Source organism: Cibotium barometz, chromosome 2 (assembly GCF_041138505.1).
Source record: "Cibotium barometz isolate CiBa-2024 chromosome 2, ASM4113850v1, whole genome shotgun sequence".
In the NCBI taxonomy this organism is placed as follows: domain Eukaryota; kingdom Viridiplantae; phylum Streptophyta; class Polypodiopsida; order Cyatheales; family Cibotiaceae; genus Cibotium; species Cibotium barometz.
Window position 1 is genome coordinate 42,964,649 of NC_141047.1, and position 60,948 is coordinate 43,025,596.

General features: G+C 42.7%; 2 protein-coding genes across 3 annotated transcripts; both read left to right on the forward strand.

Moving 5' to 3' along the window:
* Window positions 1-418: 418 nt before the first annotated feature.
* LOC147641097 (UDP-glycosyltransferase 85A7-like) lies at window positions 419-2,666 on the forward strand. Its single transcript, XM_086809843.1, has 2 exons — window positions 419-1,018; window positions 1,145-2,666. Exons 1-2 carry the CDS (start codon window positions 487-489, stop codon window positions 2,113-2,115), a joined length of 1,503 nt encoding a protein of 500 aa, XP_086665969.1. The 5' UTR covers window positions 419-486; the 3' UTR covers window positions 2,116-2,666.
* Window positions 2,667-33,764: 31,098 nt separating this feature from the next.
* On the forward strand, window positions 33,765-60,213 carry LOC147641098 (uracil phosphoribosyltransferase-like). 2 transcript variants are annotated; one of them, XM_086818038.1, is made up of 12 exons: window positions 33,766-33,940; window positions 34,192-34,311; window positions 58,105-58,183; window positions 58,288-58,346; window positions 58,439-58,516; window positions 58,767-58,848; window positions 58,965-59,013; window positions 59,143-59,204; window positions 59,350-59,417; window positions 59,613-59,668; window positions 59,796-59,843; window positions 59,947-60,213. In XM_086818038.1, the coding sequence occupies exons 1-12, from the start codon at window positions 33,830-33,832 to the stop codon at window positions 59,996-59,998; spliced, it is 864 nt and encodes a 287-aa protein (XP_086674164.1). In that variant the 5' UTR covers window positions 33,766-33,829; the 3' UTR covers window positions 59,999-60,213. The 2 variants fall into 2 exon arrangements, with proteins under 2 accessions (XP_086674172.1, XP_086674164.1); XM_086818046.1 differs by lacking the exon at window positions 58,439-58,516 and having other exon boundaries at window positions 33,765-33,940.
* The last annotated feature ends 735 nt before the right edge of the window (window positions 60,214-60,948 follow it).

Here is a 60,948-nt window from a genome sequence, read left to right on the forward strand (position 1 = left end):
TGGAGGATGATAGATGGTCTCTGATTTGCAGTTTACTAAATAGGGTCTGAATGATGATAAAGTTGATGTAAAGATCTTAAGATGTAAAGCTGCTAAATGTATTTATTGGTCGAAAAAAAAGTTTTTAAAATTATTAAAATGTCTATTAAATGACATATCATTTGGAAGGCAATTAAGCTTACTATATTTCAGAGTGAAAAGGGAATTCTAAGCCATTCAGGACCGAATGGTGCACTGTCTTTACTTGGAGGCTGGAGGCGTTTGTTTCTATGGTCTTATATTGAAAAACTTGAAGAATAACGAGACGTTTCATATCAGACGTGAAGATGGCGTTACAAGTCCCTTTTTTTATTCATTTTCCTTTCTTTGTTGTTGTTGTTGTTGTTGTTGTTGTGCGTGGATACCCAGGGCATGGGTTTTCCCGGAGCGGGATGATAAAGGCAAAATGGCGCCTGCACACCTCCTCCTCTCTCTCCCCCGCTCAAAATGGCAACCCCTTACTATCCTGTGCGTTCCTCCCAATACAACAACGTCTTTCCTTCTGCAGAACCTCCGCATGCACTGCTTCTGCCTTACCCAGCTCAAGGGCACATCAACCCTCTCATGCAGCTAGCCAAGCGGCTCGCCCAGCTGGGCGTGCACGTGACCCTCCTCAATATCGAGCATTTTCACGAACGGATACTGCGAAACGAGCAGAACCGCTTTCCACGCGACAATCTTCGACTGGTGGGCATCCCGGACGGCTTACCACCGGACTTCAACCGGGACATCTTGAGTGCTGAGCTCTCCGACGCCATCGAGAACAACCTGCTAGACGCCGCGCTAGACGTGGTTCACACGCTTGCTATCGAAGGACACCCGGTCACCTGCATCGTAGGCGATTTCTTCTTGCGCTGGACGCGCACCTTGGCCACTACAACCCAACTCCCGGAGTTCGTTTTCTGGCCGCAGAGCGCCTCCACCTTCGCCATCTTCTCCCACATAGACGCATCCGGCTACAACCCCTTCGAAAGAAATGGTATCTATCCACGGACTCTCTAGTGATCAGCTTGATCGATATGCACACTATTAATTAAGGGTTTGTTACACTCTATACTATACTAAGGTCATGTAGCGTAAGCAAGCTAACATTTTCTTAGTTCAGGATCTTCCATGCAGGAGCTTATCACATGCATTCCAGGTTTACCCCAGATACACCCTGCTGTATTACCTTTTGAGTGTCCCTTTGGCAAGGAAGCCCTCGCATGGGTGAGAGACTTGAAGAGTTTTCGATTTGGCCACCTAGAGGAGTCTGCTGGTGTGATCGCAAATTCCTTCGAAGCCTTGGAACCAGAGGTTTACAAAGCATTGGCTCAGAAGCTAAAATTGGTCGGCCCTCTCATCCCCTTAGCTTTCCTTGAAGATCATCAATTGATTGAGTCTAAACAAGACCTCACATCCGGAGCAAGCTTGTGGGAAGAAGAAGACGAGTGCATACAATGGCTAGACGTGCAGCCACCATCATCTGTTATCTATGTTTCGTTTGGAAGCTTGTCTAGATGCTCGCTTGAACAAATACATGAGCTTGCGTTAGGCCTTGCTGCAAGCCGACAACGCTTTCTTTGGGTTATCCGTAAAGATGCAGTCATAATGGAAAAAACTTCAAATAGCTTAATGGAGGCATTGCCCCACGGGTTCTTAGAGGAGACCCAAGAAAGGAGCAAGTTAATCCATTGGGCGCCCCAATCCCTTGTGCTATCGCATCCTGCAGTTGCAGCATTCCTGTCACACTGTGGCTGGAACTCTACATTGGAGAGCATAAGCAGTGGGGTGCCCATTCTGGGGTGGCCATATATGATGGACCAAGTGACCAATTGCTGGCTAGTTTGTCATGAGTGGAAGGTGGGGCTTCAACTTCAAACGGGTGCCGAGAACAAAGCAAAGAAAGAAGACATTGAGAGGGCAGTCAGAGAAATTATGGAAGGACCCCACGCAAATCAGATGAGAGAACGGGCCATCAAGATTCGAGATGCAGCCAGAGCTGAAGCTGTGATCAAGAGTGATGGTACCCTTCAGCCCATGAGGGGGCTGCAGGCCTTTGTGGACGATATCGGCCACAATTCTGTCAACAAATAGCATACGCCCCTTTGTAGAATAATGCAGACAGAATTGCGGAAGAACCATTGCAAACAGGGCAACTCGCTGCTGGTGCAATTAATTAATGACAATAATTATATTATCTCTTTTTTCCCCCCCCCGAACGTGGTTTGCGAAGACAAGGTAAATCTGCTATCTAATTAGGCAAGGAATCTTGCATGTACTACCCAGGTGTTATACTACCCGATGAGATTCATTCTTCTCTTTCGAAGGGATTCAATCCTCCGTTTTCTCTCTCCTTGTAAACCCTGTGGGTATCGCACGCCCATCTATGCATGCAAATCCTCTCTCTCTCGGTTTTCTGTGTCTGGGTGGCCAGAGTAGTCTCACAAGGCGTTCGAACGCTCCTGTTTCTTTCATTGTCTCTAGAGGAGAGTGCTGCCACGACTCTCTTATCTCTATTTCTCCCCTAGTATGCAGCAGTATCAAGTTCCTCTCCTGTCTTGACTGTGGACGAGTGCTGAGCGAGCTGTTGCGAGCCAGAGCGCGGCCTCTATGTGTGTGTAGAGGCGGCTTAAGTTGAGCATGCAGCGAGCAGGATAGAGGAAGAAGCGGTCCGCCATGAGAGAGGGAGAGGAACGAAGAAAGAGCGAGAGCACCCGCCGGTCCGCCAAGAGAGCGAGAAAAAGAGAAAGAGAGACGTTTTCTTTTATCTTTTCTTTTGTGGGTGTGCGTAGCACTTCTGTGTGGAATATGTTGAATCTTTCTCGAAGCTGGCTGTGTGTTGGCTTGCGTTTGGAGCACTCGAGCAACCTTGTTGTTGAGCATGGGATTAAATAAGTGATTCAAAAAAGTTAGAAATATATAAAGGAAAGTACTACTTTTTGATGAGCTGATTGATTAGGTAATAGATAGATATATATAGGTATCTATTTATTCACTTTTTATCATTAATTAAGGATTTTGACCTTGTATTCTAAGGTATACTGTATGTCTTTGTTTCTCTCTCTCTCTCTCTCCACCCGCAAGCATTCAGACTCTTCACCTTTGATTTTCTCGCCGCCTCTTTCTCCCTCCTCCCTTTTTCTCGACTCTTCACCTTTGGTTTTCTCTCTTTTTTTCCTTTACTCGCAGTCAAATCAATTCTAGCCAAAGAAGAGGGTATTGCCATTAGTTCATGAATCACGGCAACACAAGATCATATGCTCGGTACATGTACATACACTAGCATTAGATGTTTTCTTTTTACTTTTCTTTCTCCATGGCTTGGTGTATCCATGGTGCCATTGTATCACTTTTTCTCTCATAGACTCTTGGGATCTTTTATAAAAATTAATATTATTTTCTTTCTCTCTCCCTCGCTCTCATCATGTAGCATCATTTGGTACACTTTGTTTTCTTCTTCACCATGCTTCAATATTCATGATGGATACATTGTACTACCTTTTTGGTGGTCTTATTGCGTATCATCCATGATAGCATCATGATCTGAGGATGCTCTAATATTGAATGCTGATGAGCTTACAATCTGAGAAGAATGATAGCGGTGCCATTCTCAAGGCCTCCCATTCCATCACCTTAAAGTGGAGAATGCCGCCACTACCATTCTCCCTCACATTCAAGGAAGAATGGTAGTGGTGCCATTCGTATGTCCTCCCATCATCTTGATTAAAGGAGGGAATGGCACCACTACCATTCTCGAGGCCTCCCATTCACTAAAGGGGAGAATGGCAGTGGTGCCATTCGCAAGGCCTCCCATGCCATCACCTTGAAGGGTACAATGGCACCACTCCCATATAGTCTTACATTAATGGAATAATTTTGGTGGAACTCTTCTCAAGGTCTCCCATCACCTTGAGGGGAGAATGACACCATTGACATTTCCCCTTGCATTCAAGGCAAGATGGTAGTGATGCCATTCCCCCTTAAATTCAAGGCAGAATGGGAGTGATGATCAAAGCCCCAACAACTTGATTTAAGGGGAGGGTGGCACACCACTACCATTCTCAGAGCCTTTTATCCACCACTACCATTCTCAAGGCCTCCCATCACCTTGATTGAAGGGAGAATGGCACCACCACCATTCTCGCCTTTTGTTCAAGGAAGAATGGCAGTGACGCCATTCTCAAGGCCTCCCATCACCTTTAAGGGGGGGAATAGCACCACTGCCATTCTCCCTTAAGCCTCCAACCAACTTGATTAAAGAAGAGAATGGAACCATTGCCATTCTCAAGGCCTTCCATCACCTGAAAGGGGAGAATGCCACCATTGCCATTCTCATGGCCTTCCATCACCTAAAAGAGGAGAATGCCACCACTGCCATTCTCAAGGCCTCCCATCATCTTTATTGAAGGGGAGAATGGCACCATCATTTTTCTCCCATTTCATTCAAGGAATAATTGCAGTGGTGCCATTTGTAAGGCCTCCCGTCACCTTCAAGGGGGAGGGATGGCGCCATTGCCATTCTCCCTTACATTGAAGACAGAATGGTAGTAGTTCCATTCTCCCTTACATTGAAGACAGAATGGTAGTGGTTCCATTCTCCCTTACAATCTAGGAATAATGGGAGTGGTGCCATTCTCAAGGCCTTCCATCCCATCACCTCAAAAAGAGGAGAATGGCATCGCTATTATTCTCCCTCACATTCAAGGAAGAATGGAAATGGTGCCATTCTTAAGGCCTCCCATCCGCTAAAGGGGAGAATCACAGTGGTGCCATTCTCAAGCCCTCCCATCCCATCACCTTGAAGGGTAAAATGGCACCATTGCTATTAAACCTTACATTAAAGAAATAATGCCAGTGGTGTCATTCTCAAGGTCTACCATCACCTTGAAGGAGAGAATGGCACTACTGCCATTCCCCCTTGCATTCAAGGAAGGATGGTAGTGGTGCCATTCCCCCTTAAATTCAAAGAAGAATGGGAATCATGCCATTCTCAAAGCCTCCCATCAAGTTGATTGAAGGGGAGAATGGCACCACGGCCTTCCATCACCTCAAAGAGGAGAATGCCATCACTACTATTGTAAAGCCTCCCATCACCTTGATTGAAAGAGAGGATGGCACCACCGCCATTCTCCCCTTTTGTTTAAGAAGGAATGGTAGTGGTGCTGTTATTAAGGCCTCCCATCACCTTCAAGGGAGGAAATGGCACCACACTACCATTCTACCTTACATTCAATGAAGAATGACAATGGTGTCATTCTCCCTTACAATCTAGGAAGAATGGCGATGGTGCTATTCTCCCCTTTCCTTCAAGGAAGAATGGCAATGGTTCCATTCTCAAGGCCTCCCATCACCTTCAAGGGGGGAAATTTCACCTCTTTCATTCTCCCTTACATTCAAGCAAGAATGGAAACGGTGCCATTCTCCCTTACATTTCCTTACATTATAGGAAGAATGTGGCATTGGTGCCATTTTCAAGGCCTCCCATCCCATCACCTTCTTGAAGAGGAGAATGACACCATTGCCATTCTCCCTCACAATCAAGGAAGAAAGGTAGTAGTGCCATTCTTAAGGCGCCTGCCATCATCTTGATTGAACGTGGGAATGATAGCACTGCCATTCTTAAGGCGCCTGCCATCATCTTGATTGAACGTGGGAATGATAGCACTGCCATTCTTGAGGCCTCCCATCCACTAAAGGGGAGAATGGCAGTGGTGCTATTCTCAAGGCATCCCATGCCATCACCTTGAAGGGGACAATGGCACCATTGCCATCCAGCCTTACATTAAAGGAATAATGGCAATGGCACCATTCTCAAGGTCTCCCATTGCCTTGAAGGTGAGAATGGCACCATTGCCATTCCCCCTTACATTCAAGGCAAGTTGGTAGTGGTGTCATTCCCCCCCTTACATTCAAGGAAGAATGGGAGTGATATTATTCTCAAAGTCTCCCATCAACTTAATTGAAGGGGAGAATGGCACCACTTCCATTCTCCTCTTTCGTTCAAGGAAGAACGGATTTGGTGCCATTCTTAAGGCCTCATGTCACCTTGAAGAAGGGGGGGAATGGCACCACTGCCATTCTCCCTTACATTCAAGGAATAATGATAGTGGTACAATTCTCTCTTAAATTCTAGAAAGAATGTCAGTGGTGCCATTCTCAAGGCCTCCCATCACTTCATAGGGAGAATGGCGGTGATATTATTCTCGAGGCCTCTCATCCCATCACCTCAGAGTGGAGAATGGAACCATTGCCATTCTCCCTCACATTCAAGGAAGAATGGAAGTGGTGCCATTCTTAAGTCCTCCCCCCATAATCTTGATTGATGGATAGAATGGCACCACTGCCACTCCCAGGGCCCCCATCCACTAAAAGGGGAGAATGACAGCGGTGCCATTCTCAAGGCCTCCCATCTAATCACCTTGAAGGGGAGAATGGCACCACTGCCATCTAGCCTTACATTAAACGAATAATGGTAGTGGCGCCATTCGAAGGTCTCCCATTACCTTGAAGGGTAGAATGGCATCACTACCATTCCCCCTTACATTCAAAGAAAGATGGCAGTGGTGCCATTCCCCCTTACATTCAAGGAATAATGGGAGTAATGCCATTCTCAAAGCCTCCCATCAACTTCATTGAAGTGGAGAATGGCACCACTGTCATTCTCAGGGCCTTCCATCACCTGAAAGGAGAGAATGCAACCACTACCATTCTCAAGGCCTCGCATCACCTTGATTGAAGGGAAGAATAGCACCACCACCATTCTCCCCTTTCGTTCAAGCAATAATTGCAATGGTGCCATTCTCAAGGCCTCCCATCACCTTCAAGGAGTGGAATGGCACCACTACTTCTCCCTGACATTCAAGGGAGAATAGAAGTGGTGTCATTCTCCCTTAAATTGTAGGAAGAATGGCAGTGGTGACATTCTCAAGGCCTCTCATCACGTCATGGGGAGAATAGCAGTGGTGACATTCTCAAGGCCTCCCATCACTTCATCAGGGAATGGAACCACTATCATCATGCCTTGAATGTAAGGGGGAATGACAATGGTGCCGTTCTCAAGGTCTGCCACCATTACCTTGAAGGAGAGAATGGCACCATTGTCATTCCCCCTTACATTCAAGGCATGATGACAGTGGTGCCATTTCCCCTTACATTCAAGGAAGAATGGGAGTGATGCCATTCTCAAAGACTTCCATCAACTTGATTGAAGGGGAGAGTTGAACCACTGCCATTCTCAAGGCCTTCCATCACCTAAAAGGGGAGAATGTCACCACTGCCAGTCTCAAGGCCTCACATCACCTTGAGTGAAGGGGAGAATGGCACCACTGCCATTCTCCCCCTTCGTTCAAGGAAGAATTGGTTTGGTGCCATTCTTAAGGCTCCCGTCACCGTCAAGCAGGGATTTCATTAACGTCTTCACAATTTCGTGATCACGTTAACAAAACCTATTGTTAACATATTAAAACTTGTGATCACATTGTATATTCACATGACTTGAGCAATGACCTGCCAGAACCCACTAGTCCCGTAACACCTCCGGGCTTTTGGTTTTCCCGATGGGCCTGCCGAGAAAAGCAAAGAACACCGGCGGGGTTTTATTCTGTTTATAAACACTGCTGCCCGACACCCATCGTGGAACTTTTGGGGAGATAGTCCTTGTTTTGGGAGCATGATATCTCTCCTCAAAGTACTTGTAGAGCTCTCGAGTTGCTAGAAGTGTCCTCTTGGAAAGAACGTCCTTATCTTAGGGGTTGTCGTCTTTCCTTGTAGGCACTCCTAAGGCTAATGAGCCACACGTCCTTAGTTCTTTGAATTGGGGACAAGGTGTGGTTCGTAGCTAATACTTGCGGAGATTTAGGGACAAATTTGGAGTCATTCAGCTTTGCATTTGAGCTACGTAGGTAATCTACCTCATTCTGCTTTATGAATGGTTTGATGGAGCCAAGAGTCCTGCTTAGGGGCTTGTATTAGTTATTGATACTTGATATAGTTTAGAGTAGACAAGGGTCTATTGTCCTATACTAGAGTATTGGGCAAGCATAGATCTTTGATTTTCTTTGTGAATGTTAGAGAAGGTCTATTGTCCTATACTAGAGTATTGGGTAAGCATAGATCTTTGATTATGTAAAGTATTCTTAATTGGGTACAAAAGGCATCCTTCCCATACATCCATTCTTTCACATACATCCACATCCATTCTTTCACATACACATCCACATCCATTCTTCACATACACATTCACATCCATTCTTTCATATACATCCACATCCATTCTTTCACATACACATCCACATCCATTCTTCACATACACATCCACATCCATTCCTTCACATACACATCCACGTCCATTCTTCACATACACATCCACATCCATTCTTTCACATACATCCACATCCATTCTTCACATACACATTCACATCCATTCTTCATATACACATCCACATCCATTCTTTCACATACATCCACATCCATTATTTCACATACACATTCACATCCATTCTTTCACATACCCATCCACATCCATTCTTCACATACACATTCACATTTATTCTTCACATATACATTCACATCCATTCTTCACATATACATTCACATCCTGATTCACATGACATCTATTCACATCACATCTCATCACATCTATTCACATCACATCCATCCATCCATTCATTCACATTTATTTGATTCACATCACATCTCATCATATCTATTCACCTCACATCTCATCACCTCTATTCACATCACATACATTTTGGCGTAAGACGGTCCTTTAAGACAACAGGGTTTCTAAGCAAGTTTTCAGTTTGATTTTCTTTTGAATACAAGGAGTATTTCTTGAATCAGTATCCCCAAAACTCCTTGATCAAAATTCTGAATTTCATACCAGAATTCCTCGAATTCTATAACCTTGATCCATATATCAATTCGAAGGGTCTCAAACTTAGTTTCAGATTTTGCAAAGTTTTGAGTGTATTTTTCTAAATTGGTCACGCCTTCTTTCCTCGAAACTAATGAAAGAGTTTGGTCTTGGTCATAGTCTGATTCAAGGTTCGAGTCGGATAAGAATTTTCCTGAACTATCTTTCTCGAAAAGGTTTGATAATTCAATTACTATTTTACTGAATTTCTGTAAGAGGGCTCAAAAATGACATGTGTGCGCTTCTCTCCTCCCAGCCAATATAGCCCATGAGTTTCTATAAATGGGAGTCCCCTAGAGCATGTTCTTACCTCCTTATCAAGCAAAAGGTAGAAGTGCTCTCTTAGCTCCCATTCCCGCACCTTGGCTAACCCCCGAGCTACGGACCTTGGCCCACTAGGCCCTTGCCCGTGTACACACTGATAATGTCCGGTCTAGGCCTAATTGCCTCGGACTAAATTAATGTATATGTCTAACAATTTCTTTCTTTGAATATTCACTTAACTGATTTCTAAATTAATTACGAATTCCAAATGAGGAATAAATTAGTCATTTGTCTGAATATTTCGATCTCTTGAATTTTCTTTTTACAATCTTGGTGACTATAAAGCGATAGAAATTTCTCTCTTAGAGTATTTAGTTATTCATTTATCAGATACTCATAGAATTTAAACATAGAATTTAAGAGAATTCTAATTTTGATATAAAGGTCCTCCGTTGACTCTCTGTCAGCTGTTGCAACTTTATTAGTTAGGTCTCCACACAACCTCATTCACAAGACGGTCAAAATGCTTCCCCAGCATTCTTGACATAAAACAGTCATTTAAAAACAGGTCATAAATACAGTTTCTATAATGAACTCTCATCTTTCCACATTGTTCCACATCCATTTCATTTGTATTCCCGTTCTCATCCAATCACATCATTTTCCATATCATCACTTCTTTCCTCAATTATCCTTATCAGATCTCATCCACTCGCATCTACCCATATCCACATCTCATCACATCACATTCATTCACATCTCATCCATTCATATCTACCCCGATCTACATCACCTCACATCACATCCATTTCACCTCACATCACATCTCATTCATTCACATTTATCCCATTTCTCATCACATCACATCACATTCATTCACATCACATATCATCCATTCATATTGATCCCAATTTACATCACATCTCATCACATACATTCTATCCACATTACATTACATCACATCTATCCACATCATATCTCATTCATCCCATCATCTATCCACATCATATCTCATTCATCTCATCCACATTTTTTTTTCAGGTCACATCACATCTCTTTACATCATATCACATTCTTTCACATACATATCCACATCCATTCTTTCACATATACATCCACATCCATTCTTTCACATACACATCCACATCTATTCTTCACATACACATTCACATCCATTCTTTCATATACATCCACATCCATTCTTTCACATACACATCCACATCCATTCTTCACATACACATCCACATCCATTCCTTCACATACACATCCACATCCATTCTTCACATACACATCCACATCCATTCTTCACATACACATTCACATCCATTCTTTCACATACATCCACATCCATTTTTCACATCCATTCTTTCACATACATCCACATCCATTTTTCACATACACATCCACATCCATTCTTTCACATACCCATCCACATCCATTCTTCACATACACATCCACATCCATTCTTTCATATACCCATCCACATCCATTCTTCACATACACATTCACATTCATTCTTCACATATACATTCACATCCATTCTTCACATACACATTCACATCCTGATTCACATGACATCTCATCACATCTATTCACATCACATCCATCCATCCATTCATTCACATTTATTTGATTCACATCACATCTATTCACCTCACTTTTCATCACCTCTATTCACATCACATCCATTTTAGCATAAGACGGTCCTTTAAGAAAACATGGTTTCCAAGCAAGTTTTCAGTTTGATTTTCTTTTGAATACAAGGAGTATTTCTTGAATCAGTATCCCCAAAACTCCTTGATCGAAATTCTGAATTTCATACCAGAATTCCTCGAATTCTATAACCTTGATCCATAGATCAATTCGAAGGGTCTCAAACTTAGTTTCAGATTTAGCAGAGTTTTGAGTGTATTTTTCTAAACTGGTCATACCTTCTTTCCTCAAAACTATCGAAAGAGTTTGGTCTTTTTCATAGTCTGATTCAAGGTTCGAGTCAGATAAGAATTTTCCTAAACTATCTTTCCCGAAAAGATTTGATAATTCAGTTACTATTTTACTGAATTTCTTTCTTTGAATATTCACTTAACTGATTTCTAAATTAATTAAGAATTCTAATAAGAAATAAATTAATCATTTATCTGAATATTTCGATCTCGATAGATCTCCTGAATTTTCTTTTTACAATCTGGGTAAATATAAAATGATAGAAATTTCTCTCTTAGAGTATTTAGTTATTCATTTATCAGATACTCATAGAATTTAAACATAGAATTTAAGAGATTTCTAATTTTGATATAAAAATTCTTTATGCATCTATTTATGCATAAAAAATAACTTCAATGGGAATAACACATTTATAAAAAAATCCTTTTATGCATAAAATCAAATTAAACAAGATTAACACTTTTAAAATAAAAAGAATTTTTTTATGCATCTTTCTATGTATAAAAATCAATTTTAATGAGAATAACACTTTTGAAATAAAAATAAATCCTTTATGCATCTTTCTATGCATAAAAATCAATTTTAATGAGAATAACACTTTTGAAATAAAATTAATTCCTTTATGCATCTCTCTATACCTAAAAATCAATTTTAATGAGAATAACACTTTTGAAATAAAAACAATTCCTTTATGCATCTCTCTATACATAAAAATCAATATGGGATTAAGAGAATTATTCTTTAGTTAAGCTAGAGTACCTCTAAATTAGCTGAAATCCATTAATTTAGAGGTTGCCTCTAACTTTAGCCCTTTCCCACCTACCTAGCATTAATGAGGAGGTCTTAGTTGTCTCCCACTCACTTCTCTCTAATTTGAAATTCAAATTCTAATTCTAAATTTCAAATTTCAAATTCAAATTCAAATTCTAACTTGCCCTATGGCCATTCCACACTTGCCATGGCCGTTTCATACTAAAGCCACGGGCATATGCTTGTAAGCATACGGCTGTATCAAAAAAAATTCGTACGACTGTTCCACATTTGCCATGGCTGTACCAACCTAAAGCTAGGAATGTACGCTTGTAAGCGTATAGTTGAATGTTACCAACAGCAAGAAAACCTTTCTTTTTCTCCAAGGCAGAACCTTGGCATTCATTCTTATAATCTCCTCTAGGCACCCATTAACACGGGCCCTAATGCCAAAGGGCGGGTTAATGCTGCCTTGACCTATTCTTGCTCAAATCTATGACATGCTTCTTTTGATGAGAAATTAGGCATGCAATTAGGAAATAGGAAGATTCGTGATTAAATAGCCAGTACACATGGACTTATTAATAATAACCTTAGCTGCCCGTATTAGCCTAACTTCTCCTAATCCCAGGGCTCCCCCAACCTTGTTGGGGGAGCCCTGTTGGATTAGGTTACTAATCTCGAGAATTAGCACTAGGTACATGTGAACCAGATTATGGAGTCAGTTGCTAGATGTAGTTTCAGTTTCCCCTGTTCCAAGACTGGGAATATCTTTGACTTCGGAGACAGTTGCTAGTTTATAGCATAAGTTTCCCAGCTTTTCTAACTTATGTTGGAAATTAAGAAATAAAGCTGGCTAAAAGAAGCATACACGGTGGTCCTCTAGATCCATGACTACATCATCATTCTTATCTTCACTATCTCTTTCTGAAAGAAGTCAAGAGCCATGGGCTTCATGAACAGTCAATGATTTAGAAGAGAATAATATTTAGACACCACAAATGATAGGCACAATAGCAGAGCTGATAGTGTACCTGGGCTGTGTGGGAATGAAAAAATTGGCTCTTTTGAAGTTGAGATCGCCTGCACACACGGCATGTAAATAAGGCATACTCTATGCATAAAGAATCACACAAGGATATACATAAATCTAGAGGCTAAAGCAACTAGAAAGCTCATAATTTTGTACAACAAGGATACTATGATGGTAGTTCCATCATATGGTTGCCAAAATCGAACAATGTGAAGAAAACCTCACCACCGACTTCAACCCTAATAGCTTTACCTAAAGTTTGACAAGAATGGAGGCCCAAGCAACAACAAAAAATCACTCAACCACTCTTGTGCATTCAGCACCAACACAAGAGCTTGTGTGTTCAAGCAAACAATCAGCAATCTTACCTACTTCCTCGATAACATTTGAGCAACAAATTCAAGAATCAATACCCATGTCTGAACGGAGACTTATGAGCACATCAAGGACAAAATAACAATGCTCTTGTCTCCCCTTTGGATGTGAGAAATAAGTGCACAAGAAGCTGTTGCTTGCAAGTCATGACCTAGTGGACCCATAAAATCAATTAAAATAAAAAAACTATCGAGGTCAAAACCTGCAATCTCACAGAAATCCATCTCATGGAATTCCCTTTCACGGAATTCCATCTCACAAAATTACACTTCACAGAATTCCATCTCATGGAACTACACCACGGAATTCCATCTCATGGAATTACACTTCACGGAATTCCATCTCACGGAACTACACTTCACGGAATTCCATCTCACGGAACTACCCCTCACGGAATTCCATCTCATGGAATTACACTTCACGGAATTCCATCTCATGGAATTACACTTCACGGAATTCCATCTCATGGAACTACACTTCACGGAATTACCTCTCACGGAACTACCCCTCATGGAATTACCTATCTTGGAGTTCCAATTCATGGGATTAGCTTTCACGGGTTTATACCATTTCACGGGATTAGCTTTCACGGGTTTAGACCATTTCACGGAATATCCCTTCACGGCCAAAAACCTGCAATCTCACGAGATTAGACCATTTTACAGAATACCCCTTCACGGCCAAAAAACCTGCAATCTCACGAGTTCAGGTCTCGCAAGAGTTAACAGTTTCATGGCTTAAGAACCTGCACTTTCACAATTTAAGCCACATCACGGATTAAGTCATCTCATGCATTAACACTTGCACAACAATCTTCAATAGCCATTATATATTTGTTAAGCTTATTGCTTACTATTCTTTTGGCTAAATTAATGTCGCATCTACTTCATGAGTACATATCCGCCTAATCTGGTCAGGGGTGGGGAGCCTTGGGATTAGGTCTCCCGTGCACAAAGCATTTTATGGCATTTTAAAACCTTAAACCATCGTGTGTCTAGGGCCATGACCAACTCTCACGTGTAGCAATAGAGTTATGCATCCAATCGCACTATCCTAATAGTCCCTAGATTCTCTGAAGGTAACTCGATCGAGTTACCGATTAACTTGCCACTTGGGATACTGTCGATGACCACGTAACTTGAACGGGTTACATGGTGGAATCTAACCACAAGGCACCATGTAACTCGGTCAAGTTACATAGTGGACATCCATGTATGGTCAATCAAGTTACGTTGTGGATATCCACATAGGTGCCACATATTATCGTGATCGAGTTACTTAGTGGAGAACCAACATGGAACTTGATCAAGTTACAAGCTGCATACATGTATATCCAATATAAACTCGACATCCAAATAACTCGCTCAAGTTACATGGTGGATATCCATGTAGGTGCCATGCACATCGTTGGAATGAGCAGTAATGGCAAAGAAGCTTCCCAGACGCATTGCTGCACTCCTCTCCAGTTTTGTTGATGCCTTTAGCATGCTTCTATTAAAATGTGATGTATTTGACACCCTGTGGTTCTTTAAACGTGAGCAAAGTTCATTGAAACACTTCAAACTACCAAGACAATGGCTTTGCCAACATACTCCAAGGAAGGCAATGTTAAGAGGTTTGCAGCTTTGACCACCAGTGGGGATCATACTTATGCTCCATGGAGTCCATTCCTGGGCATGTTCCCATGGTCGGTGGGAACTCAAATGCAATATCACCATTGTATTGTCTAGGAATCTCCACAGCCTTGATAACGTCTTTGACATTTAGTAAAATCTTTGTTAATGTGTTTCCCTTCTTCATGCTGAAAAGGTATTCTAAAATGCTCTTACCTTGTCCTCTTGCAACACTGGATGAGCCTGATGCATTGCTATCCTTGTTATCTTGAAAGGGACTGCATAAATCTATCACATTCTTCAGAGTTGAAAGACCTCTAGGCAGGCTGTCTAAGATGGCTATTGGTTCTGGGTTTGACTTCAATGAAGAATCAACTATTGCCGAGTAGTTGATAGAGAATCCTCAAGTATGTAGAATTCCTCTCCCTCATGATTAGAGGCTGCCTCGAGAGGGATGTGCAACTCTGGGTCCCAATACTTATTAGGGCTTGCAATCCACAAAATGAGCGGGGAGCTACTTGCACATGTAAAAACTTTGCACTCACCACACAACCCGTCCATTGATAAAACTCGGTTCTTTCTTATAAGATGGGAATGTGATTGTGCAACTCTTATAAAGAGGAGCAAAAATGAAGTACACAAGAACATAAAAGAATGGTACAATAAGTAGGGAGTACACAAGTACTAAATGGTGATTAAGACCCTTAAGCAAGTTGGCCGTTTTTAATTAGACTATTATAATTTAATTATATTTTTTATTATTTTAAAAAATAATTTATATATTTATTTATTTATTTATTTATTTATTTATTTATTTATTTATTTTTTCCAAAATTAGCATCCAGTCATCTCTCTCCCTCATCTCTCTCCTATTTCTCTCCGTACTCTTCTTCATCATAGTTTATAAGATGAACATCAAAAAATATAAGCATCTAAAAAACTCGACAAATACATTAAAGAAGCTGGCACTATGAAGTTTCTACATCAAAGAAGTTGCTTATGAAGTAATGCCAACATTATTACAAACCTTAAAACTTAGTAGAAAACACATTCATAAGTTTCTACAATGGGCAACCATTGATTGGGTCGTATTCCTAATTGATTGCTCGTTCTCATCATTAATGACTCTGTATGTCCTCCATAAAGCAATTGCACTTGATATTTTGAGCTCAAACATATCTATCGTTGCCAGGTCATTCTTCTTTCCTTTGATTATTTGCTTCAATTCCAATAATAAACTCCCCAAAATCTCTCTAGCTTGGTACAAGACGGGATTCAATGAGTCATTATTACACATCTCATCAAGCACCATGTATCCTTGTAAGATGATACACTCCATGGTAAGCTCCCCTAAAGATGGCATGGTCGTGACGCATAAATAAACACCACAGTGGGCGCTTGGGAGGAGGGACTAAACTTTCAGCACTAATAATTACACTTTTTCCTTTAAAAAAGTAGGGGGTTAGGGTAGGTGTGGTCCCACCATTCTCATGGCTCAAAAAATCCTTAAAATTTTGAAACTTTCAAGATTCCCCCAAAAGTCACTTTTTCCCCCAAAAAACCCATCTCAAATTTCATTATAGTCAAAAATTTCATTTTCAAGTCCGTTTTCCCTCTTGAATGTCCAAATTAAACTCTCGTTAACCTTCCTCCCTTCTGCTTCCATCTCTTCAATATCCATCAAGCCCAAAATCCTAATCTGCATAGCATCTTTGCGTTTTCTTTCTCTATCTCATTCGCCCAACCCTAATCTCACTATTATAGCTTCACAATTGATATGGTTGACCAAAAGACGAGATTGAAGAGATCTCACTGTACAACAAGTGGGACGATGATGGTGCTTGGGTGAGAGAGGCATTTCGCAAGGATGCTTGAGTTTTCTTGCAGCAGCCTACTGCTATTGGTCCGCACCGAATTCGATGACAAGATGTGATGGAGCTTCATTGGAAGGGTCATTTAGAGGGATTCAAAAAATCGAGCAATGGAAACATGGTGGCCATTGTACAACATGTGTACATGGCACGAGACATCTATCTTTGTAAACAAACTCGATTCTCTGCAGCTGTAAGTATCAAAGGGAAGGAAGGAGGCATGTGATATTACGATAGCTACATCTTTCATGTTCAATGATCTTATTTTTGGGTTGCAGATATTTTTCCTTCCAACTTGGCAGAGGAGCAACCATTACGAAGCCTTACTAGGATATTTCAAGCACTCCATGCAAACATTGGTGAGGCATTGTTTTCTTGTAAAACTAGTGCAGACCTTCTTAAGGAAAAGATCTTCTTTTATCGCCGGCACTCCTATGTGGTGCTAATGCATGACAGTGGGTTTGGTAAGCTAGAGATCATCACATCTCCTCTCCTCTCTTCTATTGAGTGGCCAATTTCTGATGCTTGGATGGTTATGGTCATGAAATCGAAAATGCTTTGTGACATACAAGGATCTTTGAAGTTTGCAAAGCCATCTCGATCTATGGGTCTCAGTTGGGTATACCCAATTAATCTTTTTGCTAAGATGTTCACAATCAATTTACTTTCTCACAAACACTTACCATGTTTGTGTGCAAGAAAGTACTAGGTGATGACATGGTTGCCTTGCTTGGAGAGCAGTGGAACATTGTAGAGGGGCAGCATAAGGATGATACATTCAAGTGCAAAATAGTAGAGTCCAGTGTTACATTTAGGTATCTTAAAGCTCGTGCTACCTTATACATTCGCTTTTATTACGAATGGTGGATGAAGAAAAACAGTAGTTGGGTCCCATCGCAATAGATGAACAAGTTGTTTTGCCTCTTAACATATGTGTTAGGTTGCCCAATGGTGTGGTGGAAATTGTAAGTGCAAGCAGGAATTCGAGACTCCTAAATATTAGGAAGCACCTCAATATCATGGGAAGTGAGGATATAAGTGGGGCACAGTTTAGGTGAAGAACAGAAAGATTCGAATTGCGAATGGAGTCAAAGACCTTGGTAGATGTTGATTGGGAATATGATGGTATAAGCATGACTTAATAAGAAAGCTTTGGAGTTTTTTTATGAAGCTTGTTCAGAATTATAATATTTGCCTTTGACTCTTAGGCTCCACTCAAACCAATTTTGTAAATTTACATATGTAATTCATCAATGAAAAGTTTTGTCTTGTGATTGCTATGCCTTTGTAAATTTTTATGTTGTTCTTTTAGAATTATAATATTTGGAGCTTTTTTTATGAAGCCCTTTTAGAGTTCTAATATTTTCCTTTTAGATATGTGCTCGAGTCACGAGATGACATTTGAAGGCAATTCTGGCACAATATCTCAAAACCATAGCCAATCCATTACAAACTCATGTTCCTACCTTGAAAAATTTAAGTACAAATGTGTTTTGAGTAAAAAACGTGATAAAATGAGAAGAGAATTTCTCAATCTTTACAAAAAAGATTATAAAAATAGAAAAAAAATTATAAATATTTACAATGATAAATAGAGAGGAGAATGAAGCTTTTTATTTTGTCTCCATCTCCTCTGGTTTTGTCTTCATGTCCCCCTTTGTCTCCTCTGGTTTTGTGGCCTCCTTTGTCTCCATGTCCATTTCCTTTGACTGTTTCTGGTTATTCTTACCAACAAACTTGAGTCCCTTCTTAGCTTTCTTGCAAACACCCTTCTTGGCACCCACTTGAGTACCACTTTTATTTGAGGTACTTCCTGGTTTAGTACCCTTGGTTTCTTTATGAGTGCCTTGTTGAGGAGCACCCTTGGTTTCTTTATGTAGAGTTCCTTGCTTAAACATAAAAATGCTTCAGTGGTGAATGTACATGAATTTTCTTCTTCTTCTTCGATGGAGAGACTTGCCTTGGGGATGGTGAAGAGTCTAGATTATTAGGAGTAATTGAATTATTCAAAATAATATTGATTTCTCTTGCACGAACACTCCACATCCAAAACTCGTGAGATCCAAGAGTCTGTCAAATTAAGAAAATTTCTCTGATTTAAGAGCCTGGAACTATAGAAAATAAGTTAAAAATTTAGGTAAAGATTTACTACAAAAATAGTGGGTTTTTAACATAACCTACACTGCTATCAATCTCGGTATATTTAGACAAAAGATATTTCCACACATTGGCAATAACATGCCATCCACATGAGGTAGAATCTTTTTGTAAAGCAACTAGGGCTGATTTAGAAACTTATACTCTGCCTCCTTTTAAAAACTCAGATATTCATCTTCAATAGCTGCAATAGCTCTCTTACACGTCCTATTAAAAATTAAATTTGAATGTAAGGAAAAATAAATTATGAAGCTTAGTATGGACATGGAACAGAATATTGATCAATATTCAAGTTATTACAGAGAACTACCTACAATTTACTCTGCCCATGCCAGTCAGGCTATTCATAAAAATAACACTTCTTCTCAAAATATTGATAACACAAGCACTCCAGTGTCCACTGGAAAAAAGTAAAAGAAATATTTAAGAAAGAGAATATCCTTAAAAGAATTCTACACATATGTCATATAGTAAACACATAGGAATCATCAGTTAGAGACAAACCTCTCTACATATGGCAAAACAACAAAACAAATGTTCTTATTTTTCATTGGCTTGAAATAGGATGCAAGCTCGAAAGTCTTATTCTTCATATCAATGAATGCAGGTAACACTAAGGGATCACAAATGAATACTTCATTGACTTGATTTGGAAGCAATTCCTATGTAGGTGCTGTGAAAGAGTTTATAAAGAAAAAATAAACAAAATAGAAAATATTCTTACGTTATTAAACACATGTAGAAAATGTATTCATATCTTAAACACATGAGAATAACACTATCATTGATCTCCCTATCCTTCTCTACAAGCATGTAAATGTCCCCAAGTGTAATATAGAGGTAGTCTTCCTCCATTGTGCCAACATTGTAGATTAGCTGCCCTGGTACTTGGGCAAGCCTTTGAGAATTGGCCTTCTCCAACTGTACAAGGGTCTCTAAGCTATCATGCACATGTGATATATTATCCTTTTCCTTTACCTCCTCCTCCTCCCCAGAACTCTTGTCGTCTGGCTTAGATTTCCTAACAATTTTTCTTTTCTTCTTGGGAGGGGAAGTGACTTCTTCAACTTTTATATTATTTTCCTTTGATTTCCTTTTCAATGTTGGGGGAATTCCGAGGATCTCAAAGGCTTTCCTATCCCTCATTGGCAAGGGATAAAGAAATTTGTCAAACCTGTACCTCACCCTGCTTACAAGTGTCATGTCTCTATCATCAAAGTGACTCTTCTTGCATGGGCAGCACATATGAAGCTATCATTCATAAAGTCTATAAGGAAATCTTCACAAGCTTCTTATAGACATGCAACTGCACTGCTCTGCCATCTATAATAATGTCCTTGCTCTTTGATACTGTCACTTACTGTTCTTAAAATTCTCAGGAATGGTGCCCTAGGGATGAGAAGATGTGTAGACTCTTGTGCTTGTCTTATCTCAACAAACAATTTCTTTTGTTTCTGAAGGAAAGTTATAGCCTTAGATATATTAGTTCTACCCTTTACTGGTTTCTTCTCTAATGGTTGCTTAGATGTTGTTGCCTCAACTTCAATTTGAGGTTTTGGCTCTGAATCTTGCTGTTTTGGAAGGGAGGGATCAGGGTACACCATCCTCATAGTTTGCTTCGTATGAGCCATACTTCCACGAAGAAGCGATAGTGAGCAAACAAATCAGGATGGTGATGTCAATCACGCCGTCCTCGACGGAAAGAAGCAGTCCACGGAGCGATGAAGCAAATCCAATCCTTCTCGAATAGCTGGATTTGCGCTGTCAAAGGAATCGGGTGACGAGCCAGAGCATTGTACACGGAGCAATTAGGCAAATCCAAGCCTGATTGAAGAGCTAGATTCGCACCGTCACATCGACGGAATCCGACGGGGAGAAGAAGCTGGAGAGCGATAAAAGAATTCGCCTGCCGTCCACCACGGAGCGATGAAGCAAAATCCCACCCTACTCAAAGAGCTGAAATCACGTCGTCGAAGGAATCGGGGAGAAGATGCGTTCCGTCCACGAAGCGATAGAGGAAATCTTGTTCATCTCAAGACGATCCTCAGAATCGCGTCGTCGAAGAGAAATGGGCCGATGCTGCAACCGTCCATGAAAAGAAAAGTTCAAAAATAAGGAAAATAATTTACGCAGTCAATGGAACCTAACAAAAAATAAATAAATAGTTTCTCCTTTTTATAGGATGCGATATCATTGTTGCGAGGATGATGTAAACCCTACACGTGGCGAATCGATGATGATGTCAGCCCTACACGTGGTGAATCGACAATGATGTTAGCCCTACACGTCGCACATCGGCATACTTTGGTGATGTCATCCATTCATGTCCGTCGTACATGGATGACATCAGTCCTAATAATGTCTATATATAGTCGTGCCTCGTTTAAATTTCAATTTTTTTTCTTTCGTCCCCCTTCCTTGTGCCATAGATTGGTTTCGGTCTCCCTTCACTCGTGCCGTGGGAATTCAGTTCACCGCACAATTGGCAATTTTGGTTCTGGTTGGTTCTTTATCCTTGCGCCCCATGGCCAACAATTCTAGCACTTGGAAGATATAGAGACACTTGAAGAGGTAACAGATGAGCCTAGTGCCAATGAAAACCTATTTGATTTGTTAAGGAGAGCTGGGCACGATGAATGTCTTCCAGATATTGAACATCTTCTAGAACATATTGTTAAGGACATGGCAAGCTCTATGTTAGGGGAAGAGTGGGAGGCATATAGTAAATTGGTTAGTATAGAAATTATAAATGAGGGATCATCACAATATGTTGACATGTCCAACTTTGGCCTATCTTCATAAGGGTCATACTCATTCGTTCTAACATCTTACCTTTCAGAATCTGACACTCATCCACTTTCAACAGAAAACTTACCTTATCACCTTGCATGACAAACAAAAGTAGATAAGTTTTAGTACTTAAAAGATTTTTCTATTAGCTCGCAAAGAATGTAAAAAATTACTTACATTGTTTAGGCAGTCCATAGAATAAGATCATAGCTCTCTGAAGATGCTATAGATTAACAAATATATTGTTGAACTCATTGTAGGGATACATGATCTTACCATTTGTGCCTCGCTTTTTCCCCCAAGCTCCAATTGTTAATGTATCATTGATGCAATAGTATTCTCCAATTTTGCATTGCACATCATCATTGCATGTCCTCTTTGCTAATCTTATCTTTCTGCCCGGATAGGAAAAATATTCCTTGTTGTGATGCCTTGTTTGTGGAGTGTATTTTTTAGTAATTAATGGAGGGCTTGATATCCTTTTGTGATGATGCCCACCTCATCGCATGCATTCTAAACCTCCTCAATGCTTAGAAGATTGGTAATGTCATCCATTATCTCATTTGCGAGGAGTACCTGACGTATCTTCTTGTGGCATGGGTCTCGAATGATGGAAATAATGTCACGCCTCCTCACACAACTATGTAATATTTCTCTAAAATCTTGAGGACCATTATCACCACATGCTTCTTTCAAAAGTTTCTATCACAAACCAATAAAGATTCACCTTAATCTATTGCCTATAACAGCCACAACAACAAAAAACTCCTTAATCAAAATTACTTACAACAATAATAGACAAAGAACAAAAAACAAACCTTGCTGCATGGATTCTTCGCTTGCAAGCACCACCACACCAACTACGAGTTTTTGAATGTTATTGATTGTCCTCTTTTGCTCTCTTGCTATCTTCACAAACCAATAAAGATTACCAAAAACATCTTCATCTATTGCTTATAACAACCACAACAACAAAAAATTCCTTAATCAAAAAGTTCCTATCACAAACCAATAAAGATTACCAAAAACACCTTAATCTATTGCATATAACAACCACAACAACAAAAATTTCCTTAATCAAAATTACTTGCACAACAATACTAGACAAAGAACAAAGAACAAACCTTGCTATCTTTCAAAAAGTTCTTGTCACAAACCAATAAAGATTACCAAAAACACCTTAATCTATTGCCTACAATATTACTTTGTGCATCTTGTAGTGCATGTTGCACACTACTCAAAGTGCTTTTTAAGTTTTGTGTTTGTGAGTGGAGGAATTGGACTCTACATGAATCACTCATGCTTAACCTTTTATAGTACCCAAGAAGCCCATTCTCACCCTCTCCAACAAACTGAATAAATGAAGAGAGACCAGTGAAGGGTGGAGGACACTGGGAAGTAGGATCATTAGTTAGGATATAAATATCCATCAACCTAAAGATCCACATTAGTCTGACCCTGTTGTCTTCTTGCATGCTTCTTATGTGCATTCAGATGTTCTTTCTTAATTGGTGCATATTCATTCAATATGCGAATATGCAAGTCCAGCTTTCGCACTTTTGTTGAATCTAAAATTTATGCCATTCGAAGAATGGAAGACACTATTTTGAAGTGACTCAGGGCTGTCCTATTGTATTCACAATAGGGATATCCTATTGTGAAGAGGGAGAGAGACAGAGAAAGAGAGAGACACACACACACACACACACACACACACACACACAGAGAGAGAGAGAGAGAGAGAGAGAGGGAGATAGACCTATTGTATTCACATAGGAGAAGAGAGCTTGGGAAAAAGACAGAGAGAGAGAGAGAGAGAGAGAGAGAGAGAGAGAGAGAGAGATATTAAAATTACAGCAATGTGATGCTAGAATCAACATCATTAACAAAGAGATTAGATGATAATTAACATGTGATTAGTGAGCAATTAACAGATAGCTTAATGAAGACATGGATAATCAAAAACTAGCAAATTCTCATTAGGCCAATGCCTCAATTTATAGAGTTTACATCCAAGCATCTAATCCCATTGATTTCTCCTTAATTCACTCCACCTCTTTTCCTTGATTCTCTCCACCTCTCCCAGAATATCTCCACACCTCCTAAATCTCCTCATGCTACTCTTTATTCTCTCCCAGTAGATTCTTCTTACCTTTCCACAGGTTCTCTCATATTTATAGATTCTCTTTTACGGCCTCTAGCCAAGGGCTCGTTCTCGCACACACCCTATTCACTTGTATATTTCAACACCTCCCCTCAAGTGAATACTCCTAGCACACCTAGACCCTATACCAAGTTTTCCTCTCTTACTTGATAGTCCACGACCAATGCCTCAAGTCCCTAAACTCATAGTCCTTGACACAAACTCTCTCTATGTGTCCAAGGCTACTACAAGTGCCCGTGACCTTGACTAAAGTGCTCACGCATACATCTACCACATGGCCTACATCATCGGTGGCTCGGAGGTGGTTTTAGTCTGCTGGGGCAGGTTACATTAGGTTGTGGGGTTTCTCTCTCTCTCTCTCTCTCTCATAAATTTTCACATGGCTCCTCACTTCTTGGAGCCTCACATCTTCTCTTGTCTTCAGTCTTTTTGCCGTGTGGCAGCTTCTCTTCATGCGTCGATGTCTTCCTTCAATGCTTCGTCTAGCTCTTCTTCTCGGTGTGGATCCTCCTCTTGGAAAGAGATGTTCTTCTTCTTTCATGGCTGGGGCCATGAGCTTGTCCGTGTTCTTGCTCCTTGTGAACAACATGTTTTAATGTATTGTTGACAGTTCTTTTAGGCTTTTGATGTTTATCTTGTGTCATTATGCAATGCAAACCCAAATCTATGCGGGAGGTCTTGCCTCTTGCCTTATTCTGGATAAGGGTAGTGTCTGATCCCATGTTTACAACAATGATGTAATGTGCCCAATACATAATGCATATAGCATTCATTCTTATGCACATTCCCAAATGCAACTCTGGCTGTGAATAACTTGAATTTGGGTGTGATTTACAGGCATTAACCAAGGGTTAAATGCAAAATGATGATTACCACAAATTTATCAGCATAATTTTACCAGAAATTACATTAAATCAAGGGTAACCATTTTGTACGAAATGGTTGGAGTATCAAACCATCTCCGAATTATAATCTGAAATTATAGAGATCTGTATCAGATACCTAATGGTTAATTTGAACCCTCAATTGCATCAAAATATAGTGATTAGTACCACTGATTAATCATTGGATTAGCATTGATTAATCACTAGATTAACAAATTAATCCTTTGTTTTGTGTGCAAAAAACAGAGTATGCGGGGAGCCCAGATCTGAGGCCTTAGAGTTCAAATGAGCTCAAATCCTTTCAAGGCCATCAATAGCAATTAGTCTAGTAGAGGATTAAGCCAAGAAACACAAGATTTGACCAAACATTGAATGCTTAATCTCTGTTTTACCAAAGTCACCTGTGCAGATTTGATGAAGAGCTTGGATCTCACTGTAGACTTGATCAAATCAAAATTTGGCTTCACCAGCTTGTAGAGCACCCTTGAAAACCCCTAGGGCCAAGAGAAATTAGAGCAATTTGATCTGGAGCAGCAAAGATATCAAATCTTCTTCAGAAAAAAGGCGCCAACGATTTAGCGAATTTCGTGAGATTTGCTTGGCGGTTTGACATGCCGATTCGCTTGGCTAGAAGCTAGCTATATATGCCTAGAAGGCCCTAATGTTGCTCATGGAGGGAGATCAAGCCCCTCCAGTAGCTCGGCTATAGTGGGCTATTTGAAAATAACTAAAAAAGTGATTATTTCTTAATCATCTATAATCCTAATTAGTTAGATAATGGGCTCATAAACTTGATGGATTCTAGGCTAGGCTCTGATACCATGTTAAAATTACAGCAATGTGATGAGCTATGGTGGATCAAATGCTAGAATCAACATCATTAACAAAGAGATTAGATGATAATTAACACGTGATTAGTGAGTAATTAACTTCTGATAGCTTAATGAAGGTATGGATAATCAAAAACTAGCAAATTCTCAGTAGGCCAATGCCTCAATTTATAGAGTTTACATCCAACCATCTAATCCCACTGATTTCTCCTTGATTCACTCCACCTCTTTTGCTTGATTCTCTCCACCTTTCCCAGAATATCTCCACACCTCCTAAATCTTCTCATGCTACCCTTTATTCTCTCCCAGTAGATTCTTCTCACCTTTTCACAGGTTCTCTCATATTTACAGATTCTCTTTTACAACCTCTAGCCAAGGGCTTGTTCCCGCACACACCCTATTCACTTGTATATTTCAATAAGAGAGAGAGAGAGAGAGAGAGAGAGAGAGAGAGAGAGAGAGAGAGAGAGAGAGAGAGAGAGAGAAAATCTTATTATAGAGGTTAGTAGGAAACGTGATGAATAATAGTAATAAATGAAAGAAACGGAATGTGAGGGGAATTTTAAATACGACTATTAAAGTGGAGTAAATAAGATTGAAAGCGTAGATATCAAATGATCCTAGTAGGGATTTTAATAGCTAGAAAGAGAATCCTAGTTCGAAAATTAGAGAGATCCCCTACTTTTAGGCCTAAAAGTAGGCATCATATGAGCTTTGTCTCCTTAAGCCTCAATAAAATTAGTCTTAATTCCTTAAAATTAGGGATCCTTACAGGGTCCTTTTTATGTTCAAATGCCCCCTAATGCACGTGACATAGCTACATGGACAAAACAGCCCACATGGGCTGTTTAGTCCACGTGGCATGGCTAAGTGTAATGCCCACTCGGGCATTACACCTGGCCAGTCCACGCGGAGACGCCGCGTGTAATGCCTGCATGGCCGTGTGGCAAAGGCCACGAGGCATGTGGCCTTTGCCACATGCGTGGCATGTGGCCACGTAGGCCACATTGCATGGCCACATGGGCGGTCGTGCAACGACTATTAAGCCGTTACACATCAACTATTGAGGGCTCACAAAAGAGCCATCAACAGCCTCTCTCTCTCGCTCCCCCTCTTCCCAACACAATAGCCTCTCTCCCCCCCCTCACTCCCCCTCTTGTCTCCCTCTCTCGCTCATCCTTCTCTTCCCTTCACTCCCCTCTCTCTCTTAACCCCTCAACAGTCACCGTCTCTCTCTCTCTCTCCCACCACAAAGAAGACGACATCTTTTCTCTCTCAACAAGTGCGCCTCAATGGTTGGAAGCAGTCTCAACGATTGGAACGCCCTCAAGGAATAACGGTCCTCACTTACCCTCAACGTCATCAAACTTCTCCAAGTATACTTCATTATGGATAGCATAACAATTCCAATAGCATTAAACGTAATTGGAATAAAAAATTAATGTAGTTTAAATACTAATTTAAGATAGTTATATCATATGTTGAATGACAAAAGACTAATTCAAGAAGTATTGATGGTAATATGGATGCGTATTCGAGACAAAATGCCACGGACTCGTCTGCAATCGAAAGGGCTCATTGGATCGCAAGATGAGATCATTCTCTCGCAAGATGTGGGCATATCATAAGTGACCACATCAAGCAAGGTGACAAAAACCAGGAGTCTATGAAAGAGAGTTTCAGCCAAGTGGTGGATCGACACATCTCTATAAATTAGGTGGAGGACCACTTGGTCGACAACCAAAATCACTTGCCTAGAGTGTCGCTTTGTCGCCTCCTTGTTGTTGCAAACCCAGCAATCCGCACACGAACGAGGATTCTATCGAGGGGCTGATCACAAGCATCGAGGAGAGAAAGTACTAATCAACAATGCCAACATTCATTGTCTCAAAGGGATTCCTAGGCAAAGCCCACATTCCATTCGACTGTCGAAGTGCAGTCGGCCACGATCTATCATTGTCAGGTGAGTTTGATACGATATTAGAGGAGACCAAAGGGCGAAAGCACATGGTTGGCAAGATGTTTGTTGTTTGGGATGGCAACCATCTACTCAAAGCTTGGCAAGAATGGGTGAATACCAATCGAGTCAAAAAAGAGAGGTTTCCCAAGGTGAATTAGAGAGTGGTCCGGTTCCTTGAGGAAGAGGAGGCGGAGTTCTTGTTGGTGTTGCGCATGATCAACAAGTAAGTGCATTGTATAATGTGTATATGAAATGAAGAAACATTGTGTATGTCATATTTTGCCTTGTTTATAATGTATACAAATTTTTCAAGGTCACCACCATTCATGTGTCAAACACAATGACACATGATATATTTATAATGCAGCGTGTAGGTCTTGCCGATCCACAATCGTTGTTGTCAAAGTTTAGTGATGCTGATTGTGCATGGGCCCAGAAAGTGCTTACTCATCGGGGACCCAACATATCCAAGTGGTTGAAGTTTCCCATGGCACTCTTGTCACAATTAGTTTTCAAGGTGTGTGCGCATTGTAGTATGTTTTGATTTTGAAATATATTTCTTAATGTTTTCATTTCGAAGTATGCTTTTGAAATAAATATAAACACATTGCAGTCGAAATTCGATGCCACGTTCCAAGACAACATCAGTGGCTTGCCTAAGCAAGGGAGTAAAGAATACACGATGCATGCATAATTATTCGATAAGAACTATAGGGATTCCCTAAAAGGAGATAGAGGCACTCTTCACTAAAAGGGGTCGTGAGCTGGCACAAATTGCCAACCTCGACTATGGGAAAGAGTTCTTTCAAAAAGTGATCTCGTACCAAGGGTGGGGTGAAAAGGCTAGCAAATTCACTACACCTAAGCTACGAGATTGCTTGAGCACATGTTTCAAATAAAGAGTAAGATCTTCAACTCTCTTGATGCATTACATTTTTTTAAAAGTTATTAGAAACCTAATGCTTGTTTACAATGCAGGAAATGTAATTTGCTTGACATATTGGCTGGTAGTGAGTTTGCTATTAGGCATGCGCAGATTCTGCCATCCGACAGAGCCTTCTTCATATGGATCCATTGTCATGTGTACTGGTTCCAATTAATCGAGTACACGCTCAAATTGTACGCGAAGCTAGAGGCGGGATCATCTGGAGTAGCTGCCATGAACGAAAGAGCCACAAAAGACTCTGGAGTAGGTATCACAGATGCCCTGAAATCTTACAGAAAGTCTCATTTTGAGAAGGAATTTGTTAGATGGAAAGGACAAATGCGTGCTACCTTGGATCCTGACCAGCAACCACACCTACCATGCACATCATGACGCCTCTTGTATAGGCATAAAGTACCACAACTCTTTTTTTTTTTGCCTTTCATGGTGGAGAAGCTCTTCTGCTTCTTGTATTGGTTTCTTAGACCTTTCTAATGGCTATGTATTAGGTGGTGGAGAAGTAGTGTATGTGATCGGGTCTACATTCTCAACAAGCACCCTTTAGATGCATGGGTGCTGTTTGAGGTGGAGGAGACAGGATTGTACCCCAAAGAGTGGATTGATGAGCTTCGGGGCAAGGACACATGGATACTTTGTCCACGGTGGTTAAACTACCCAAAGGGGGAGTTTCCTCTAGAGGAGGCAGAGCAGTTTCAGAGTACATTTCCTTGTGCATAGTATTTAATTTGTACGAGGTATGAAGCTTGCTTTTTGGGAGTTTATAGTTCTAATGTTGGTTGAATGCAGTGGCCAGAAAGGGCAAGAAGCCTGCCACCGAGCAAGAATTAACCCCCGTGAAGAAAGAGGGTAAGAAATCCACACCTCCATCGTCCCAAAAAGGTCACGACCAGACTGGGAAGGGGATGACTCAGATGAGGAATCTGAGGACAACCATTCCAAGGATGATGAGCGGCAGTCCCATGCACAGGGCAAAGAGTAGGTGACCCCTTCGCATGGCGAGACCCAAGAGCAGAGGTCAGAGAGTTCAAAAGATGACAAGGTGGACCTCTTGGGATCTAGTAAGTAAACTTTACGTGTTAAAGCATTCATTAGATCATTTATTCATCAACGCTCATAACATGTATTTGGTGTTGTGTAAATGTAGACTACCATCCCATTGTGGTGAACCCCTTGTACTTAGCTTTGAGCTTGAACATTGATCACCTCTGTCTCGCGCTTATGGAAAAGCGAAAACACAGGTACGATCTCTCAGAAGTGCGAGTGACTCTCTCCATTCATTGTCATTATAGCGTTCTCACTCCCCTTACATGCTTTCTTGTTTCAGAAATCTTGCAGTATTGCAACGATTCATGGGATCTCTGATGAGGTGGGGAAGCATGGACGCCTTTGATAGCCTTGGAGGCGTGTGCTTGGTGTGGGCTGATTTTCCTACACATACATGTCTCCACAAGGGCGCTTTAGAGGTTCCTCGGTGGAATGTTTTTCGAGAGATACTTGTGGAGTCGACTTTTGTGCTCTGTGCAAGAGGCAAGAACGCGGGATTGTTGTGCAGGAGGCAAGAACTCGGAACTTCACATTGCAAAGGACTTTGTTCTTGCGCGTCTCGTGATATCTCTATGTCATGTCAGAAGATGGCCAAGAAGAGGTGAGTGCACGATTCTTTGGTTTTTTTGAAATTCAAGCTCAATGATTTTCCTCCCTAAAGTACTTACTAGTGTGTGCAAATAGGTCTCTGCTTTGGTCATCGTCGCTATCTTCATACACCCAGTGAGAGTACGTCCACTCGTCCAAAGTATGATAGGCGGGGATGCGAGGTAGCTATAGATTGCGGAGATTTTGAGGTTGGTGATGATATCTTCTTGGAGCCAAAAGCATAGGAGGAAACCTCCCCATACCAATTGCAGACGGGGATCCCATCCGATATACTATTAAGCGTAGCGAGCCTTTCACAAGGTAATCATGTGAATGATTCAAGTAGTGAAATCGTTATATAATCAATGTCTTAGACATTGTCGTCCATTTGTATATATGGTAATTGTGGGCTTCTACTATGGCAGGTGATTACTCTGGACATTCACTAAGGGATGCTATCTTAGATTACTTTGCTGGTACTAGGTCCATGGCTAGAGCATGCAGGACACTGGAACGACATTGCATCAGCGTGTGGAGAGCGAGAGGTGTGCCTTAGTTCACGTCTACGACCACTTGCAGCTATGCATAATGATTTAGGTAACTAGTTTTTCAGTGGTGAGGTCAATGAGATTGTTCGACAAGAATAACAAATGGATGTGGGGGCACCATATCATCCAGTCCTCCAAGTACCCATGAGCCACATAGTTTAGTGCTTCGTCATGGTCACTTGGTGTTCCAATGGAGCCCCAATATCAACATGTCTTGCCACATGCATTCCCTGTAGCTTCATTTGTAGTTCCCTCATGGGCACCACAGCCTGATTTTGCAAGGCCACTTTTTCCACCCACACTTACACTATTTGGTAGAGGTCCATACCCCATATCACCTCCCTTCTTCCACCAAGGAGTCCGATGTCCGTACTGATGTATTTTAATAGCTCGTAATGTTTGAAATATATTAGTTTTAGACATTATTGGTGTTCACTCTTATTATGACAATGGCCATGTTTTTTGCTTATTTCATGGCTTAGACTTTTGAGAGAGATGATGTAATTGGAGTGAGATCTCAAAAACACGAGAGAGAGAGAGAGAGAGAGAGAGAGAGAGAGAGAGTATGATGGAGACATAAAAACAATAACAATTGTGATTAAAGTATTTTTTCTTATGCTTAAAATAAGAATTCTGGTGCTCAAAAAAGTAAAATGTTATTCCTTTTGAAGTTATAAAAATAGTATAGATTTTCATGTTCTTCTAAACACTCTTCTTCTAGACACATCCCATACCACTCTCCCCTTATATCTTCATATTGCAAAAGAGTCCTTGTGAACTCATCTAGTAATCCCTCTAATACTACAACGTTTGCAACCATCTTAAGTAAAGCTCTTCAATCTTTCATGCGACTCAAAGAAAAGGAACCCAGATCGAATGCCATTTTTTTTAGAGGCATGGACAACAATGTCTGAAGTAAATGAGCTCTATAAGAAGCTAAAAATATGCCAAGCAGTAGACCTTGCAAACAAGAACCTGCTAGAGGTGAAAGCAGCTTTAGTCATTGGTATGTGGAGAGCTTTCGGCTTCATTGAAGAGGTAAAGGAGGATTCGCTAAGAGCTGAAGTTCCCACCTTCATTCGCAAGCTGCTAGGGTAGACAGAAAAGGCGAAGATAATAGTTGAGGCCCAAAATGCTTTTATATGGTATCTTTGTAAAGAAGTACAAATGATCATGTTATGTCATAGGTGTTTGCCATGTAATGTTGTGGCCTTGTAAGTTTGCTAGGGAATATAAAATGGCAGTTTAAGATCATAATATGGTGACTTCATTTCTAGACACTCTTCGTCTAGACACATCCCATACCACTCTCCCCTTATATCTTCATATTGCAAAAGAGTCCATGTGAACTCTATGGTTATGGCTTCATCTGGTAATCCCTCTAATACTACAACGTTTGCAACCATCTTAAGTAAAGCTCTTTAATCTTTCATGCAACTCAAAGAAAAGGAACCCAGATCAGATGCTGTTTTGGAGGCATGGACAACAACGTCTGAAGTAAATGAGGTCTACAAGAAACTAAAAACATACCAAGCGATAGACCTTGCAGACAAGAATATGCTAGAGGTGAAAGCAACTTTAGCCATTAGGATGTGGAGAGCTTTCGGCATCATTGAAGAGGCAAAGGAGGATCCTCTAAGAGCTGAAGTTTCCACCTTCATTCGCAAGCTAGGGTAGACGGAAAAGGCGAAGATAATAGTTGAGGCTCAAAATGCTTTTATATAGTATCTTTGTAAAGAAGTACAAATGATCGTGTCATGTCGTAGGTGTTTGCCATGTAATGTTGTGGCCTTGTAAGTTTGCTAGGGAATATAAAATGAAAGTTTAAGATCATAATATGGTGACTTTGTAAACGAGTTGCAATGGTAGTTATAACTTGATATGGATTGATAGTTGTAAATGAGTTGCAATGTGTATAGTGCTCTTGTATCCATCCACTCCTCTCCTCTACTGTCACCATGAGTCATAATGTGCGAGACCATAGAGAGTTGATAGAGGGAAGGAAGTGTAGAGAGAGAACCGCTAGCGTAAACACCAAAAAGCGCTCGCTCAAAAATGCTCGCCACCAAAAAAATACCCTTTTATAATTTGGTGTCATTAATTGTATGGTCAAATGAGAAAAATGTGAGCTAATGTAATGTACAAAGAGTAGTGAAAGAATCGAAGGCGGCGGCGGCTAGGAGGAAATTGCTCGAAGTTGACCTCTTATGGTGGGTGTAACAGTTGAGGTTAGGGTTTTTCCACAATTGATATTCCCATCAATCTTCATACATGTTTTGTTTACGTATGAAACACCTCGTAATGTTTATTAGGGTATGAATAGCATTGCTTCTTCGACCTTAGGGTATATATATATATTTTTAAAGAAAGTAATCTTGGGGGTAGCATGGAGAGGGTACCTTTGCTACATGGATGTAATCAAAAGGGGGGCACGAACTTGCGTTGCTAGTTATAAACCTAAAAGCCATAGGCTTTACTTATTGCTGCTGGAGAGGCATTAACGCCCTTGGAGCTGTGCATTAAACCCTAGTCGACGTTGGTGCCGTTTATTGCATTGGGCTGGAGTATGCGTTGTAGGAGGAGGTGTTGGTAATGATTGCAGTAGTGTGATGGTTGAAGAAGCCTTGGTCGTCAGTTGAGGCTAGCATCATGTTGGGGACGGAGCTTGTTTGGATAAAGGTTGTACATGTCGCTCTTGTCGGTGAGCTGGTACTTTGCGAAAGTACTCGGGGTCGAGGTATCCCAACGTGCTCTCGTGCATGTGGAGATGTGGGTGGCATCCACCATCACGAGGCGAGAGAGACTGAAGTCGGAGACGCATGCTTGCATGTGGTGGTCGAGGAGGATGTTGCTTGATTTGATGTCACAGTGGTAGACACAGTGGAGGTAGGTGTGAACATCACGTTGGGTTGCTCGATTTGACGTCACGGTGGTGCGAAAGGTGGTGACACAATGGAAGTAGGCGTGAACATCATGCTGGGGAGCTGCCACGTGGTCGAGCAAGAAGGTGCCACGTGGTAGGTTCCCAATAAGAAATAGTAGAACTAGAAGTAGAAGAAGTAGAGGTAGATAGTAGAAGTGGAAGTGGAAGTGGATAGTAGATTGAAAATTTGAGATAGACGGAGAGAGAGAGATGGCAGCTTTTGGCTTACTGGGGTCCTCCACATCGTCTTCCCCGGCTGCGCGTCTTCCCCCATCGCCTCCTCGGTCGCCCATCCATCAGCAGCAGCAGCAGCAATCTAGGGTAACACTCTAGAGTGGTTATTTCTAGGATTTATGGTCTTTTCCGGAGTAACCCATTCGCTGTTCCGCGTAACCTGCATCCTTGCTCTAGGATTTTCTGTCCACGAACGGTTTTTGGGCAACGTGCATTATCTCATTAGGGTTTCTGTGCTTTCTTGGGTTACTTCGTAATAAAAATAAAAAGTTGTGCATTCTTGGCAAGAAAGGGTTCTCCCCTAGTTTGATGTGAGCTCTTCGTCCATGTCTTCACAGTCCACACCTTTGAGGTTCCCCATTTTGACATCCGAAGCTTTTCAGCACAGAGACCGCAGGTGGGTTGTGAGATCTGCATCTGCCACCGAAAGTCGAAGAATCAGCGATGACCAGTTGCTGGTATATCTTGATGTTACTCCAAGCTTTTTTGACATTTCTTTAATTTCTGTTGATTTTAAGTGAATTAATATATCCTGTAGCATTGCATGCTTAAGTACATTGTGTTCTTTTTTTAAGTAAATAAAAATATAATCATTCGTAATACTTCTAGTGAATGTTTTGCTTTTGAGGGCCTTTACTCCCCATACAGGTAGTTTTGCTATAAACAAATAGGGTGACCACGTGGAGGTTATTATACTTTGGCTTATAATTTCAAGTCATCATGGTGTCTGGTGATACCATATTGCAAGAGAAGGATTTCTTGACAAGGGGGCCCTTACCTTTGTTGAGAGAGAGAGAGAGAGAGAGAGAGAGAGAGAGAGAGAAGCGATATTAATGTCTACAGAAGGCCTAAAGGGTCTATGAGACCATGTGCTTGACGCGCCCCATGATACATGAGGTTGGGCCCCCAACATATGGCCTCTGGGTAAACAAATTAGGGGGTTCCAGATCAGTGGTTGCCGCATACGCTCCTCTTAGGCTATCAGAGTTAGCTTCCTAAGGGCCAGCTTGAGGTGATCCCAAGCTCGGAGTAAGATGACTGCAAATTTTTTCTCAAAAGCTGGGCTAAATCGGCGAGCCCTCATCTCTGTGAAGATCCATCTGGTACTCGGTGGCCAGGGGTCCCTAGGCTCAGGGTACGGGCTGAAATTTGGGCCAAGAGGATGTCCTTCCAAGGCTCACCACCGAGGAGGAGTCGTCTAACGATTAGCTTGCCTAACGCGGCACGACGGTTAGCATCGTGGTTGAATGATCACTCTACATGCCACCTTGGCTCGGGCAGGCCTTTCGTCATTGCTAACCGCCGTGTTGGGCACGGCAGTCAGCGTCGTGGTTGAATGATCACTCTCCATGTCACCTTGGTCCGGGCAGGCCTCCCGTCACTGCTAGTCGGGATGTCGTAGTATCTAGTCCATACTATGCATAATGGAGTTGATAGTTATATAGTCTTGTGGGTTGACTACCATGAGTATATAACATGCACGTTCCTAAAAGATGAATTTGGGCATGTTCCTAGATTCATCTAGGTATATAATTCATCCGTATTAGCGGACATGCAGATTTCACATTGTGAAGTTTTCGTCCGAGTTGTGGCTAGTTGATATTGTGCTTATAGCCTTATTCTTTCTATCTTTAGCAGTGCATTTGCCCTATCAACTACTGATTTGCTGTACTAATTCTTTCTATTTGCTGCTTCCCTTAGTGCTAGGCTTCATTATGGTTGAGCCTGCCTTGCATCTCTGGAGGTTTGACAGAAACTTAGTACGAAGGGCTTTCATCTGTATTAGCGGACATGCAGATTTCACATTGTGAAGTTTTCGTTCGAGTTGTGGCTAGTTGATATTGTGCTTATTCTTTCTATCTTTAGCAGTGCATTTGCCCTATCAACTACTGATTTGCTGTACTAATTCTTTCTATTTGCTGCTTCCCTTAGTGCTAGGCTTCATTATGGCTGAGCCTGCCTTGCATCTCTGGAGGTTTGACAGAAACTCAGTACGAAGGGCTTTGTGTGAATATATGCTCTTATGTGTGTGTGTGTGTGTGTGGAGTGCGTGTGTGAGAGCATATCTTGATACAGAGTTCTACACCCACTATTGGGCAGTGATGACGTTAGTGGGGATGTCGTAGTATCTAGTCCATACTTCGCATAATGGAGTTGATAGTTATATAGTCTTGTGGGTTGACAACCATGAGTATATAGCATGCATGTTTCTAAAAGGTGAATTTGGGCATGTTCCTGGATTCATCTAGGTATATATATTCGGTGGTGCCATTTGGTCTTAAAAATGCTCCCACTCCTTTCAGCAACAGAATGATGGATATAATTTTTAGACCTCACCGCAAATTCACGGGAACTTTCTTTGATGATATTATTATCTTTTGAAGAGTGAGGCTGAGCATAAAGAACACCTCACCATTGTGTTTGAAGAGCTTAGGAAACACAAGCTTTTCATTAATGGAAAGTAAAGTGAATTCTTTTTGTTAAGAGATCCATTATTTGGGGCATATTGTTTCGAAAGAGGGTGTACGCATGGATTCTGCAAAGATTCAAGTTATTAAGGACTGGCCAAAGCTTCGAAATGTTCATCAAGTCTGGAGTTTCATTGGCCTATGTTCTTACTATCGCCAATTTATTCGACACTGCGCTTTCTTGGCTTCTCCGTTGCATGACTTAACGAAGAAGAAAGTTGTTTTCTGTTGGTCTGATTCAGAAAGAGCAGTTTTCCAAAAGTTGAAGGATGCCATTATCTTAGGGATTGTTCTGATTATTCCAAATTTGCATAGACGCTTTGTGGTTGAGTGTGATGCATGTAGAGATTGTTTGGAGGTTCTTTTGAATCAAGAGGGACATGCAGTGGCTTTTGAAAGCCGCTGCCTACAACATGCAGAATTGTATATTGGTCGTTATTCATGTCCTACAAACATGGAAACATTACCTTTTGGGGGCTTAATTTATGGTTAAAACAGATCATCAGAGCTTATGGCACTTTCTCACACAACCTAAACTCTCTAAGAAACATCTATGGTGGGCAAATTTTGTGTCCATGTTTCATTTTCAGATTTTGCATATTCCAAGCAAGAAGAATTTGGTAGGAGATGCTTTGTCACATAGGCCTCAAGTGCCGGGGACGCTTTGGCACCCTTTGGTGAAGCTGGCCGACCTGATCTGGAGCTGTTTTACTATTAGTCGTTAAGATTTGTATCATCCAGGTGGTTGGTGGGAGCTGGTTGACTGAACCAGAGGCTTCCCTTGTGCTGGCCGTCTGTAAACAGGCCTTAAAAAGCTGCTGGGTGACTTATCTTTTTAGAGCAGAAGGCTGGTCAATTTGTGTGGGGAATTCATTCAGCTTGCCGGTTGTCTTCTGGCATGGAAATCTCTGCTGGCCGACTTCCTTTGAGACTCCTGAGAGCTGGTCGACTACTGCTGGGAGCTTTGAGGCTGGTCAACTGCTGGTTTAGCCTCCTCATGGCTGGTCAATTTGCTCTATGGGCTTGGCAGGGTTGGAGATGACATTAGAGGGTTGTCCCGGGATGATGTGGGAATGCTGTGGGCTGTCCATGGTTGTCCGGCATGTGCTCTAAGCCGGGAAAGCTCTCCTGTTCTCTGAAGGAACATCGAATTTAGCATATGTTTTGTTACTGTTTTCATCTTATATTGGAAGAATCAGGTGCTAGCCAGTTGAGAATCATTGGGCACCTGCAAGGTTGTATCTAAAGCAGACTCCTTTTTGGTAATCTAACCATAAAGGGTGGAGGGGAGGGGGTTCAGCCCATCTTCTGGTCCCTAGTGTGGTGTACTCTGTAGAGTTGTCTTCTTCTCTCTCTTCTCTGGCATGTTCATGTGTTTGATCAGTATTCATGATTGATAAGATTTTCGAGTTACGACTGTCCTTCCGTTATAGTTGGCTCATTCCTCTAAAACGGAACTTGTTGGGACCCTATTCTTACCATGGATCGTAATAAATAAATTTATTGAAAAGTTACCCAACTCATCGGGTCCACTCATCCATAGGATGGCGCCATTGAGGCATCCATCCACCCACTTTCCACGCACTCATCCATTCATTTTTGTTATCTAATTAGGTTCTACCACATTGTGAAACATATAAAAGCAAATTTCTTAATTAAAGAAGTTCCACAATGTTCCTTAAAACAGCCCTTTGAAAACAACAATATTTATATCAAATAGTTCTTACAGTAAAATGTTCACAAAAGAGATCTTGAAACCGGGTTAGCAACCTGATCATCCAAGCTTCCATATCCATGTCCATAGACATTATGTCATGTGCACAGTGTGTATCTATCGTGTGCTACACGCACGCAAGACTAGTTTGGAGGCTTGGGGAAGCTTGGAACTAGGCAGGCTGATTGACGAGCTGAGTTAGGGATAAACTAACGGGCGGGCACCCAAGTATGGACGGGCGGGCGCCCAAGTGTGGACGCCCGATGACCGGCCAAGAGCCTATAAAAGGGTGGCCAAGGTTAGTTATTGTATTATAGAGAGTCTCACAAGTTTGTGAGAGCTCTATGGTCTTGGAGCCTGGATTTAGTGCAGACATGCACCTGCTTTGTGCAACCGAGGCCGACAGCAGTCTCGAGGCCCGCGAGGGCAGCTTCGTGGCGGTATGGGACGTCGCGAGGAGGAGATTGGTCGGTACGTCAACCTAGTTAGCTCAGCTCGTGGCTCGGTGGGGACAGCCAAGACTCTGGGCTCGCCCACGGCTGTCATGGTTGGGAGGTGAGTCAGGCCTGCACCCCCTTGTTGTTTGTTTGTTCGTTTGTTTGCAGGATTCGAGTTTCGGACCAAGATCGATCACGAGGAGATCCGTGGGGATTTGACAATGGTATCAGAGCATACCTCGTGAACGAGCAAGTTGGTAGGTAGAGAAGAAGAGGTCAAAGAAAGGTATGTGTTAAAAAGCTTGCTGTTTTTTCTGTGCATATTGCAGTTTTCAGTTTCAGTATGTGTTTTTCTTCATCAAAGAAACCCATGTTGATGGGAGATGGTAGTTTAGTAGGGTCGTTGCTTTGCATGAAGAAGAGGCCTGAATCGGTTGTGCAGTCGCATGTACTGTAGAGAGAGAAAAAAGAAAAAAAAGCACGTTGCTTTTCGTTGAATGTTTGAGAGAGAGATCGGTTGTGAGAAGAGGCGCTGCAGGCTGGCGTGTTTGTGAGCTGACGGGTGTTGCTGGCGTTGGGCTACAGTCGGGGCGTTGGGCTACAGTCGGCTGAAGGCACCTTAGGCCTACCAAGCCAAGCGGCCAGGCAGCCAAGCCACGTAGGCGCCTAGGCTAGGCCAGGCGGACTGGTGCCCAGGCCAGGCCGGCGCCCAGGCTAGACAAGGCGCGGGTTGATGCCCAGGCCAGGCTAGCGCCCAGGCCACGCACAGCAGGCCGGCGCCCAAACCACGCACAGCAGGCCGGCGTTTACGCAGGCTGGCATGAAGCGCAGCTGTTGGCAGCAGCCGACGGAGCAGGCAGGGTGGCGCCGGCAGGATGACTCACACAGGCAGCTCCTGTGACGGCAGCCAACCCGCCGACGGCGCTAATCCAGGGGGGAAAGAAAAAAGCTAGGAAAGCTTACGTTTTTTTAGCTTTTTTTTTTTGGGAGTTATATATTTTTTTTAAAAGTTTTAAAAGCCCCCCCCCCCCTTCTAAGGTTTCAAAGGTGTTTTATTTTTTTTAAAGAGTATAGAATATATATATCCATATATATATATATATATATATATATATATATATATATATATATTCAAGAAAAAAAAACACAAAAGCAAAGCAAAAGCTAAGCCTAGCTTTTGGAGATTTTTTGGCTTTTGGGAAACCTTTATAAACCCCCTCAAGTGGGCTTCTTGCCACACATCTCTCAAGTTTTCAAGCTCTCAAGCTCTCAAGTTCACTCGCACTTTTGTTGTGCAAAGATTGAATTTTCTCTCCACGTATCCTCTTCACGATGTCGACCCAAGAATCAGAGTTGGAGCCCCTCGTGGAATGCGAAGGCTTGCCGGCTACGGAAGGTACCAATGCCGATCTTTTTGACGATTTTGTGTCAAAATCAGATTTCCAAGAGTTCAAAGTAGCTCTCGAAGCTTCTTCGATTGAACGTCGGGCACAAATCGCAGCTCAGATGCAAGCTTTGCAGAACTCCATTGCTCTATTGACCACTACGCTCTCTACTTTCTCGGGTATGGATACCTTGGCTTCAGCTTTAGGTCCCAACATTACTCCGGAACCGTTCGGGGGCGAGCAGAAGCAGCGAACCAAGGAGATCGTGGACACATGGCTACATAAGTGGCAAGTTCACTTTTAGTTTCATCCATATGATGATGGAAAGAAGATCCAATTAGCAGCAGGTTTCCTGTCCGGCAAAGCTTTGCTTTGGTGGAAGGAACTCAACCCTAAGCCAACGACTTGGGCACAATTTGAAGATATCTTCAAGAAAGAATTCCTCAAGAAAGAGGATGACTATGATGTTGTTGTCCGGTTTTCAGCTTTGACTATGACCTCGCAGCACCTCACTTATGAGGTCTATCTCCAAAAGTTTCGTGACTTGCAGATGAAAGCTATAAAGATGGATCCCACTACTCTTTTGGGGTTTTTCGTAGCTGGTTTACCCGACTCGTACCGTTTACAGGTTAAAAATAACAAATGTAAAACTTTGGACGAGGCCATTCATTCAGCTCGTATCTATGATGATACGATGGTCTCTTCCAAGTCGAAACCCGTTACCGAGCAGGGGAACAAGCATAAAAGAAAGTTATCTGCACCTATGGCTAACACGACTGAAGGCAAGTCTTCGGACCAACCTTCGAAGAATTCAAGTTCGACACCAGCGAAGAAGAAACGACTCTTTAGGGCTTTAAAGCTCAAGAAGAAAGGACGTTGTTTTATCTGCGAAGAAAAAGGACACATGCGTAATGAGTGCCCAAAGCAAAAGGGTACCAAGACAAACGCCGGACCCAAGCCAAAGGCAGCTAACCAGTTGTCTTTGACAGGTACGTCAATTATTGTACTTTCTCGTCCTAGTACTTGTTCTGATTGTCTGTTCAATTCTAAGGTATTTGGCTTGCATGATCTTCTCCGAGTTTATGGAGAAGTGAATGGCCATAAAATTCACATTCTTTTAGAACCTGGTAGTTCGCATAACTTTGTTAACTACAAACTTGTGCAGAAATTGAGTCTTGATACGACACTCAGCGACCATACCTATGAGGTACGTCTATCCGCGGGGAGGCAAGTTTGGGATCGCAAGGTGGAGATGCTTTCAATCCAGATTCAGGACTACAAAGATACTCTGGAATGCTATGTTATGCATCTGGAAAATGTAGACTTGTTATTAGGGATTGAGTGGTTTAAGACTCTTGACGTCCAGATAGATTGGTCTAGTCATATTTTTTCTTTTCAGCATAGGGACACCAAGTATAGTATTTTAGGTGATTGTATCCATCCCTCTCAGGGACCTCTTGTAAATACAATTGATTTTGGAAATATAATGGATTCTTCTTTGTATACCGCTTTCTGATTCATTTCAAGATGTATTTCCTAAGGGGTTTACCACCTGAACGGGTAGTAGATCATCGTATTGACTTGATCCCTGGTGCTCATCCTGTCAGTATTCCACCTTATAGGATGAGCCAAGCTGAGGAAGATGAGTTGGCTAAACAACTCGCAGATTATTTGAGGATGGGCCAGATCCGTCCAAGTAAATCACCTTGGGGTGCACCTGTGTTGCTTAGGAGAAAGAAGGACAATACTTGGAGAATGTGTATAGATTACAAGAGATTGAACAAGCTGACCATTAAGAACTGTTATCCTCTCCCTAGATCAGATGACCTGATTGACCGGTTAGCAGGAGCAAAATATTTCATGAAGATAGATTTACGTACTGGCTATCACCAGATACGTATTCATGAAAGGCATGTCGAAAGAACCGCCTTTTGGACTAGGTATGGCCATTACGAGTTTCTCGTATTAGCTTTTGGGTTAACCAATGCTCCAGCCACTTTCGAGCAAATGATGAACGATCTTTTTCGTGAACATTTGGGAAAATTTGTGGTGGTGTTCCTGGATGATATTTTGATATATAGTCGTACTCTTGAGGATCATGTCAGACACCTCACGATTGTCTTAGCTATTTTAAGACAGAATCGACTATATGCTAAGTTGAGTAAATGTGAGTTCTTTATGACCGACATCATTTACTTGGGACACAAGATCACTAGAGATGGATTGGGCATTGACTATGACCGAGTTCAGAAGGTTTTGGACTGGCCTATACCACGAACAGTGAAACAACTTCGTTCTTTTCTCAGTTTTGTTGTTTTTCTTCGGAAATCTGTACGGGAGTACTCTCAGCTCACACTACCGATGACCGACTTATTGAAAGATCGTGGACGTAAGTCAAATCAGCCTATCACTTGGAAATAACGATTTGGATATGGCCTTCAAACTTTTGAAAGATAAAGTCAAGGAAGCACCTATCTTAGCATTACCAGATCCTAGTCGGCCTTATGTTCTTGAAACTGATGCCAGTGACTATGCTATTGGGGTTGCTTTATTTCAAGATGGTAGACCGGTTGCTTTTGAAAGTAAAAAGCTAGACGACACTCAATCTCGTTGGCCAACTCTTGAGAAGGAGCTTTATGTTGTGATTCATGCTCTCAAGGTTTGGAGACATTATTTATATGGCTCTAAGTTTGTGGTATTGACTGATCATCAGTCAATCAAGTATGTGTGTGATGCGGATGATTTGAGAGGAAGGAAAGCTCGTTGGGCAGAGTTAATGCAAGATTTTGATTATGAGATCCGTTATCGGAAAGGGTCCATGAATAGTATCGCCGATGCGCTTAGTCGGATTAGAGAGGTGAATTCTTTGTCGTTCACCGCGATTTCTACTGACTTATTTCAGTCATTGAGAGGGCTTTGCAGGACTGATAGTTATTTTGGTCCATTTTGGCAGAAGATCCAGGACGGGAGCTCCTTGATTGACCAAGACTCGATGACTGAGCAGTCTACCATTCAGGCTGCAGGAGACCAGTGGATGATTCGGAATGGTTTACTGTTCCGTGTGATGCAATTGCTCTAACAGAGAATGTACACCCTTAGCACAAGAGCACCTGGTCAGAGCTCCTTAATGATTCGCACTGTACCACAGATCCCGGACATTAGGTCCAAGATTCTTAAGGAGTGTCACGACGCCCCTTCTGCTAGACACCCTGGGGTACACAGGACGCTATCATTAGTGAAACACACTTTTATTGGCCGAAGATGAAAGGGTATGTAGAAGATTATGTTCTCAAGCGTCAGATTTGTCGGGCAAATAAAGCTGAACGCTTTAGACAGGCTGGGTTGTTGCATCCTTTGCAAATCCCAGGTAATAAATGGGAAAGTATTTCCATGGATTTTATTACCGGATTGCCAAGAACACATCAAGGCCACGATTCTATTTGGGTTGTGGTAGATCGCTTGACAAAAATGGCTAGATTTTTACCGACCCGGAAGACTATTACAGCTACGCAATTAGCTCGGTAGTTTATCGAGCAATTGTTTAGACTGTACGGGTTACTACAGGACATAGTCAGTGATAGGGACTCTAAGTTTACGAGTGATTTTTGGAAACTTGTTTTTGAGAAGTTGGAAATAACTTTGAATTTGAGTTCCTTAGATCATCCTCAATCTGATGACCAGACTGAAAGAGTGAATCAAATTTTGGAGGATATGCTTCGAGCATATGTATCCAAAAGACAGAGTTCATGGGAGGATTATCTTCCTATGTTAGAATTTGCATATAACAGTACTAAGCATACGAGTACAGGTTTTAGTCCTTTCATGCTTATGTATGGTTTTCAACCAAGATCACCTGTTACAGTAGGATTCTCAGGACTTCAGCATGATGCAGCACGTAATTTTTTGCAAGATATGTAGGACATGTTACAAGTTGCAAAGGAATCTATTAGAAGTGCTCAAGACCGAGACAGGTTTTATTCTAATAGACATCGTTCACCGAGAGAGATCTCTGAAGGAACGATAGTGTATTTGCGAGTTCCGAAAGATTCCGAGACTTTACAGACAGGTAGATCTCCGAAATTATCTCCTAGATACTGTGGACCATTTTGTATTACACGACGGATTGGTTCAGTTGCATATGAATTGGATTTGCCTTCTCATGTGAAAGTTCATCCCGTATTTCATGTCAGTAGACTTAAGGAAGTACTGGGTGGAGCAGATTAGTTAGTTACTCCTCAAGAAATTATAGATGTCGAGGACATGACATTTGTTCCGCACGAACTTGAAAAGATTCTTGGATTTCGTGAACGAAAGATTACGTAATACGCTTATCACGGAATACAAGATCAAGTGGAAGGATCGTGTTGAGGAGGACGCTACATGGGAGACATTGACTACTCTTCAGAGAGATTACCGTGGCTTTTTAGTGAGCTCAGGAGTGAGCTCTTAGAGGAAGGGGAGTATGTTATGTGCACAGTGTGTATCTACTGTGTGCTACACGCACGCAAGACTAGTTTTGAGGCTTGGGGAAGCGTTGAACTAGGCAGGCTGATTGACGAGCTGAGTTAGGGATAAACTAACAGGCAGGCGCCCAAGTGTGGATGCCCGATGACCGGCCAAGAGCCTATAAAAGGGTGGCCAAGGTTAGTTATTGTATTATAGAGAGTCTCGCAAGTTTGTGAGAGCTCTATGGTCTTGGAGCCTGGATTTAATGCAGACGTGCACTTGCTTTGTGCAGCCGAGGCTGACAGCAGTCTCGAGGCCCGCGAGGGCAGCTTCGTGGCGGTATGGGACGTCGCGAGAAGGAGATTGGTCGGTACGTCATCCTAGTTAGCTCAGCTCGTGGCTCGGTGGGGACAGCCAAGACTGTGGGCTCGCCCACGGCTGTCATGGTTGGGAGGTGAGTCAGGCCTGCACCTCCTTGTTGTTTGTTTGTTCGTTTGTTTGCAGGATTCGAGTTTCGAACCAAGATCGATCACGACGAGATCTGTGGGGATTTGACACATATCCAAACCAAAACCAAACCACCAATGATCTAGAATTCGGTCTTTCAGTCTCAACTAGCTGTGCGTACCCCATGGACCATACTCCATCGTTGTCGGCGAGGGCCAAGACGACCTGTCACCCCTCAGGCGCTGCAGCTTGTACCAAACCCTCCTGCTCCTTAGAGGGGACGTCCACTCCTGAGGTGGGCCAATTCACCGTACTAGCTTGGGCCCGCAGAGCTAGGCGACATCCATAATCACATGTCCACCCTCACGGGGTGGAAATCCAATTCCCAATGGCATAAGAGGGGATTTCCCTCGGTTGACTCTTGGGCTTGCTACTGTGTCCGCCCGCCAACTACGCAAGCAAGGGCAGAGTTAGCTAAGTAGGAGAGAAGATGTATCTGTAGATTAGCAATGAAACCAACAAACATATCCATTGAAACCAAGAAAACATTCTCTTCTTTTCAATAATTCATTAAGCAATAAGAAAACAACATCGGACAACGATGATCTTCTTAGCTACAATCCTTGTTAACAAGAGAAAAAAAAAGAACCATAAGCTATTCCGGAGTCAAAAGGAAGAAGTTGCTTTAAACGAATTAAAAATATGGCCAACGTGGTTATCGTTTGCATGACGATTCGTCTTAGAAGGAGCAAAGCCATTTGCATGGACGTGTGCTTTCTCCTTTGCGTCTTAAATGTCGCATAGTTCCTCAATTCGGTGGCGTTTCGGTGCCATGGTAGTGCCTTTATTTGTGGAGAATAGAAAGAGTGGGGTGGGTGTGAAATGCTAAGGATCAATAGGAGAGAGAGGATTCAAGTAGATCAAACGGATTTGAAAACGGACACCGTTTCGGCTTCCAAAAGCGTGCCTGAATCCAAATGAGAATAAGTCTAAGCTCACCTTTAACTCTCTTATTATGTGGAGGGGGGGAGGGGGTTTGGAGAGGGTGTCCTTCGTCGATGGCTCACAAGAGAGTGAGGCTTGGGTACGTCTAGTCTTGGCTAGGAGAGGCTAAGAGGGTGACTTTAAGTCTCTTCACACGGGGAGAGTTAATGTCACCATTTGGCCACCCAAATGGTTCACTCTTGCTTTCACACTATGTACATATTGGATTGGTGTCCATGGCTTATGGAATATGCCTATGCAGGTGATTGACACGTGTCATGCTGTATAGTTGGATATGATATTCCGCTGGGACTTGATGTTATCATGCCCGGAATATCTGGAGGACTTGGCTTTCCGCTGGGACTTGTGCCTTTGTGTACATGCCCGGAAACGCCTGGAGGATTGGCTTTCCACTGGGTCTGGTATTGCGTATACTTGCCTGGAAACGCCTGGTCTTATATGGTTTCATGAACGGAAATTGCTCATGCCAATGCTGCATTGCATAGCATCTTTATGTGCTTGCCTGCAAATGAAATTGCATGCTGTTTTCATGCCTGCATGACCTATGTGTAGTTCCGGGTAAGGGGACGCCCGCCCGTGAACCGTGCGTGTGAAACTGTCTGCTGACATGGTTGTGTGGCATGTGAACAGGTGGTAAGTATTACCCAATCTAGGCTCAAATAGCCCTTAGGACTTAGCCAATATTTATAAGTGAGTGCGTTCCCACTTCATTAAAGTTTGGGCGCCCAAAAGTCACTTATAAATTATGACCGCTTCCAAGTTCACACTCACTGAAGTCCCGAGGCAGACAAGACTCAATGTCCAGGACCTGATCCTCCCTTTTTACTCATAAATGGGCATCTCCCCATGTCCCTTCACCTGATTGGACCCCAATTCACTTACTTATTAAGAGAAATTCGTGTTTTCTCTTCATGAGGATTTTTGGAGGCTGAAAACTCTGTTTTTTCACCATTTCTCTCCATTTCCAAGCTCTCCATAGCCATACCCAACTTGCTAGGGTGTTTTCCAAGCTTCCAAGAGTGTTTCCAAGTGCTAATCACTCTCCTACTCACTCCTAATGACTGAAATTCAGCAAAACAGCTCTCATTTTTGCTGTAATTTCTGGTCTTTTTGCTGAAAACCCTAATTTCAGCCTTCCTTTCTCAAGTTGAACCATAGGGGAAGCTTTCCCAAGGTTCCCTTCATCCTCTTGAAGACTTTTGTCGCGAAGGATTGCGGCAAATCGAAGATATCAACACTTCTAAAGCTTCCAACGCGAAGGCTTCCGCTTGCAACAACTTCTATGAAGACTAGTAAGGTAATTGGACAATGTATTGTCATTACTTACTCAGTAGAAGGGCAAGACTCCTTGTTTAGCCGCCCTGTGTAGTATTTCTCTTGTCCTATGTGCTCTTGAAGATATTGCTACCTTGCTTGGTAGAACATAGAGCCAATGGTAGAGAATATGGGCACTGAAGTCGGGCCGGGCATCAAGGCAGCTCCTTGGTGATCTACATCGACATACCATTGTTTTCTAAATGCTGAATTTCATATGCATTGGCATGGAGGATTTGGCAATGGATGCCTGTGAAGCTATGTATTGAATTTCTCCAATAGTAATACAATTTACTCAAGGGAGGGGTCGGCCGTTCCGGCTCATTGTGTGCCTCTTGTCAATTCAGCAATTTACTTCTTGTATTTGAGCAAGTGTCCTTCAAATCTTAGTGTATTTAAGTGTATTGATTAGCATTGTGTTCAACCAAGTTACAGAGAGGAGAGAGGAGTGTAGGACATGTTGTAGAGCTAGAACCTAGCCTCTATGTGAGTGCTACCTACTAGAGGGGGAGGGGAGGGGGGTTTATATCGGTGTGGGGAGGGGGTGCCTACGCATGGAGGGAGTGCAAGCGGGGGGGGGGGGGGGAGAGTGTGTCTGGGTGGGGGTGCCATCTGGGCTAGCTACATGGGCGGTAGGTGTGTGGAGGAGAGAGCACCACTCGTCTAGGAGGCGTCTGGAAGGGATGTATGTGGGGAGGGGGGGGGGAGGAGGGGAGGGGGTACGTGCACCACTTGTCGAGAAAGGGTCTAGAGGGTGGTGAAGGTGGCAAGGGGTATGTGTAGGGAGGGCGTGCCGGGCGGGGGAGGGGGCGGGAGGGCTTAGTGCGCTACGCTCGTGAATCTGGGGTGTTGTTGGGCGGCACCCGTGGATACATGCGTGCATAATTTGGCGAGAAATGAGCTCCCGGGTGTTTGGGAAAGGCATTTGTAGGTGTCGTATGTGTCAAATCCCCACGGATCCCCTCGTGATCGATCTTGGTTCGAGACTCGAATCCTGCAAACAAACGAACAAACAAATAAGCAAGGGGGTGCAGGCCTGACTCACCTCCCAACCATGACAGCCGTGGACAAGCCCACAGTCTTGGCTGTCCCCACCGAGCCACGAGCTGAGCTAACTAGGTTGATGTACCGACCAATCTCCTCCTCGCGACATCCCATACCGCTATGAAGCTGCCCTCGCGGGCCTCAAGACTGCTGCCGGCCTCGGCTGCGTAAAGCAGGTGCACGTCTGCACTAGATCCAAGCTCCAAGACCATAGAGCTCTCACAAACTCGCGAGACTCTCTATAATACAATAACTAACCTTGGCCACCCTTTTATAGGCTCTTGGCCGGTCATCGGGCGTCCATACTTGGGTGCCCGCCTGTTAGTATTTTCCTAACTCAGCTCGTCAATCAGCCTGCCTAGTTCCAAGCTTCCCCAAGCCTCGAAACTAGTCTTGCGTGCGTGTAGCATCATGTGCACAGCGTGTACCTACCGTGTGCTACACGCACGCAAGACTAGTTTCAAGGCTTGGGGAAGCTTGGAACTAGGCAGGCTGATTGACGAGCTGAGTTAGGGATAAACTAACGGGCGGGCACCCAAGTATGGACGGGCGGCGGGCGCCCAAGTGTGGACGCCCGATGACCGGCCAAGAGCCGATAAAAGGGTGGCCAAGGTTAGTTATTGTATTGTAGAGAGTCTCGCGAGTTTGTGAGAGCTCTATGGTCTTGGAGCCTGGATCTAGTGTAGACGTGCACCTGCTTTACGCAGCTGAGGCCGGCAGTAGTCTCGAGGCCCGCGAGGGCAGCTTCGTGGCGGTATGGGACGTCGCGAGGAGGAGATTGGTCGGTACGTCAACCTAGTTAGCTCAGCTCGTGGCTCGGTGGGGACAGCCAAGACTGTGGGCTTGCCCATGGCTGTCATGGTTGGGAGGTGAGTGAGGCCTGCACCCCCTTGCTTGTTTGTTTGTTCGTTTGTTTGCAGGATTCGAGTCTCGAACCAAGATCGATCACGAGGGGATCCGTGGGGATTTGACAGTATGTCACCCGAGCAGGGGTCGTGGCGGGGTCCACCGCGTGCGCGTCTGGGGGCGTCTGTTGGGTCGTCATGGTTTTTTAAAGGGAAATTGTTCGAGGCTGCCTCGGGATCCTTAGTGCACTTTCCATCCGTTGTTTGGACGTTCGGAATGCTGCTAATTTTGGTTTGAAGCTACGAGATTTCAAAACTTCGCGGGTTGATTTAGGCCACTTTGCTATCCGAGAAAAAGTTCTACCCAAAGTATTGTCGTGCTGAAGATTTCAAATTTGAATTCAGTTTTCTCATTTCCTGAGTAGAAAGTGCTTAATTTACAATTGCCTCAAATTAGCAGCTTCTTAGGGATAAAAATAACTAAATGTAGCCATAATGAACTGCCTAAACTATACTTGCAATGGATATGCCATATTGTGCATAATGTGCTATATTTAGAATGGGTATGTTATATGGACGATGATGATGATGGCACCTCCAAAGCTTCTTGTGGTGAGAAAGAAGAGGCGAAGCGATAGGGCATCCTCATCCAGGAATGCATGCTGGAGTTTCTCCTCACCATGAACCATTCGGAGGGAGCCGATTCTCCTGTGCCCTCCTGCATTGACAACCTCCTTGTCCATCTTATCAATGCACATGTTGATCATTTGCAAGACGTGGCCACCAAGCTCGAAATGGATCTCGATGAGGTTGAACTAGAGCTGGATAATGGTGATTGCACATGGGAAACATGTATTTCCAAAAGTGAAGGATAAATGTGTTGGGAGGACATGGCTTACAGTTGATGATGTGATAACCATAGATACCCTCGTAGGTTGCCTTCAGAAGCTTAAAGAGAATTTGGGCTTCCTTGCTAATCACATTACCACACTTCAAGTTGGGCTTGATAGTTGGTAGTCCGAGGGAATTAATAGGAAGCTGAGCAAATTAATAGGAAGCTGTACTACCTTTCATTCCTCTCAATCATCTTTCTTCCATTGTCCATAGTGACTGTAGCATGGATACGTGGGCGGAGTAGTGCGTGCGGAGTTACTGTGGCTCGGTGGTGGACAATTCTAGTTTGAAAGAAAACTAGGAGCTACCAAGTTGGATTGTTCCTTGTTTTGTAGGTTTTTATCTTTTTTTTTTTTTTTTTGGAGATGTAGTACTCCAATAGGGGGTGAAATCTCCTTGGTTGCACACACTGTTGGGTGTTGGACTCACACACTCACACACACAAACCTGCACATTAGGGTTGGGTGCAGGGTAGAATAGCTCACACACAGAAAAGAGAGAGAGAGAGAGAGAGAGAGAGAGAGAGAGAGAGAGCCAAAAGTGTGGTATCCACAAAATGCAAGTCAACTCTTGCATGTGTGTCACATCCATATAATATAGAAGTACAAAATATTATATGTGTCCTTTCACACTTGATGTCCAAGGGGAAAAACCACATGGGAAAAAGTGTCCTTGGTTAAGCCCTGTTCACACATAGCACTACCATAAGTGAGCATATGCCTACAAATCCCCCCTGTAGTGGAAGTGTGAACCTGTACAAGGTAGCAGATCACTCTTTGTATGAGAGTAAGCCCAAAGCTTTGCGGAAAGCTTTAAACTTTTCTCGAGGTAAAGCCTTTGTGAATAGATCTGCAACATTATCCTGTGTAGGGCAATAAGATAAACTGATCTCCCCTGCATGTAGCCTCTCTCTGACATAGTGATAATGAATCTCTATGTGCTTGGTACGTGCATGAAATACTGGATTTCGTGCCACGGCCATAGCACTCTGGCTATCAGTGAGAATGGTGGTGGGTGTCTGCTGACACTCACGAAGATCAGCCAATAGTCTCCTCAACCATACACAATCTACTGTAGCTGTAAAGACTGTCCTGTACTTAGCCTCACAAGTAGATGTAGCAACAGTGGGTTGCTTTTTACTCAACCAAGATATGCATGAACTGCCAAGAAAAAAACAATTCCCACTGGTGGATTGCCTGGTATCATAATCACCAGCCCAATCTGAATCACTGTATGCATAAAGCTGCAAGCTGCCCCCCCTGGGATAGAACAAACCAAGATCCAGGGTACCCTTAAGATAACGAAAGATGCGTTTGACTGCTTGCCAATGCTTTGTGCCTGGGCTGTGCATGAATTTGCTCAACAAAGACACTCCAAAAGATATGTCTGGCCTCGTGTTACACAAGTAAATGAGGCATCCCACTGCCTGGCTATAAATGCCGGCCTCAAAAGGCTCTCCAATATCATGCATAGTAAGCCGTACACCTAGTTCTACCGGAGTAGAAATGGGCTTACATTCATCCAAGTGAAACCTTTTTAGCAAACTTTTTATGTACTTAGTTTGCTGCATAACAATGCCATCATCTGTATGCATAAACTGTATGCCGAGATAGTAAATCTGACATATTAAATTCAGCTTTCTAATCAGCTTTGAAATCTGAAATTTGTGCTTTGCTTGTACCTGTAATGAGCATGTCATCTACATACAAGATGACTATGAGAATATCGGCATCGGTTTTCTTTACATACAATGTGCTTTCAGCTTGACTATTCTCATAACCTTGGCTGGTTAGATGAGCATGTATTTTATCATACCAAGCTCTTGGAGCTTGCTTTAACCCATACAATGCTTTGTGCAACCTGCATATTTTATGTTCCTCACCAGGAACTACAAAACCAATGGGCTGATTTACATATACTTCCTCCTGTAAATCCCCATTTAAGAATGCAGTTTTGATGTCGAATTGATGCACTTTCCATCCTTTATGGACAGCCAATGCAATCACTGATCTTATTGTGGTCATTCTCGAAGTAGGAGCAAAAGTCTCTTCATAATCTATTCCCTTTTTCTGGGAGTAGCCTTTAGCCACAAGTCTTGCTTTGTACCTGTCAATAGTACCATCAGACTTTCTTTTGACTTTGTACACCCACTTTGTTCCAATTACATGTTTGCCTTTAGGCAATTCCACAAGATCCCATGTATTGTTCTTCATTATAGAAGAAATCTCAGCTTGCATAGCTTGCAACCAATGCTCATTCTCATGTGCTTCTTCATAAGAAGAAGGCTCTTCTGAATCAAAGAGACCACCCATTGCGAATGCAGACTCCCCACGATGTACATTCAAAGCATGGCTGGAACTAGCCCTTGTTCTACCTGTGAGTGGAGCTGCAAGTTTGCTTTCTTGCAAAGTTTTCAGCAACCATCTTGGCACTGACTTGGCTGTGTCTATGGCTGTTTGGTCTTCCCTAACAAGATCTTCCACTTCTTCCATAGAAGGGGGCTGAATGGCTGGCTGGTCCACATGTTCTACATGTGGATTTTCTTGTGTAGGGGCTGGCTGATATGAATCCCCCCTAATTGCAATGGGTAAAAGTCCATCAAACATGTCCTGTAAGCCTGTATCATTGCTTTTATACAAGCTGTACATGGGCTGTTCTGAATTTTCAGCAAATACCACATCTCTACTCACAAAAATCCTTTGTGTAGTTGGATTATAAAGACGGTATCCTTTGCTCTCATTGTTGTAGCCCACAAAAATGCATTTAATTGCTTTGTCATCTAGCTTTGTTCGGAGTTGTTCTGGCACATGTGCATATGCCAAACACCCAAATGTACGCATATAATCCACTGTTGGCTTTAGGCTATACCAAGCCTCAAATGGTGTTATGGTTTTCAAAGCTTTTGTTGGACACCTGTTCAACACATGAGCTACACACATTATAGCTTCCATCCAAAATTTGTGAGGCAACTTTTGTGCTTTCACCATGCATCTTGCCATCTCCATGAGAGATCTATTTTTCCTTTCAGCTACACCATTCTGCTGCGGTGTATAAGGCACAGTACATTGGTGTTTGATGCCCTTTTGAAGCATATAATCCTTGAATGCATTTGACATGTATTCTCCACCTCTATCTGAGCGGAGTGTTTGGACTTTACATCCACACATATTTTCAGCCATTGCTACAAAGTGTCGAAAGCATGTAAACACATCTGCTTTCGCTTTCAAAGGGTAAGCCCAAGCAAACCTGGAGTAGTCATCAATGAATGTGACAAAGTAAAGATGCCCCCCTATGGATGGTGTCCGCATCGGACCACATACATCACTATGTATGAGCTGTAATTTACTTTCAGCTCTAACAGCTCCATCTTTGGGGAATGGTTTTCGTTGCATCTTTCCCAAAATACACCCCTCACATACATGTCTTGGTGGAGACTCAAGAGGCAGCATATTATCAACCATATGATGCTTCTGCAAAAGCATCAAGCTCTGAAAATTTACATGCCCAAAACGAGCATGCCATAGCTTTGCATCATGCATAGCAGGAGTGTGGGCAGCCACTGTATTTGCATCATAAGTGCGCTTGTCATGGCTTTGTCATGGCTGTCCAGCTTATACAAGCCTTTGTATCGTGTTCCAGAAGTGACTATTTCGTAACCCTTTGATGGGTCTTTTACCAAACACTTCCCATCTTCAAATTCAACCTTTAAACCTTGGTCGTTTATGGCTGAGACGGAGAGCAGATTTTTTTTAATCCCTGGAACATACAATACATTTTTCATACATATATTGGCACCATTGGCTGCAATAAGTATGACATTACCAATTCCCTTTACTGGATATGTGGTATGATCTGCACATGATACAGTGCGGCCATTTGAAGCATAAACCAAGTGCTGAAATACATCTTTGCATGAAGTGATGTGGCTCGAAGCACCACTATCAAAATACTATGATGCATTCTGTCTGTCAGATGCAATGCAAGACATATCAGTGTCTGAAGCACTTGGTGTGTTACTAGTGCATGTGACCAAAAAAGTATACTCTTCCTGGATTACATTAGCTGATTGCTGTGCTTTGTTATCAGAAGAGTCTGCTACTGCATTGCCTGCTTCTTTGCTTTTCTCTTTTGCAATCCGCTTCCTACATTCACTGATGTAGTGTCCACGCTTATGGTAGTAGTGACATTTGCCCTTCTTTTTGGACTTGTTTGCATCCCCTTTGTCAGACTTTTCACCACTAGAAGAGGGCTGTCCATGACCAGCCTTGCTAGACTGTTGTCCCCCATGCCTAAAGCTCTTTGCTTTACCCTTATCCTTGGCTGTAAATGCCTTTTCTCCACCACGGTTGCTCGATAAGTTTGCTCTTGTTTGCTTTTCCTGCAAGAGTAAACCCACGAGCTCTTCAAAAGTGACGGGATCACCACCTCCTCTCATTGAGAGGTTGAGAGAGGTGTGAAAGCCCAAGTAGGAAGGCGGTAAAGAATGAAGAGTGTTGGTGACCATCAATCTGTCTGGGATAACCTCACCAATGTTGAGCAATTGTTCCTGCAGATCTTTCACTTTGGTGAGATGATCTGCCATGGAGTCACCCTCATCCATAGAAAGAAGATCCAATTGTCTCTTCAAGTAGGCAACTCTTGCCTCGTTGCGTACCTGATACATTGCTTCCAATGTGTCCCATGCAAGCTTCGATGTCTTGCATGAACGAATGTGCGGAATAATAGTCCTTTTCACTGAAAGGGCTATCAATGACATGGCCTGTGCATCTCTAGAGTCCAATCTCTTCTGCTCTTGTGTGGGAGCAGGATCTACATCAGGAGCTCTTTGAGCACCTCCCCTTTGAGGCGTGGCTGGCTGTATGGTAAGTGGGCGTGTGTCATCACCACACACGATGTCCCAAAGCCCTTTGGCTACCAGCAAATTACGGATCATGAAACTCCAGAGGGAGTAGTTAGATCAATCCAGCTTATCCTCCTGGGTGAGCACACCAAATACATCTGTAGCATTCTGTGCCATATCAACAAAATATATCTGCAAGCAAACCAAGCATCAATGTGCACTGCCAGGCAACCAAATGTCCTGTGCAAACGATGCCTGCAAATCAAAGCAAGTGTAAACCTGCACCAAATTGTCCAATTACACACAATGTGTATACATACGCGACACATCGCAGCTGTAATGCCAAATTACATGCTCCAATCAAAAAATCCCCAATTTTTATGCACTCCAATCGCTTCAATGTGCATCTAATTGGCCAATTTTCACAAAAGCTCCAAATTTTTGCAAATGAAAGAGGCTCAATTTGCTGATTTTGACCTCAATTTCAAAAACCCCCAAATTGCAGGCAAAGCAACATGCCCAATTTTATCAATTTGTCCTGAAATTGAGAAATCCCCCAAATTTGCCTGAATCCTGTACCACCTGCAAGCTTTCAAATCTTCCTGGCAAAATCTGCCTGCAAACCTTATTTTGTTTTCTTTGTTTATTTTTTCTGTTTGCTGAAACAAAGGTACCTGGGCAGCAGTGATGCACAGCCGGGAAGATGTAGTACGGAAGAGTCGTTGAAGAGAGTCGTTGCAGGTGGAGGCGTTGGAGGGAGTCGTTGCAGGGCGGCGGATGGTTGTGGGCAGCCGACGGGGAGCGGGCTGAAGCTTACGGAGCTGATGGCACAGGCATAGGCGGCAGCCGTAGGCTAGCTGCACCAGGCAGTTGACGAGCTAGTCGCTGGAGTCGTTTGCTCGGAGCCGGTATCGGAAGGTGCTGGACCCGCTGGCGGCGAAGTAAGCGGAGGCGGGAGCCGTGGGCCAGCACGGAGGGCCTGGAACGGGTGATGGCGGCCAGACGACAATCGTGAGTAGACGGCCGGAACGGAGGGGCGACGTGTGGACCGTCGACGGCTCTAGCCGGAACAGAGTCGACGGAGGTGCAAACTGGCCGGAACACAAAGTCGACGGTGGGGACCAAGCACCGAGAGATGGATGGACGGCCGGTGGGGGGCGCACCTGGCCGGAACACAAAGTCGACGGTGGGGACCGAGCACCGAGGGAAGAACGGACGGCCGGTGGGAGGCGCACCTGGCCGGAGGCTGTGCTGGGACGCCGGTTGCAGAGGAGGTGCCGCCCGGGAGGTTGGGCGGAGGTGGTGGGCTCCCCACTAGTGCCGCCCATTTCTGGCGGCCGGACGGTGGAGCAGCGACGGAACTCGACGGACGGACGGTGACGGAAAAACACAGCGTCGACGGACGGAACGTCAGATTTCGACGGAATTTCACAGGATTTCTTCCAGCTGCAGATTTCCAGGGCCAGCTCCCAGCTCTGATACCAAATGTTGGGTGTTGGACTCACACACTCGCACACACAAACCTGCACATTAGGGTTAGGTGTGCAGGGTAGAATAGCTCACACACAGAAATGAGAGAGAGAGAGAGAGAGAGAGAGAGAGCCAAAAGTGTGGTATCCACAAAATGCAAGTCAACTCTTGCATGTGTGCCACATCCATATAATATAGAAGTACAAAATATTATATGTGTCCTTTCACACTTGATGTCCAAGGGGAAAAACCACATGGGAAAAAGTGCCCTTGGTTAAGCCCTGTTCACACATAGAACTACCATAAGTGAGCATATGCCTACACACACAGAGGTCGGTTCCGTGATAGTGGATTGGTCATGTTCGGCTCATAGCACGTAGGTCTCTAATTCTTGTTTTTTGAATTTTAAACTTTTACGTTCTTTTTCAAGTTGGTCATTGGACGTTCTTTTTCAAGTTGGTCATTGGAAGTGCTTGTTTGGTTGGGTATGTGGTGCCTTAGTTAAGGTCACCAATGAGATGGGTTCTCGGCAAGGATGTCGTTTCTCCCTTTGACTTAAACTCTAGCCCGACTCACATGGGATTGCAAATGTTTATCGTTCACTGTGAGTGAATGATGAGAAGATAGAGACCTACGGTATCACAATTAAAGATTGTGATTGACCAACACATAGTGTTGTTTAATTGACGGGGATTAGTCTTGTTCGTAGTGACAAGATGTGTTAGTCCGATTTTGTTTCATTGGACTACCTTAGGTTTTACGAGAGGGGAAAGTAATTAGCTTCATTTCTTAAAGATCCTCTTCCGTGTTCTTTCTAAGGTTTGGGTAATCTTACAGTAAGGTTTGTAGAGATCAATTGATTCTAAGATTCGTATTAATCTTAGAGTGAAATCCATAGTGATCTTTGAGTTCGGAGTGATGTTGATGACGTTAATTGTCTAATTGTTCAACGTGACTTGTAATTGAAAGAACGTGAAACCGTAGAGTACCATGGGCACATAGCACGTGGAGAGAGGCCAAGTCTCTCTCCCCGACCGAAGATCCCATGAGACCACCAATAAAGGTGGGGGATTAGGGGGGCATTTTGCCCTATATAGAAGGGTTAATTTGACCCCAACCCACTATGTGGGATAATAGACTTCCACATGGCAGCGTGAGAAGCGGAGGGCAAGAATCCATTCCAACACCCCCTGGATGCGAAGCCCGAAGCCGAGCAGGAGCCGTCAAGGCTTTGATACCATGAAAGAACGTGAAACCATAGAGTACCACGCGGACGGAGGCAATTGAAGATCCCATGAGACCAACAATAAAGGTGGGGAATTAGCGGAGACCAAGGGCCCCACCCAAACATCCCATGAGACCACCAATGAAGAGAGACCAAGGGGTATTTTCCCCTATATAGAGGGGTTAAGTTGACCCGAACCTACTATGTGGGATAATAGATTGCCACATGACAGCGTGAGAAGCGGAGGGCAAGAATCCATTCCAATAGTAATAGAGTACAGAGCTACTCTACCTACCTTTGGAGTATGTCATTGCTCCTTTTGTCTGATAGGATGAGAGAGGTCTTGTTCTAAAGCCACCTTGTGTGGCTAGTGTTTAAGATCTTCATAGATTGGCGAGTTAGTTGGTAGTGACAAGTGAAAGGGCTTGCTTAATTAGGGTCTTGTGTTTGCGCCCATAAAAATGCCTGAGGCCCACTTGGATTTATGGTGCAAATCTCTAGAGCCATCAACTTACAAAACAATTTAAAGGAGGAGAAAACAGTCTCTCTCCTTTTGGCTAGCATGCTTTTTGCAATTGCCATTTTTTTAAGCTGATGTATAGGTCATTCTTTATACAAGCAGACCGAGCTTGTTTAAACAAGAGAAGTCTGAATTTTTTTTTAAATTGCTAGTCTGGATGGTCTTATGAAAGCTTCCAACTTGATGTTTTTGAATAGGTATATGTACCCCCTCACCCTTTGATCAAGCATTGGATATCTGTTCTTCGGAATGAGTTGAGCCCGCCTCCTATTTTCAGTAAGAGGTTAAAAATTAAAAATTAAAAGAGAAAGGTGATTTGCTAAATCCTGCTTACTATGCTGTTAACCATTGGCTGTCGATCTTTTGTATTTATACTTTAGAAAGTGCTCTGGCAGAGCTTGGAAGATATCTCATCTATGAAGCCTCAAGAGACTGGTTGGTGAGTTTTTGGTTGAGCCCTCGAGACTCTTTTTTTGCATTACATGTTATGCTATGGGTGGATGAAAATTTTACTTCAACATGTGCATGTAGACAACAGTAACAGGTGAAGTACAAACACCTTGTGGGGTGGCCAATGTGGAGTTCATTGATCCGAGAGATCCAGTGAGGGTTAGTGAGTGGCTTCCTTCATACTTGAAGCACATAATACAACATGATTATTATTTCTTGCAAGAAAGAGATCGAACTTATCGTCACGTACATGCATCCAAACATACATAAGTACGCACATACCATCCATACAATCTATACTTACATACATCCCTGCATACTACCACACAATTCATACGTTTATTCTTTTTACTGTATGTTATGCTTTCACACTTCAGAGTGGAGTGATTGGGAGATGCTCTTTTGTTAGGTGATACCCATTCTCAGAGCAGGCCTCGTTCTTGTAGAGCACATCTCCTCTGTGCTGCCAGCAACACAAACCTACCATGTTGGTATGATCATTTTGTGCTAAAGAACGTGATATTTTTCAACTAAATAAAAGACTATCTGTTTGTTTTTTTGGTGACCTTTATATTTCGTTGCCACAATTTGCTTTCCCTATGAACAGGATTTCAGCGAGATGAAACCACACTTAAGCCAAGTCTTTATCTCAACAAGTGAGTTGTAATGATTTTTTTCTCTCTGCAATTAATATGTCTGGTTAATGCATGCCAGAAGTTATGCTATGCTATGTATAAATTTAGGAGTTGGCCAGTCCTTCAGAAGCTTTTGTGATTGTTCCACAGGCTTCCAGAGAAATTTCCGGATAATGCACGTGTCATTGTAGCTGATCCTATGCTTGCAACAGGTATTTGCCTGCTAAATTTACAATTTAGTTGTCTCTTTAAAGCTCAGTGAAGTCAGTGTAAATGGAACTCAAAGTATGTTTGGTGGATTCAACTCTGTTCTATCTCTCACTCTTAAGGTTCAATGATGGTTGCATGATTTTGCAGGCGGGACAATTGTTGCCACCATAGATCTTCTAAAGGAGCGGAATGTTGATCACAAGCTTATTCGTGTGGTAAGGATTTCACACATGAACTGCATGGATCATGAAAAACATGTCTATTGGTGGAAGAAAGTACTGTACTTGAGGCTATGAGTCTATGAGGCAGACAGTCCATTGCAGTAGTCGGTGTCTTAGTAAGTGCATTGAGTTATGAAGGATTATTGGATGCGTGACCTTTAAGACATCATGCGTGTTGGGATTTGCCAGGTTTCTGCTGTAGCAGCTCCACCAGCTTTGAGACTTTTGGGGGAGAGGTTTCCTGGGTGAATATTTTGTTCTGCCTTTTGCTAAATAAATTGGAAGGCTATCTGTGGTAATGCTATCCACTAATATCTGTGATAATAACATGTGCATGATGGAAAATCTCTTTTTACTTGCTTGGTTTTGTAGTTTGCGGGTGTATACTGGGATTATTGACCCCTCCTTGAATGAGAAAGGGTATTGCTTGACGCTGCCAGGAATTTTGTCTTTGAGTCGTTCTTTTGTCAACCTTTGAGTCTCTCTTTACTTTATCTGACATATGAAAATTGCTGTTACGTAGGTTCATTGTACCTGGGCTTGGAGATGCAGGAGATAGAAGTTTTGGTACCTAATGCCTCAATGGTTTGTGCAGGGAAGGTTCTTCAGAATTTGTCATGCTTGCTTTCTTTTTTGACTTGTGTGCATGTTTTACTGGCCTGAGCTGCCACAATGACATCTTTGCCCACAGAAACAAGGAGTTGACCGTCATGGTCAGGCTACCCTACAATGGAACTTTCGACCTGCTAGGGGGCTTTGTAAAGAGTTCATAGTGAAATTCTTTTGGCTGGATCCCCTTGTTTTCCAATGTATGGCCTAGGTGTACTGGAGTATCTTCACCACAAATCTTAAATGTTTCCATAAGCTCAAGTAAAACCACCATAGCAGAGCTCATATGAAATCTAAAATACTCACCATACAACTATAATTCCCACGAGGGCATATCACAAGGAGAGAAACAAGAGTAGCCACACGAGGAAAAGTAGAGAGAAAATTGCTCACAAAATAAAGTCAAGCATGTAAAATGCATTAGAGTTTAGAGAATTTGATTGATATACATATCCATAAGTTACAAATGTTTTAACAGTTGTCCCCTATGCCCATACCCACTTTTTCCTTAGTCTATTCCCTAACTCTTAATTTTTCAAATATAGAAAATGCACATCATAGGGCACACCCCGTCATGGGCATCTAATGTTACAAATGTGTCCTGCGTTGGAGATCTTGTCCAAAATGGCTTCCTATCATTAGGCATTAAAATCCAACCTTTAGGCTTTGAGAGTGCATCTTTGGTTCGTCTAGCCTTTCAGTTTTACATGGTCTTTAATCTTGTCATTGGCATCTTTTGTAGTTGATTCCCATAAAATAATGCCGATATGCTTAAGCTTTTACATTGTTTCCTTTGTTTCTTCTTGCATCCTTGGCATCATCAGCACTCCTTTATGGCTCCTTATATCTTTGGCATCATTAGGATCCACTTCCTTTGTTGACCTTTTGCTGGCATTAACTCGGTCAAAGAATTGAC

Bases quoted from the DNA above. Each gene is read 5' to 3' on its own strand.
- LOC147641097 (XM_086809843.1), top strand. From the start codon at position 487: ATGGCAACCCCTTACTATCCTGTGCGTTCCTCCCAATACAACAACGTC. The intron at 1,019-1,144 runs GTATCTATCCAC...TTCTTAGTTCAG, and splicing joins CAACCCCTTCGAAAGAAATG to GATCTTCCATGCAGGAGCTT.
- LOC147641098 (XM_086818038.1), top strand. From the start codon at position 33,830: ATGGCAGCTTTTGGCTTACTGGGGTCCTCCACATCGTCTTCCCCGGCT. The intron at 34,312-58,104 runs GTATATCTTGAT...GTTTTTGAATAG, and splicing joins TCAGCGATGACCAGTTGCTG to GTATATGTACCCCCTCACCC. The intron at 59,418-59,612 runs GTAAGGATTTCA...GGGATTTGCCAG, and splicing joins ATCACAAGCTTATTCGTGTG to GTTTCTGCTGTAGCAGCTCC.